The sequence below is a fragment of the Pristiophorus japonicus genome, unplaced genomic scaffold (genome assembly GCF_044704955.1).
Source record: "Pristiophorus japonicus isolate sPriJap1 unplaced genomic scaffold, sPriJap1.hap1 HAP1_SCAFFOLD_30, whole genome shotgun sequence".
NCBI lineage: Eukaryota > Metazoa > Chordata > Chondrichthyes > Pristiophoridae > Pristiophorus > Pristiophorus japonicus.
In genome coordinates this window covers 3,255,789-3,327,877 of record NW_027252779.1, presented here as the reverse complement: position 1 = coordinate 3,327,877, position 72,089 = coordinate 3,255,789, and positions in this window count along the sequence as shown.

The following is a 72,089-nucleotide window of genomic DNA, read 5'->3' as shown; positions in this document are numbered from 1 at the left end:
GATTATGCGGATTAATAGACGACATTGGATTAGATTTCAAACTTACCCCCAACTTCAGTCTGGTGTTGTGTCTTTGCTACCATTGGACAATTTACCCGATTATATTCTCCATGTATTTCTATCCATGGACCTTCGGCAAAGTAGTTTTATTTTCCAAATACAAATTCTAAAACTACACCATTCTCTGAGGTAAACAAGCAAGGTCAACTGTGGCGAATATGAGGTGAGATAAATTTCTGGACTTTGACATTCTCTTCATTTAATTAGTTGAACGATTGCATTGAAGGGATATTTCAACACATCTTGAACAGCTCACGGAACTTCGTCTGGGTCACAGAATAAATAAAAGTGTTCGTGCAGCAACTCAGAAGCTGCAGCATGAATCCCATTTATCGTACGAATTCATGTAGTCGACTAGCCTGATGCCCCAAATACCACATCCTGTTCCTAAGCGATTATATGAGAAGAACCGCCCATAAAGTTATGAAATTCCCCGATATAACAAGCAGTAAAGTTATGGATTTCCGGCGGCTATCCATCTCTGGGTCCCTGGGACTCTCCCTTCTGCTCTGACCCTGGAGTCTCCTTCGCGCTCCGCTGGCAAATAAAATGAATCTGACGGTTAAAGCATTGAGCAGCAGAATCAGGACAAATGGAACTCCCGGGGTCAGAATATAATGTAGGGTTACCCACACCTGTGAGAATCAAGAATTACTTTGTACCAAACAAAACCAAGGATAATTCCAGAGAAGATATTCACTGGTATGCAGAAAGTACCAGAAAATGTTCTTCAAGAAAAACAAAACACTCACTGTTCCAAGAATCAGAGACGCTGTTTCAAGTGGTGCAGTACTTCGTTTTCAGATTCTGGCAACAAATGGCCACAAATCGATCAAAGGTGAAAGTGTGGTGAACCAGACAGAACAGTCTGTGGCAGCATAAAGCAAGACGGCATGGATGTTAAACAGGGTGACCTTCCACAAATACATGAACTGCAGCCAATAGACAATGGGAATCTGCCTCAGTATCAGATCCAGGATAACGACCAGGAGATCCTCCGCTGCAATGACCACCAGGTAGCGAGTGACACATTTGGAGAGGCCGCACTTTCCCCGGTCCAGGATCACAATCGTCAATAAATTCGCTGTAAGGATGAGAAATCAACAGGAGCATTATACGTCACATTGGGAGCAAGAATTACAATTTGATTGCATTCAGTAGTCAGCTATGTTGATGTGAAATGCAGCCACAGTTCCTTCCCATAGATAGTGTTCAGTTATCTTTGATTAGGAAGGAGAATAGCAAGGGAGCATCTGTTAATTTCGAACATTTTCCAGTTCCGTCGAAGGGGCATCGAGCCGAATCATTAACTCTGTTTCTCTCCACAGATGCGGCCCTGACCCGTGCGATTTCCAGCAGTTTCTATCTTCATTTCAGATTCCACCTTCCGCAGTAATTGGCTTTTGGATCAATTGAGATTTGTTTTCCCTATTACTGCAATATTTCCCAGTTGTATGTAGTGAAAATAGCAATCGGGTTTAATAAGAATAAAAGAAGATCAGAAATAGGAGCAGGATTAGGCCGTGTGGCCCCTCTTTCCCGCTCCGCCATTCAATAACATCATGGCTGTTCTAATCATGGAACCAGCTCTACTTCCCTGTCCAATCCCCACAAACCTGTACTCCATTGTCGCTCAAAGTTCTCTCTATCTCCGATTTAAATATATTGAATTACATGACCTACACCACTCTCTGGGACAGAGAATTCCACAGGTATTCAACCCTATGAGAGTAGACATTTCTCCTCACTACTGTATGAAATGGGCGGACCCTTATTCCAACCCATGACGCGTGGTTTTAGTTTCTACTGGGGGTGGAAATATCCTTCCTCTGCATCCCCCTTGTCGAGTCCCCTCGTTATTTTATAAGTTTCAAATATATCATCTTTCATTCTCCTGATCTCCAATGTGTATCGGCCCAACCTACTCAATATCTTAATAATTCAACCCCCTCAGGAATCAATCGAGTGAACCTTCTCTGAATAGCGTCGAATTCAAGTCTATCCTCCCTTACATAAGATGAACAAAACTGTGAGCAGTACCCCAGGTGTGGTCTGGTCTCAAAAAACCCTGTAAAGTTGCAGCAGGTCTGCGCTGGTTTGTACTCCATTCCCCGTGCAACAAAGTATATATTGTTTCAAATATTAATTAAAAGATAATGGAAACATTTCAGAAGAGGTGTACATATTGTATGGACAGAAGTAAAGAAGTTTACCGATGATTGCACAATATTGAATTCTATGCAGAACACTTCAGAGAATGATGCATTCTGTGGCCGGGTGCAGAAAGACAAGCACAACATTTATGCTCACGCTGATCAATGAAGAGAACGATTCGTATCACACAAGTGGCAGATAATGGCTATCTCCAACAGGAGGAATTCTAAACACCTCGCCTTTATATTATATCGAAAGATCATCGTTGAAGACACTGCTTTCAACAACATGGGGATCACCAGTGACCAGATACGTCAGTAGAACAGCCACATAAATATTGTGTCAACACGAGCTTGGAAGAAGCTGGTTATTCTGCGACGAGCCTCACTTACAGACTCATCAAAGCATTTCTACCATCTACAAGGCACAGGTCAGTATCGTGATTGAAAACTCTACATTTCTCTGGATGATTGCTGCTCCAACAACATTCACGAATCTGAAAAACTTCCAGGACAAGGCAGCCCGCTTGATCGTCAGCGTTTCCCACCACTTTAACATTCACTCCCTCCAACACTGGCGCATCGTGGCTGCAGTGTGTAACCTCTACTGGAAACTCGCCATGACGTCTCCGACAACTACTCCCAAACCTCCTCCATCTATGCCCTAGAAGGCGAAGGGCAACAGGCGCATGGGATCTCCACAATCTGCACGTTCCACTCCATGTCACACCAAACTGACTTGGAAATATATCAGCGTTCTTTAATCGTCGCTGGGTCAAAATCCTGGAACTCACTCCGTTTGAAGACTGTGGGAATGCCTTCACCACACGAAATGTAGCGGTTCAATAACGCGGATTACTTCACCTTTTCCAGCGCAATTATGTGTGGGCAAAAAATGGTGGATATTTCAGCGTCGCCCCATCTTGTGAAGGAATACAATATCAATGCATGTAAAAATTGCAAAGTTTATATGCACATAAGAACATAAGATATAGGTGCAGGAGTAGGCCATTTAGCCCCGGGAGCATGCTCCGCCATTTAATCAGTTCATGACGGATCTGATCAGAGACTCAACTCCATTTCCCTGCACGCTCCCTTTACTCCCTTATTGCTCAAAAATCTGTCTATGTCCGCCTTCAATATAGTCAATAATCTGAGGTTCAAGGCTCTGTGAGCACAGAATTCCAAAGATTCACAGCCCTCTCAGAGAAGAAATTCCTCCCCATCTCAATTTTAAACGGGCGGCCATTTATTCTGAGACTTTGCCCCCGAGCTTCAGTTTCCCCTACAAGTGGAAATATCTTCTCTGCATCCAACTTTTCGAGCCCTCTCAATAACTTATAAGTTTCGTGAAAACACCCCTCATTCTTCTGAAATCTATGGAGTATAGGCCCAAATTGATGAACTTATCTTCATAAGTCAACACGCTCCACACCGGAGTCAAACTAGTGGACCTTCTCCGAACAGCTTCCAATGCAAGGATATAATTCATAGAAAAGAGACCGAAAGTGTCTTGGTATAACCTCACCAATACCATGGACAATTGTCAGAGGACATCTCTGCATTTATCCTCCATCTCCTTGAAATAAAGGCCAACACTCCACTTGACATTCTGATAATTTGCTGTACCAGCATACTCACGTTTTCTGTTTCATGCACAAGGATCCCCAGGACCCTCTCTATTGCAGGCGTATTCAATTTTTCAACATCTAAATGACAAATTTATTTCCTACTTTTTTCTGCCAAAGCTGATAGCCTGACATTTTCACACATGATACTCCATCTGCCAAATGTTTGCCCAAGCATTATCCTGTCTATATCCCTTTTCAGATGTCTTGTGTCCTCCTCACAATAGCTCTCCCACCCATCATAGTATCAACCGCAAACTTGGCTACATTACACACGGTCTCTTCCTCCAAGTCATTGATTATAGATTATAAACTGTTGACGCCACAGCACCGATCCCTGCACCCTCATAGTTTCTCTTTGCCAACCGAAAATTGACCCCCACTCTTTGTTTTCTGTTAGTTAGCCAATCCTCTATCCATGCTGAAATATTACCCACAACCCTTGAGCTTTTCACTTGTGCAGTAATCTTTTACGGAGCCACTTATCGAATGCCTTCTGGAAAACCAGATGCACCACATCCCCTGGCTCCCCCTTATCCACCCAGCTCGTCACATCCTCAAAGAACGGCAGCAAATGTGTCAAACATGATTTCCCGGTTATAAAACAATGCTGACGCTGCATGATTGAATCATGCTTTTCCAAATGTCCTGCTACTGTTGCTTTAATAAAGGACTCCACCATTTTCCCAACGACAGATGTTAGGCTAACTGGTCCACAGTTTCCTACTTTCTGTCTGGCTCATTTTTGTAAAATAGGTTTGTTAATTTTGCGGTTTTTCCAATCGGCTGAGAGATCCCCAGAATCGAGAGAATTTTGGTAGATTACAACCAATGCTTCCATTCTCTCTGCAGCCACTTCTTTTAAGACCCTCGGCTGCAAACTAGGGGACATGTTCGGCTTTAGACCCATTATATTACTTGGTACCAATTCTTTAGTGATAGCGATTGTATTAAGTTCCTCCCTCCGCATAGCCCCTTAATTATCGCCGATTGGGATGTTTTCAGTGTATTCCACCGTGAAGAGCGATACAGAACATTTGTTCAAATTCTAAGTCATTTCCCTGTTCCCATTATTAATTACTATGGAACATCCTCAAAAGGACCGACATTTACTTTAGCCAATAGTTCCTTTTCAGGTACCTGTAGAATCTTTGACAAGTTGTCTGATATTTCGTAATACTTGGCTTTCATTATCTATCTTTCGTCTCTTTATTATTTTTAGACTGTCGTTGTTGGCTTTTAAAAGTTCCACAATCCTTTGGACTCCCACCAGTCTTGGCCACATTGTAGGCTCTGTTTTCAACTTCATACAAATCCTTATTTCCTATATTGACCACAGAGGGTTATCCCTTCTCTTACATTGGAATATATTTGCTGAGAGTTTGTAATATCTCCTTAAATGTCTGCCACTGATCATCAACCGTCCCATGCTTTAATTTATTTTCCCAGTCCAATATACCTTTATCTTCTCTTTGTTCAAACTTTGGACTCTGGTTTGGGATCCAAGTTTCTCACCCTCCAACTCAATTTGAAATTTAACCATGTAATGGTCGCTCATTCATAGAGGACCCTTGACTAGGAGATTGCTTATTAGTCCTGTTTCATTACACAGTATGATTAAGTCTACATGACTTGAAATAAAATTGAAAATTAAATCAGTGATTGCAAATTTTTAATCAATTTATTTAATAAACATTTTGGACTTCAATTCAAATTACCTTTTTCATATTATGGCAAATGGCTATCACAGAGATGGACCATCATTAATTGGAATAACTTCACGCAAATATGTCTGAACAGACATGTTATTGGAACACATAATCCGATCCACAACCATTCGGGAAAAGGCGAAACTGATGTAACGTAGACTCTGCTGGAAAGAGCGAGATTCCGCTGCATTAATAATATTGTGAATTATTGCCGAAAAAAATATCTTTGCGACCAATTTAAATTTAAAACATTTGCAAAGTATTGCAGTACAGCGAGAACTAGGGGGCCCTTGTCCATGAAACCCAAAAATTAAGTATGCAGGGACAGTAAATAATCAGGTAAGGAAATGGAATGTTGGCGGTTATTGCAAAGGGGATAGAGTATAAAAGCTGAGAAGTCGTGCTGCAACTGTACAGACGACACGGGGAGTACGAATACCGTTTTGGTCTCTGTACTAAAGGACGGATAAACTTGGATTGGAGGCTGTTCAGAGAAGTTATACTACGTTGATTCCGGAGAAGAGGGTTTGAGTTATGAGGATAGGTTTTTTTAGTTTGGGCCTAAAATCATTGAATTTCAGAAGAATGAGAGGTGGCCTTATTGAAACATAAGATAATGCGTGGGCTCGACAAGCTGGATGCACAGAGGATGTTTCGACTCATCGTGGAAACAAAACTTAGGGCGCATTCTTCGATAAAGGGGCCGCCAATTTAAAACTGCAAAACCTGAGGGTTGTAAAACTATTGAAATCTCTGCCCCAGAGAGCTGTGGGGGCTGGGAGATTGAATATATTTAACGTGGAGAAAGACGGATTTTTGAGCTATAAAAGCAATAAAAGGTTTTGTGGAGCAGGCATGGAAGTGGAGCTGAGTCCATGATCAAATCAGGATGATCTTATTGAATGGCGGAGCGGCCTTGAGGAGCAAATGGCATATACCTGCTTCTAGTTCTTATAATCTCATGTTAAGGTAAAACAACTTCTGAGAGATGTTCAATCGCATTAGGTTGGGGTTTGAGACTCAAAGAGAGAGAGAGAGAGAGAGGGACAGAGAGAGAGATAATTTCCTAACAACAGCAGGCGCTGTAAACCAACCAGCATTCGATATTTTTAGAATGTAAGGTTTAAGCTTGAAATGATATCAAAAGATTTTTATTTACCAAAGTAGGGTCACGCTGTTTTGATGTGGATCTAACATTGTTGATGAATGATGAAGTGAATTTACACCTGTCCCTGGACTATGCGGTAGCCAGAGACTACCATATTATAGTATGGCAACTCCAGTTTGATAATAAAAAACTCTATGCTCTTAACGTTATTACTTTATTCAGGCCGTTCAAAAGGAATCACACCTAATTTTTTTGTTTTAGATGTTGCGACACTCCGCCTATGAATTGCTTTCTATGCAGATGTTGAAGAGTAAATTGATTGGAGCCAGAAGGCAGAACTCTTTATCAATCAAAGAAAGAAGCATAACCCAGTTGATGATAACACAAATGCTAACACGATTCAACCACATGGAGCAGCATGGCTTAGTCGAGGATCATGAATCATTGAATGGAGATCGCTGATTATGTGACGAGAGAGACAGTCACAGAGCGGAAGTGCAGGGTCGATGCAGAGACAATCTAATGAGCTAAATAATATTCATAATCGGATGTCAGGGTTCGGTTAATTAGCTTGTAACTCATGAAAAAGTTTGCTCAATTGACAGATGGTTATAAGTTTTCTATCTATATTGGAAGATGCTATGATTTTATAGAAAGACTCACCAGGAACACCGACTGCAGCGAGTATCGGGTCGTAAAACTTTTGTACGGAATAAAGCGTGCTGACTATTCCAGCTGCATTGGATTGACATCTTTCCATTACTTCGGTTTTCCTGTGAAACGGTAATACCAGTGTGTGCAGGAGTCAATGCTTCAACTGATACTGAGAGAAGACAGGGAAACACCCTCTTATGTATACCAGAGAGAGACACTCCCGTTAGAATCTCTGCGGCAGAGGAGACTGATGTCAATCAGAGTCAGTGAACAATCATGTTCAGCTGAACACTTGCAGCCCAATAATCTTCTAATATGAATCCTCGTTAACCTAAGTTTAAACAGAGGGAATGCTTAACTGCTAAAAGCAAAGAACATTGTTTGAGCAACTATCGGGAAGAACAGCAAACGTGAGACCGTCAGTCTAAAATTGCTGATGTGACATGAGAGCAACTTTATTTACAGATTGCAGATTGTATCTGTGCTGTCGACCGAAGTGGTAATTACACTCAAGTGGTATACGCTCCTGCATGCCACGAGGGTATTTATTAGCGTGCGAAGTGCAGCTAACACGAATTAAAAGTTAAACTATCAAGCCAGGTGCTTACTGATATCGGGGCTGAGTGACTGACTTGATCTAAATTTCTGTTAAAGTTTTATTTGGAAATGTGTAGTTTCTTGTTCCAAGAAGGCATTGAGATAAAGTTTCTACTTAGAATAGTTGTGAGTGGCTCCAGCTTCTGACAGCAGAAAGCCCCGTTCCGATATGAACAAATTTATCAGCACAGAGAGTTTGGTCTAAGCTGTTGTTGATGTGACTCCCTGCTTGTGAAATCTGTATTTTGCATTTCCATTAAATATGCTCATGAAATGTTGCATATATTTTTGCCTCATGGATGTTGAAAGTCATAGTTTACATATCAATCCATTGAGGGGATGCAGGAAGATGTTGGGACTGCATTTGCACTCGTAGTCTTTCAGCGGTCAAATGTCCTGAACATCAAGAAAAGTACACACCTTCCTGATGGTCACATATGTTACAGCAATAAAAGCCCACATATACCAGAAGTGCACGTGGCTTGCACGCATCCCTGGATCATGTGTAAAAGCACATCCAATCAGAAAGGGCAACTATATTATATTTACAAGTAATGTGCCAGTAAATCAAAATTGAAGTGAAGTTAGGTGTGCATTTGAATGGAAGGGGTTAACCCATTGATCTATTGTATCTCTAGAAATTGAACGGAGTGTTAATATAACTAAATCACAAGTTCCAGGCTGAGATGTCATTACCATCATAGGCGGTCTCTCGAAATCGAGGAAATCTTGCTTCCACTCCAAAAGTCAGTTCTCGGGTTACTGTACAATATGGAAATTACAATCTTTGTCATGGGTGGGGTAGACATTGGTGGAAGGAAACCGTGGCTAGAGAGTCTGATTTGCCGCACGTTCTTTCCGCTGCCTGCACTTGTTTCCTGTTTGCTCTTAGTGACGAGACTCGATGTGCTCAGCTCCCTCCCGAGGTTTTTCCACCACTTTGGGCGATTATTGACCAGCGACCCTCAGGCGTCGGCAGGGATTTTGCACTTGATTATGGAGGCTTTGAGGATGTCCTTGAAACCATTCCTCTGTTCACTCGGGGCTCGCTTGCCAAATAGGAGTTCCAAATAGACCGTTTGCTTTGGGAGTCTCATGATAGGCATGCGGACGATGTTGCCCAAAAAATGGACCTGGTCGACTGTGGAAAGTGCTTCGATGCTGACATTGTTCGCCTAATCGAGGACACTAAATTTGGTGCATCTGACCTCCCAGTGAATTTGCTGGATCTTGCGGAAACATTGTTGATGATATTTCTCCAGCGATTTGAGGTGTCTGCTGTATATGGTCCACATCTCTCAGCCATACAAGAGAGCGGGTATTACTACAGCCCCCCTGTAGACCATAAGATTAGTGCCAGAGTTGAGGGTATAATGAAGTATCTACCAAAGCTGGCTTTCAGAAAATTTACATTTTGAATCGCAAGAAGGAAAGATAGGAATCCCCTCAAACGCACAAGTACAAAAGTGTTAAATAAAAATAAGTCGTTTCATGTTCAAGATTAAATAAAATAAAATAAAATTACACATTTAAAACAAAAGATTAATTAACAAATAATGTATCCGTTTTAACTCTTCGTAAAATATAAATTATAAAGTATTTTGTTGTTTCAATAATTAAATATATGTATATATTTCGAGGTAAGTGTTCAACGGGCATTCTCTTGGACGTAGTTGGGCCTGAAGGCTTTGTGTCTTAATGCAAGGAGTATCCGCAATAAAGTGGATGAATTAACTGTGCAAATAGATGTTAACAAATATGATGTGATTGGGATTACGGAGACGTGGCTCCAGGATGATCAGGGCTGGAAACTCAACATCCAGTTGTATTCAACATTCAGGAAAGATAGAATAAAAGGAAAAGTAGGTGGGGTAGCATTGCTGGTTAAGGAGGAAATTAAGGCAATAGTTCGGAAGGACATTAGCTTGGATGATGTGGAATCTATATGGGTAGAGCTGCAGAAAACCAAAGGGCAAGAAACGTTAGTGTGAGTTGTCTATAGAACTCCAAACAGTAGTAGTGATGTTGGGGAGGGCATCAAACATGAAATTAGGGGTGCGTGCAATAAAGGTGTAGCAGTTATAATGGGTGACTTTAATATGCAGATAGATTGGGTTAACCAAACTGGAAGCAATACGGTGGTGGAGGATCTCCTGGAGTGCATAAGGGATGGTTTTTTAGACCAATATGTAGAGGAACCAACTCGGCGGGAGGCCATCTTAGACTGGGTGTTGTGTAATGAGAGAGGATTAATTAGCAATCTCGTTGTGCGAGACTCCTTGGGGAAGAGTGACCATAATATGGTGGAATTCTGCATTAGGATGGAGAAGGAAACAGTTAATTCAGAGACCATGGTCCAGAACTTAAAGAATGGTAACTTTGAAGGTATGAGGCGTGAACTGGTTAGGATAGATTGGCGAATGATACTGAAGGGGTTGACTGTGGATGGGCAATGGCAGACATTTAGAGACCGCATGGATGAACTACAACAATTGTACATTCCTGTCTGGCGTAAAAATAAAAAAGGGAAGGTGGCTCAACCGTGGCTATCAAGGGAAATCAGGGAACGTATTAAAGCCAAGGAAGTGGCATACAAATTGGCCAGAAATAGCAGCGAACCCGGGGACTGGGAGCAATTTAAAACTCAGCAGAGGAAGACAAAGGGTTTGATTAGGTCAGATAAAATGGGGAACGAGAAGAAGCTTTCAGGGAACATTAAGACGGATTGCAAAAGTTTCTACAGATATATAAAGAGAAATAGGTTAGTAAAGACAAACGTAGGTCCCTTGCAGTCAGAAGCAGGGGAAGTCACAACGGGGAACAAAGAAGTGGCGGACCAATTGAACAAGTACTTTGGTTCGGTATTCACTGAGGAGAACACAAACAACCTTCCGGATATAAAAGGGTTCGGAGGGTCTAGTAAGGAGGAGGAACTGAGGGAAATCCTTATTAGTCGGGAAATTGTGTTGGGGAAATTGATGGGATTGAAGGCCGATAAATCCCCAGGGCCTGATGGACTGCATCCCAGAGTACTTAAGGAGGTGGCCTTGGAAATAGTGGATGCATTGACAGTCATTTTGCAACATTCCATTGATTCTGGATCAGTTCCTACGGAGTGGAGTGCAGCCAATGTAACCCCACTTTTAAAAAAACGAGGGAGAGAGATAACAGGGAATTATAGACCGGTCAGCCTGACTTCGGTAGTGGGTAAAATGAAGGAATCAATTATTAAGGATGTCATAGCTGTGCATTTGGAAAGCGATGATGTGATAGGTCCAAGTGAGCATGGATTTGTGAAAGGGAAATCATGCTTGACAAATCTTCTGGAAATTTTTGAGGATGTTTCCAGCAGATTGGACAAGAGAGAACCAGTTGATGTGGTATATTTGGACTTTTAGAAGGCTTTCAAAAAGGTCCCACACAAGATATTAATGTGCAAAGTTAAAGCACATGGGATTGGGAGTATTGTGCTGACATGGATTGAGAACTGGTTGTCAGACAGGAAGCAAAGAGTAGGAGTAAATGGGGACTTTTCAGAATGGCAGGCAGTGACTAGTGGGGTACCGCAATGTTCTGTGCTGGGACCCAGCTGTTTACACTGTATATTAATGATTTAGATGAGGGGATTAAATGTAGTATCTCCAAATTTGCGGATGACACTAAGTTGGCTGGCAGGGGGAGTTGCGAGGAGGATGCTATGAGGCTGCAGAGCGACTTGGATAGGTTAGGTGAATGGGCAAATCCATGGCAGATGAAGTATAATATGGATACATATGAGGTTATCCACTTTGATGGTAAAAACAGAGAGACAGACTATTATCTGAATGGTGACAGATTAGGAAAAGGGGAGGTGCAACGAGACCTGGTTGTCATGGTACATCAGTCATTGAAGGTTGGCATGCAGGTACAGCAGGCGGTTAAGAAAGAAAATGGCATATTGGCCTTCATAGCGAGGGGATTTGAGTACAGGGGCAGGGAGGTGTTCCTACAGTTGTACAGGACCTTGGTGAGGCCACACCTGGAGTATTGTGTACAGTTTTGCTCTCCTAACCTGAGGAAGGACATTCTTGCTATTGAGGGAGTGCAGCGAAGTTTCAACAGACTGATTCACGGGATGGCGGGCCTGACCTATCAAGAAAGACTGGATCAACTGGGCTTGTAGTCACTGGAGTTCAGAAAAATGAGAGGCGACCTCATAGAAACGTTAAAATTCTGACGGGGTTAGACAGGTTAGATGCAGGAAGAATGTTCCCAATGTTGGGGAAATCCAGAACCAGGGGACACAGTCTAAGGATAAGAGGTAACCAATTTAGGACCGAGATGAGGAGGAATTTCTTCACCCAGAGAGTGGTGAAACTGTGGATTTCTCTACCACAGAAAGTTGTTGATGCCAATTCACTAAATATATTCAAAAAGGAGTTTGATGAAGTCCTTACTACTAGGGGAATCAAGGGGTATGGTGAGAAAGCAGGAATGGGGTAATGAAGTAGTATGTTCAGCCATGAACTCATTGAATGGCGGTGCAGTCTAGAAGGGCCGAATGGCCTACTCCTGCACCTATTTTCTATGTTTCTATGTTTCTATCCGCCAGCGCGTGTCAATTTCCCAGGGATGGCCTGTATCAGCGAGGATGAAAATTGACAAATCGAAAATTGCAGATTTGCTGCCCACAACATCCGTTCAATTTTTTATCGCAACTTATGGATGTGGTTCGAATACTTTGCCACAAATGTCAAGTTTATATATGATACTCCGAATAGCTTTCAAAACCCATAGCAGGTATTCAATATCTTGCTCCATTAGATGGCTGCAGGTCAAGAGAAGGGAGTGTGAATATTGGATAGGTCGACTAATCTAACTTAGTCAAAATGGGTCGAAAGACCTCTTGCGCCAGGTGAAAAGTGGTTCCTGTTTTGCACTGTGGATTCCCCTATCCTGACCCGTGGGCAGCCATTTACACTCATCCTGCACCTCAAGTAACGGTGGGGTGAACATAGCGTGGAATGTATGGTCGAGGAAGTTGTTCTCAGATTCCCGGATACACGGCAGTGGCTCGAGCCATTGATCAAGCTCAGAAACTGGGTGATCGAGCTCGAGTGAATGCTGACGAATCCTGATCTCTTGGTTATACAGTACACATAACGTTTCTCGTGTTCATGCTCAGAACAATATGCGCATGCAACATTTCCTAACTGGCCTGCCTGTTGTGTTCGTAACACAGATGAGACTGCACAAAGAGAGGTTAAAGTAACAGTGAACTCATTCTTTAATAAGACACTCCAGAGTCAGGAACAGGCCTTAGAAGCCGGCTTATACAAAGTGCTCCCAGGGGTTGCTGGAATCCGTTGTGACTTCAGGAGATGAGCTCTCAGGTGGCGGAAGATGGGAGTTTTTGCTTAACAGATACACAACATGACTCACCCTCAAAGTGAAGGTGAAAACTAATTGCAAGGTGAGGCGGTTGGGAACCTTTCTTTCCATGGAGGGCCGCTTCGGTAAGAATGTCTGTGCTGGTGTGTTGGCTGTCCCCTCGCTAGGCTGGCGTATTATTGGCTCTGCAGGGCTGTTGGGTGAGCCTAGCCTTGCTGGGCTGTTGGGCGTGATCGGTTAGACTTCCTGCTCTGGCGTGGTGTCGTTGATCCTTTGGGTGTGTGTTGTGGGCTCGAAAAAGGTGGTTTCTGAGGTGGGTTGTTCAGGGCAGTCTGTGAACTGCAACCTCGTTTGCTCCAGGTACTTTCTGCAAATATGTCCATTTTCTCGTTTGACTACAAACATCCTACTCCCTTCTTTAGCTATTGCCGTGCCCGAGATCCACTTGTCAACATATCGCTACTTCAGCACCAAACAGAATAATTCAGATCAATTTCCCGTTACACCGTGGCACGAACATTGTTTTCATTTTCTTGCTGCCTCCTGCTCTCTACCTGATCATGCAGGTTGGGGTGAACCAAGGAGAGTCTAATTTTATGTGTCTTTTTCATGAGTAGCTCAGCCGGGGGCACCCCAATGAGCGAGTGGGGTCTCGTATAATAGCTGAGCAGTACTCGGGACAGGCGGGTTTGGAGTAAGCGTTCTGTGATTCCTTCAAGGCTCTGTTTGATTGTTTGTACTGGCCCATCTGCCTGCGCATTGGAGGCAGGTTTAAACGGGGCCGAGGTGACATGTTTGATCCCATTGCGGGTCATTAATTCTTTAATTCTGCACTCGTGAAACATGGCCGGTTGTCACTCACCAGTATGTCAGGCAGGCCGTGGGTGGCAAACATAGCCCTCAGGCTTTCAATGGTGGCAGGGGCGGTGCCGCCCAACATTATTTCACATTCAATCCATTTTGAAAAAGCAGCCACCACCATCAGAAACATTGAAACGAGAAACGGGCCCGCATAGTCGATATCGATTCCCGACCATGGTCTGGAGGGCCAGGACCACAAACTTCTTGGTGCCTCACTGGGCGCTGTTAGCGCGAAAGTACCGTTCCAAGAATCACTCATCACTCAGGTCAGTCCATACATCAAAACGTTTTATTACGCCAGCGGGGAGATGAAGCAACTGGTGGGTCCAGGTACCTCTCTCCGCCGAACAAATGATTTCATGGATTGATATATGTAATACAACACTTTACTGCAATTTACTCCAGTTACATCAGCCCATTTCGGCCGGACACTATCCAATCATATTGATTATAGATTACATGTAGATTCAATTAAGCCAATAGAAGTGGTCGCTAAACATTGGGTGACTGTGGAATTGCCTCATGTGTTGCTAAGAGTTGTGTTGCTAAGAATTATTCATGTATCTTGTGACATGGTCCAGGCATCCCTCATCTTACTGTCCTTGCGTGCTGTGTTTGGGTACCCTCCGTATCTTAATCCTGTTACAGTGTCGTATTGTCCTAACATGTTGTAAATAGAACATCATGTCTGAGACCTGGCTGATTCGAGACAACTGCAAAACCTGCTTGTTGGGCCTGTGTGTGGGAAAGAACAGTTATCAGTTTCCATGAATGTAGTCTCCTTCAGCTAATAGAAAATCCCTTGAAGCTTTGCTAAATTACGGGCACCCATCTTTATACATTTTACACATACATTTAATATTACAGTTACATATTTAGTTCTAACATTATGCTACTTGTGCCGTTGCCTTAGGGGAAGATTTTTCAGCGATAACAACACCCCCTTTCGGTCAAGGGGCTCGTCCTAGCCCACTGAAACCTACACTAATTTCTCTTCTGTTATAGTTTTGTATCAACTGGTACTCCCTGCTTCAACGTGCTGGCCAGTCACGCGATTTCAGGAGTCCCAGTTGTTAAATAAAATCAATATAGTTAGAATTACCCCTTTCGCCTATTACGCGAAACACCTTGCTTATCTGAGCTTTGGTGTTAAACCTCCGTTGTTGTGCATAATGCCTGCAAGATCGGCAAGCCATGAATCCACATGCTACCGCTAGGAGTAGCTGTATTCAGACTAGTATGTGTGATATAATTTGAATCCAAGGGTGGATGTTACATTCATCCCCCAATTCCACACCCTCCGCCACCAACTCTCAACCTGCAGCTCGATGACTGTGTCTTTTTCCAGTATCACAACCTTTGTCCACAGTTGGTGTTAGAACGTAACAGACTGCACGACTCTGAGTCTTAATTCCCTTAATACCTCTGCTAAGTGGGGAATAGGGACCTGTTCTAGCTCGTCATAGACCTGCAGATGATCATGTAGTTGATCAGTGGCATTAATGATTTCGGTACCTCACCGTCTAACTTGGATAATACGGCCTTGCCCTATAGTAATGGGTCGTAGAGGTATAAAGCAGAAGTTTGGTTGCGGGAACTGGCATTGCAAGCTGTTATACTGATATGAGTGTTCCGTGGTGGAGGCATTGCATTTACCTTTCTTCCGTACCCGGCCTGAGCAAAATGTGTAGGGATTGGTACTATTTCCAAAACGCATCCATCGGTTCGATTAAAACCAAACTGATCTAAATCTCCCTATCCCACCGGGTGGGGGCACATCGTGATCTCCACCCTTTGTCTGCACCCTGTCAGGGAGACGCCGTAAAGCGTGTTATCTCTCCGTACAGTGGAGTCTGCAGTCAAGTAGTAACGGTGGGAGGCATTGTCCCATACAACCTCAATATTCTCCCATTGATAAAGGGAAAATTGACCTGAGTCTCATGTGACTATAGGGATCATCAAGACACTCCCCACTCCCGCTGTTGTGCCCATCTGGCAGTTTGGAATCGTTGGGTATACTCTGGTTAGTCCTTTCAGAGTGCAGTTATCCAGTGTCCCCTCCAGCTTGGCTAGCGAAGATAGATGTGAGCTGTTGATACCGTCCGGTAACTCCCCGCTTTGGATCTGATCGAGATTGTGTCGTATCTGTCAGACCATCCACGGACCATAAGCATGAGAGAGTGGCCCTTGTCGGAGCTATACGGCATATTTCTTTTCTCTGTTAATTTGACGATTACTTGTTTTGACCACTGAAATTCCATCGAATTGTATCTCCAGCGTCGAGGAGGTGCGTGGAGAGGCAGTCGGGACTTCGGTGAGAAGCCTATAAAAGGCACAGCAGGGAGTCCAGTGCCCAGCGTCGAGGAAATGCGTGCAGAGGCAGTCTGGACATCGGTGAGAGGCCGATAAAAGGCACAGCAGGGAGTCCGGGGCCCAGCGTCGAGGAGGTGCGTGAAGAGGCAGTTGGGACTTCGATGAGAGGCCTATAAAAGGCACAGCAGGGAGTCCGGGGCCCAGCGTTGAGGAGAGGCTTGCTTGGACAGCAAAAGGCAGAAAGCAAAAAAGAAGTAGGAACAGAAAGGTGACGTCATAGCCAAGGGGGTAAGTGATTGGCTGGTGATTGGTGAGTAGTTTTTCTTCCTTCTCGTCTTTAACAGTGAGTAAACTTTAGCATTGTTGTTGCCACTTTAAGTGTATCTAAGGGTTAATTCATGGCAGGAGAGCTCGGTCACGTGATATGCTCCTCCTGTACCATGTGGGAACTCAGGGACACGTCCGGTGTCCCTGACAACGAAGTGTGCGGGAAGTGTATCTGCCTCCAGCTCCTTACGGACCGCGTTGTGGAATTGGAGCTGAGCGTGCAATCACTCTGGAGCATCCACAATGCTGAGAATGACGTGGGTAGCACGTGTATTGAGTTGATCTTCACGAAGGTGAAGGGTCCACAGCCAGCTAGGGAATGGAAGACCAGCAGGAAGAGCAGTGCAAGGAACGTAGTGCAGGGGTCCCCTGCGGTCATCCCCCTGCAAAACAGATACACAGTTTTGAGTAATATTGATGGGAAGCAGCAGCAGCCAAGTACATGGCACCGTGGCTGGCTCTGCTGAACAGGAGTGCAGGAAAAACTGTGGGAGAGCGATAGTGATAGGGGATTCGATTGTATGGGGAATAGATCGGCGTTTCTGCGGCCGCAACCGAGACTCCAGGATGGTATGTTGCCTCCCTTGTGCCAGGGTCAAGGATATCTTTGGAGCGGCTACAGGACATTCCGAAAAGGGAGGGTGAACAACCAGTTGTCGTGGAGCACATTGCTACCAACGATATAGGTTAAAAAAAAAATGAAGTCCTACGAGACGAATTTAAGGACCTCGGAGCTAAATTTAAACTTAGGACCTCAAACGTAGTAATCTCGGGATTGCTACCAGTGCCACGTGCTAGTCAGAGTAGAAATCGCAGGAGAGCTCAGGTGAATACGTGGCTGAGCAGTGATGTAGCAGGGAGGGATTCAAATTCCAGGGGCATTGGAACCGGTTCTGGGGCAGGTGGGACCAGTACAAACCAGACGGTCTGCACCTGGGCAGGACCGGAACCAATGTCCTCAGGGGAGTGTTTGCTCGCACTGTTGGGGAGGAGTTAAACTAATATGGCAGGGGGATGGGAACTAATGCAGGGAGACAGAGGGAAACAAAAAGGAGACAAAAGCAAAAGACAGAAATGAGATGACTAAAAGTGGAGGGCAGAGAAACCCAAGGCAAAAAACAAAAAGAGCCACTGTATAGCAAAATTCTAAAGCGTCAAAGTGTAATAAAAAGGCAGGCATGAAGGCTCGGTGCCTCAATGCAAGGAGTATTCGGAACATAGGAGAGGGTTCTGAGCTAGTTAGAATGGGTGAGTGCTCAGATGAACAGGATCAAAAGAAAGGATGCAAAGGCAGGAGGCAACAGAGCAGAGTAGCACTGGGATAAGTGTAAACCACAAGGTGATCGGAAGGAATAATATGTATGAATATAAAGGGGCTGCAGGATTGGTCAGCACTAAAAATCATGGTTTAAAAACTAGTATTAAAATGCTCGACCAAAACGCACGCAACATTCGAAATAAAGTAAATGAGTTGACGGCACAAATTAGAACAAATGGTTATAATTTGGTGACCATTACTGAAACGTGGTTGCAGGGTGGCCAAGACTGGGAATTAAACATACATGGGTATCTGACAATTCGGAAAGATAGACAAGAAGGGAAAGGAGATGGGGTAGCTCTGCTCATTAAGGAAGATGTCAGGGCAGTAGTGAGAGAAGATATTGGCTCTAATGTACAACATGTTGAATTATTGTGGATGGTGATTAGCGATAGTAAGGGGAAAAAGTCACTGGTCGGCGAAGTTTATAGGCCCCCAAATAAAAACTTCATGGTGGGGCGGAAATAATCAAGGGAATAATGGAGGCATGTGAAAAAGAAACGGCAGTAATCATGGGGGATTTTAACCTACATATCGATTGGTCAAATCAAATCGCACGGCGTAGCCTTGAGGAGGAATTCATAACATGCATATGGGATGGTTTAGTACAAAAGTATGTTGCAGAAACTCCAAGGGAGCAAGCGATCTTAGATCTGTTCCTGTGTAATGAGACAGGAATAATAAACGATCTCCTTGTAAAATATCCTCTCGGAATGAGTGATCACAGTATGGTTGAATTTGGAATACAGATTGAGGGTGAGGAAGTCGTGTCTCAAACGAGCGTGCTATGCTTTAAAAAAGGGGACTACAGTGGGATGAGGGCAGAGTTGGCTGGAGTAGACTGGAAACACAAACAGAACAGTGGAACAATTGAGGAACAGTGGAGGACTTTTAAGGAGCTCTTTCATAGTGCTCAACAAACATATATTCCAGTGAAAAAGAAGGACAGTCAGAGAAGGGATAACCAGCCGTGGAGAATCAAGGAAATAAAGGAGAGTATCAAATTATAAACCAATGCGTATAAGTTTGCCAAGGTTCATGGGAAACTATAAGATTGAGAAAATTTTAAACGACAGCCAAGAATGAATAATAAAGGAATAAAGATAGGAAAGATAGATTACGAAAGTAAACTTGCGCAAAACATAAAAACAGATAGTAAAAGCTTTTACAGATATATAAAACGGAAAAGAGTGACTAAAGTAAATGTTGGTCCATGAGAAGATGAGAAGGGGGATTTAATAATGGGAAATGTGGAAATGGCTGAAAACTTAAACAATTATTTTGCTTTTGTCTTCACAGTAGAAGACACAAAATCCATGCCAAAAATTGCTGGTCACAGGAATGTGGAAAGGGAGGACCTCGAGACAATCACTATCACTAGCGGGGTAGTGCTGGACAGGCTAATGGGACTCAAGGTAGACAAGTCCCCTGTTCCTGATGAAATGCATCCCAGCGTATTAAAGGAGATGGCGGAAGTTAGAGCAGAGGCATTCGTTATAATCTACCAAAATTCTCTGGACTCTGGGGAGGTCCCAGCGGATTGGAAAGCAGCTAATGTAACGCCTCTGTTTAAAAAAAGGGGCGGACAACAGGCAGGTAACTATAGGCCAGTTAGTTTAACATCTGTAGTGGGGAAAATGCTTGAAGCTATCATTAAGGAAGAAATAGCGGGATATCTAAATTGGAATAGTGCAATCAAGCAGACGCATCATGGATTCATGAAGGGGAAATCATGTTTTACGAAATTAGTGGAATTCTTTGAGGATACAACGAGCATGGTGGATATAGGTGTACCCGTGGATGTGGTGTATTTAGATTTCCAGAAGGCATTCGAAACGGTTCCACACAAAAGGTTACTGCAGAAGATAAATGTATGCAGAGTCAGAGGAAATGTATTAGCATGGATATAGAATTGGCTGGATAAAAGAAACAAGAGAGTCGGGATAAATGGGTCCTTTCCGATTTGGAAATTGGTGGTTAGTGGTTTGCCACAGGGTTCGGTACTGGGACCACAGCTGTTTACAATATACATAGATGACCTGGTAGAGGGGTCAGAGTGTAATGTAACAAAATTTGCAGATGACATAAAGATTAGTTGGAAAGCGGGTTGTGTCGAGGACACAGAGAGGCTGCAAAGAGATTTAGATAGGTTGAGCGAATGGGGTAAGGTTTGGCAGATGGAATACAATGTCGGAATGTGTGAGGTCATCCACTCTGGAAAAAAAAACAGTGAAAGGGAATATTATTTCAATGGGGAGAGATTACAACATGCTGCGGTGCAGAGGGACCTGGGCGTCCTTGTACATTAATCCCAAAAAGTAAGTTTGCAGCTGCAGCAGGTAATCAGGAAGGCGAATGGAAAGTTGCCATTCATTGCGAGAGGGATGGAGCACAAAAGCAGGGAGGTCCTTTTGCAAATGTATACGGTATTGGTGAGGCCGCACCTAGAGTACTGTGTGCAGTTTTGGTCACCTTGCTAAAGGAACGATATAATAGCTTTGGAGGGGGTACAGAGACGATTCACTCGGCTGATTCCGGAGATGAGGGGGTTACCTTATGATGATAGATTGAGTAGACTGGGTCTTTTCTCGTTGGAGTTCAGAAGGATGAGGGGTGATCTTATGGAAACTTTTAAGATAATGAAAGGGACAGACAAGATAGAGGCAGAGAGGCTGTTTCCATTGGTCGGGGAGACTAGAACTTGCGGGCACAGCCTCAAAATACGGGGGAGCAAATTTAAAACCGAGTTGAGAGGGAATTTCTTCTCCCAGAGGGTTGTGAATCTGTGGAATTCTCTGCCCAAGGAAGCAGTTGAGACTAGCTAATTGAATATATTCAAATCACAGATCGATAGATTTTTAACCAATAAGGAAATTAAAGCTTATGGGGAGCAGGCGGGTAAGTGAAGCTGAGTCCACGGCCAGAACAGCCATGATCTTGTTGAATGGTGGAGCAGGCTCGAGGGGCTAGATGGCCTACTTCTGTTCCAAATTCTTATCTTCTTATGTTCTTATTATGTTCCCTTCCTAACTCGGCTGGGTCTTTCTGATTCTGCTCTGCCCGCTCTAACAGTTCACTCATCACCTCTTTAAATTGTTCCACGTTTTCATTCAGCCCTTCTATATCCAGTGAGTTGACTATGGATGTCCCGGTGTTAAAGCCGGTAGCTGCGTCATTAATTCTTCCCATATTATGCCTATGCACCTGCTCTTGTCCTCGGATCCTACTGGCACGCAAGGCATCGGCAGCCTGCTGCATTACAACCCTACTTAGTACACTATACATCGTCCTCCCTTGTTCTGTACAATACTCCGGCATTTCTATGATAATTTCATGCTTAACATTAACATATAATAGTTCACCTTCGTTAAGTAATGCAATTCCGTTCTGCGGTCCGGTTTCGATTAAAGGGCATGGCAAGACCCCGGGTGAAGTGAAAGACATTCTGAGGGGCGGTGTCGAGGGTGGTGAAAAACAAACGTACAGAGATCGGGCAGCTGCTCACATCTCTTCAAAATCAAACATATCTCCACCCCTTTTAGGTAAATGTCCACCAGTTGGAGTTAGCGTTTAACGGGGGCGCGCAAATTATCCCGAAAGTGCTCTCATCAGGTCCCCGGGCATCTTCCCTCCTGATGCAGGTGACCCTTGTATCCGCGGAGCAGTGTACGCATACCATATTTTTGCTCGAATATACCCTCAGCCAGGCATTAAAATAATTCCTGTCTTTGCGCCAGTCTTTGGCTGCCGGGATCCATATTCCATCAGCTAAATTAAACAAAATCCCATAGTTCGAGTAAATGTCCTGTGTTTGCTGTATATCTCGTAGTCAATCCGAGTTATCTGATGTTTGTATGAGTGCTGAGTTCCCTTGTATCATGCTGCAGAGCTGAAGTGGCCACTGCGATTCCATCTCGGTTAACGTTTTATCTGAAAACTTTGAGCAGTTTTCGTCACCAGGTGTTATGTTCTGATTTGCTCGCAGTGACGTTGTTCTGTAAGATTAGAGGTGAAAATTAGATTATCCACATTTTTATATCCGCTCCATCTCCACCTCTCCCTGTCCTGGTCTATATGTTCGATTGTTCTGTACTCGCACGGGCCGAGCTCAGGCTTGTTTGGTCGTCCATTTAAATACTATCCATACTCCGACTAATATCAGGACTACCATTGCACCTGCAAACATTCCGTCGTTGAAGATGTTTTGCCACTCCTGGTATTTTACGGTATACCAGGCGGTCTCTTTGAGAGGAACTACCTCGGGGTTCGACATAGTTTTAGTTATATCTTTTCAACTGGGACCAGCTTTTCCACTGGCCCTTCCCTTTCATGTCAATGCATGCACATGTTTCACTAGTTAAAATTATCACGGAGGATCCTATCCACCTTTGGGCGAAATCAGTGCATTCAGCGGTGACTTGAACTAAGACGTTATCCCTTACATGTGGCAGGTGAGGCTCGGTCGTGACCTGGTCTTGTCTCTCCAGGTCGCATATGGTCTGCTGGTCCCTCACTTCCTGTCGCAATTCTTTTAACTGTGGATCTAATTGTTTAACATATTGTTTAATACGATCTCGTAAGTGTCCCATATCTTCCCCTCCCACTATTACATTCTCGGGGAGTTTCATGGCTTACCGATCATTAACTCAAAAGGGGTCAGGCCCTTTGTTCGGTTCGGGGTGGTGCTGAGCCTCTTCAATATACAGGGTAAGACGTCCACCCATCCTTTTCCCGTCTCAGCTATTGCCTTTGCAATTACCGTTTTAAGGGTACGTTTCATACGTTCTACCATTCACGAACTTTGGGTGTGATAGGGAATGTGGAACAGTTCCCGGATTCCTAATAATCCGCAGGCCGCTTCATGACTTGTCCTGTGAAGTGCGTGCCTTGATCTGAATCAATCTGAAGGGATACCCCCCAACGTGGGATGATATCTAAGGCGAGGATGCGGGTCACTGTAGTGGCCCCACAGCCCCGAGTGGGGAATGTCGCCACCCATCTGGTGAACTGATCTATGATAACCAAACAAAATTTCTTCCCTCTACTGTTGGGTAATGGTCTGGTTGAAATCAATCTGTAAATTTTTCCACGGTCCTTTTGGGCGTGTTTGATGTCCCAATTTGATCCTTATAGGTTTTACGGGGTTATGTTGCGCCCATATCAGATATCACTGACAATGTTTCGCGACATCTTGTCCCATACCCTCCAACCACCTGTCCTTCCCTAGTCAGTTTAAAGTTCCATCTCTTCTGGAGTGGTCTGTTTCATGATGAAATTTCAGTTGTTCAGTTTGGGTAGATGATGGGGCCACTACCTGCCTTCCCTTTTTCCACACACTGTCTCCCCCCTTTACCGCCCCCTTTTCTTCCCACATAAACTGCTGTTCTGGCTATTTTCGTCTTGTATTTTTTGTATATTTAATTCCTCCGGCCCTATTGTGGCTACCAGGATAGCGTGGGGTTCATCCTCTTCAGCGGCGCTTCTGGCTGCATGGTCTGCTAACATGTTTCCCCGTTGTTCTTTGCTCTCAATCTTCTGGTGGGCCTTAACCTTTATTACGGCTGCTGCGAGGGGATATTTGACGACTTTTATTAATTCTCGGACTATATTCTCGTGTCTGATATGTCCCCCCCGGTATAATGTATCCCGTCTATTCCAGGCTGTCATATAGTCGTGGACCACCCCGAACGTGTATCGACTATCTGTGTAGATGTTGATACGTTTTCACTCTGCTAGCTTCAAGGCCACTGTTAGCGGCACTAGTTCGGCTACTTGAGCTGAAACCGTCCCTTCAAGCCCCCCTCGCAGGTGTGTAATCCCGTCTTGGTCTACTACAGCCCATCCAGTCCGAACCCACCCGTTGATGTGCCGATGGGATACCATGACATAAAGGGTCATGGCGGAGTGGGTTAGGGGTTCGTCGCATATTTCTCCCTCCTCTTCCTGATCGATCTCTATCTGACACTGGTGGGGTTCGCCTTCAGCCACCAATCCCTCGGCTGGGTTAAACCCGACATCTCTTAATAACTGCACTGACTGGTCTTTGGGTAATCACAATTCTTCCCACGTAGCCCATCGGGCATCTGACACTGTTTTTAGCCTTCCCGTGTTCAACAATTCCACTATCGTGTGCTTCGTGTGTATGACCAACTATCCTGACATTGTCACGGGCTCACAAACTCTCGCACCCAGGCTGCACAATCGAGGGCCGCCACACATCGATGGATCCCTTTTAATATTGGGGACTCCTGGGTGGAGTAATACGCTACAGTTCTTATTGCGACCCCGTTCTCTTCAGTCACTACTGCACTGTAAAAGCCCCCTTCCAGTTGTAATACGCGTGGAATGTTCAGACATATCTGGTAGTTTTAGGGCAGCGGCTGATTGCATCCTGGCTTTCAATCAATCGTAGGCTTTCTCTTGTTCCACTCCGCCCTTGACTAAACGCTGAATGGGCTCTGCGATCGTTGCGAACTGGGAAATGAAATTCCTACAGTAATTAAACAATCCCATTACCCGCCGTACGCCGCCCACTGTGGTGGGGTCGGGGCACGTTGGCGGTCGCTGCTTTCCGATCGGTCGGGAGTGTTTTGGTCCCCTGACTAATGTCATGCCCCAGGTTTCGTACTGTGGCCTGTCCGATTTATGCTTTTCTTGGGTTTATTTTAAACCCTGCCTTTCCTAACGATCACAAGACTACAGTGAAGATGTTGGGAATATGGTTCTGAGCAGATGCGATGTGCACCGAAACCTGGAAAGAGCGTATCGCCAAAGTGAAACAAAAACTGGAATGGTGGAAGCTGCGCACAATCTCCATTGCAGGAAATAACCTGGTCATCACGAGTGAGGTGCTCTCGGTGTTGTTGTACGTTGCGCAGGTCTGGCCCCTCTAGGGCTGTACTTGTTAATCTGCGTGTATATATAGAGCACCATGTACTAAAAAACACCTGTGTTGTGCCATGTATGATGAAAGTCTCTGCACGGTTCAGTAACTTGTAAAGAAATATAAATGTATTCTCATCCATTCCGTGTATGCGTTCATCTGCATACTGCCACTTGTTACATGATTCGTGACCGGTATTGAAATGTATCCTGGAATGTAATGTAAACCTGTTCTCATCTGCTCCATTATTTGCATTATCTCTCTTATTTGCACAGTCCTGCATGTAACGTGACTTGTGGAATGTACTAATATGTATTTTGAAATGCAATTCAAGCTAGTGCATTATATGGAACTGCTGTCAGCATCCAAACGAATTGGATGGATTTGCTGACCACAAGGTACTGAGCTATTTTCCAATGTATCGTGAAAATCTTACATGAATAAAGTATATTTTGGAAAAGAAAATGTGACCACAGGGTCGAACCAATCGCTGCAATGAATCAGGCAGCCTTTGAGAAATTCTGTGACAAACCATTCGAACGACCTAAAATGATCCCGATCCAAGTGAAGCTGCTCACCTTCACAAAGGAACCATCCCAGTCGTTGGCAGCGAGGATGTTCAGGTGTCCCATGATGGCGCGAGGCACAAGTTACCTTTGTGGGTCGTTGCTGGTGATGGTCCAACGCTGCTAGGAAGATGATGGATGAAAAAAATCCGTAGGAGCTAGGAAAGCCTATAGCCTCCGGCGATCGACTTACGACGTGGCCCCGAATTTGGATGCACCACAGCATCTGAGAAACCAGCCACTCAACTCAACTGCGTGGAGACGACACAGACCATTCAACCCAACGGCGAGATGATCCATCTCAAAGGACCCGACCTCACCTTCCATGCTCCAGTGGCAGGAAGAAAATCGGCGCAGAAACTAATTTCCTGCTTATTGGCAAATCCTGGGGAGAAAAGAATCAGCGCAGCCTACCTCGTGAAGAGAAAAAAGTTGGCGCATGCATCACGAGGTGAAGCACCTGAAGTCCAGATGGCAGTGGCCAGACAGCGAGGGGCAACGTTGAAGGAGCAACACATGATGCCGAGCAGCAATCGGATTGGAGTGAAGATTGCAACGCCTTCTTAATGGAAACCGGCAATCCATCGAAATTAAAGGGACAGTTCCACTCTTTGTACATTGATGCCAGTGATAGACATTTCAACGATTTAAATGACAAATGTCATTGAGCTGCAGTACATGGACGACGCCTGCATTTGCGCGCATTCTGAGGCTGAACTCCAAGGTATAGTCAATCTATTCACTAAGGCATATGAAAGCACAGGTCTTACGCTTAACATCAATAAGACCAAGGTCAACCACCAGCCTGTGCCCGGCACACAGCATTGCCCTCCAATCGTCAAGATTCACGGCGTATTCCTCGACAATGTGGACAATTTCCCACATCTTGGGAGCCTCTTATCAACAAAGGCAGATATTGATGCGCAGATTCAACATCGCCTCCAGTGCGCCAGTGCACCATTTGACCAGCTGAGGAAAAGAGTGTTTGAAGAACAGGCCCGCAATTCTACCACCAAGCTCAAGGTCTACAGGGCTGCAGTAATACCCGCCCTCCTGTATGGATCTGAGGCATGGACGATAGAATGAAGGCACCTCAAGTCGCTGGAGATATATGAACAACGATGTCTCCGAAAGATCCTGCAAATCCCTTGGGAGGGCAGGCGCACCAACATCAATGTCCTTGTCCAGTCTAAAATCCCCAGTATTGAAGCACTGAGCACACTCGATAAGCTTCGCTGGGCAGACCACATAGTTCGCATGCCAGATACGAGAATCCCTGAGCAATTGCTCAAATGGTAAATGAGCCAAAGTTGTGCAGCGGTAACTTTACAAGGACACCCTCATAGACTCACTGGTAAAGTGCGACATTACCACTGACATCTGGGAGACCTGGCTGAACACCGCCCGACGTGGAGAAAATGCATCAGGGAGGGTTAATCGAGTCTCAGCGCAAAGAGCACGAAGAGGTCAAGCGCAGGCAGTGGAAGGAGCACGCGGCAAACCAGCCCCACTGACTCCTTCCCTTGATGAATGTCTGTCCCACCTGTAACAGGATCTGTGACTCTCGTATTGGAATGTTCAGCCACTTTGACCAGGGTCCCACCATGGATCTTGATGTTTGGGGGGCTGTGCTGTGCGGCGAGGACCGACTGGTGGAGGACATTTGACTTATTAATGTTTAGCGTAAGGCCCATGCTTTCATACGCCTCGGTAAATACGTCGACTATGTCCAGGAGTTCAGCCACTGTGTGTGCACAGATGCTGGCGTCGTCCACGCACTGTAGCTCGACGCCAGAGGTTGGAGTGGTCTTGGACCTGGCCAAGAGTTGGTGAAGATTGAACAGCTTCCCACTGGCTTTGCAGTTTAGCTCCACTCCAACGGGGAGCTTTACATCTGTGAGGTGGAGCATGGCAGCGAGGAAGATTGAGAAAAGGCTTTTGGCGATGACGCAACACTGCTTGACTCTGGTACGGACATGAATTGGGTCCGTGATTGATCCGTTGGTCAGGACCACGGCGTGCATGTTGTCGTGGAGAAGGCGGTGTAAGGTAACGTAATTTTGGGGGCATCTAAAACGGAGGAGGATGCTCCATCGACCTTCGCGATCGAAGGCCTTTGTAAAGTCGAAGGCGGCCATGTAAAAAGGCAAGTGCTATTCCCTGCATTTTTTCTGTAGCTGTCATGCTGCAAAGATCATGTCCCTTGTGCCCAGAGGGGACGAAATCCGCACTGTCACTCCAGGAGAAGCTCCTCGGCCACAGCGAGAAGACGGTTGACGAGGACACTAGCGACGACTTTCCTAATGGTTGATAGCAGGGCGATTCCTCTCTCATTGCCGCAGTCGGACATGTCCCCTTTTTTGAAGATGTTCACGATCACTGCATCTCTATGATCTCCCGGCATGCTCTCCAGATGCGAGAGATGAGGTTGTGCATTCGCGCTAGCAGTACCTCTCTGCCATACTTCAGTTCCTCAGCAGGGATTCCATCCGCTCCCGTAGCCTTGTTGATTTTTTAGCTGTCTTATGAGCTTTCCTACCTAATGCAGTTGTGGGGCTCACTGAGTTGATGGCGGGTGGTATGCTACGGGATGGAATCGAGAACCCTCGCGTCAAAGGAAGATTCTTGGTTGAGGAGATCTTCGAAGTGTTCCTTCCAGCGGGCCCTGTCTGCCTTTGTGTCCTTGATGAGTGTTACCCTGTTTTTGGCCAGGAGAGGGGTGGGGCCTTGGGAGCTTGGTCCGTATGTGGCCTTGAATGCGGTGAAGATTCCTCGCACATCTTGGCAGTCGGCCAGATGCTGTATCTCCTGTCCTTTCTCCATCCACCACCTGTTCTTTTTTCCCGGGTGTTTTGTTGGAACTTAGCCTTTAGCTCTCTATAAAGCTACTTTGATGCTCCCGAGTTGGGGTGCTGTTTAATGCCCTGCACTTGCAGTCTATTTGTTCTTGAATTTCCTGATCATTTTCATTAAACCAGTTCTGGTGTTTCCTGGTTGAGTGAGCGAGCGTCTCCTTTCAGTCACTGGTTATGGAGGCCTGGAGGGCAGACCAAGTGCGGTGGGAATGCTCCATCTCGGGGTCATCAAGGCACGCCAGGTTAGCTGTGAGGCGCTGATTGTAAATGGCATGCTCAGCTGGAACCTTAACTGCTCCGGCTTTGTCTTTTTTGCAACATTGCTTCTGCTGCCCCCTTCGCTTTGGGTCTATGTTGATGTTAATGATGGATCGGATTGGGCGGTGGTCCGTTCAGCTGTGGACCACTTCCCCAATCTCGGAAGCCTCCTATCAAGATGAGCAGGCATTGATGATGAGATCCAACACCGCCCCCATAGAAACATAGAAAATAGTTGCAGGAGTAGGCCATTCGGCCCTTCGAGCCTGCACCACCATTCAATAAGATCATGGCTGATCATTCCCTAGTACCCCTTTCCTGCTATCCATGGTCTACAAGGCCACAGTAGTACCCGCCCTCCTGTATGGCTCAGAGACGTGGATGATGTACAGTCGACACATGAAGTCGCTGGAGAAATACCACCAGCGATGACTCCGCAAGATCCTGCAAATCCCCTGGGAGGACAGACGCACAAACATTAGCGTTCTAGTTCAGGCCAACATACCCAGCATTGAAGCACTGACCACACTTGATCAGCTCCGCTGAGCACGCTACAGAGTCCACATGCAAGAGACGAGGCTCCCAAAGCAAGCGCTCTACACGGAACTCGTCCAAGACAAACGAAACAAAGGCGGGCAGAGGAAACGTTACAAGGACGCCCTTAAGCCTCCCTGATGAAATGCGACATTCCCACTGACTCCTGAGAGTCCTTGGCCAGAGACCGCCCTCAATGGAGGAAGTGCATTCGGGCGGGCGTTAAGCACCTCGAGCATCGTCGCCGAGAGCATGCAGAAATCAAGCGCAGGCAGTGGAAGGAGCGTACGGAGAAGCAGGTTGCCTGCCGCCACTTTCCCTCAATGACTATCTGTCCGACCAGCGACAGAGACCGTGGTTCTCGTATTGCACTGTACAGCCACCTAAGATCTCATGCTAAGAGTGCAAGCAAGTCTTCCGAGATTTCGAGGGACTGCCGATGACGATGCTGAAGAAAAACTGTTCAGCCACCAAAGAACTCATCTTGGGAGTGGAAGCAAATCTTTCTCGATTCCGAGGGACTGCAAAAGATGATTATGATGATACAAATGTAACTTGGTACAGCGATGCCAATAATACACATAGAAAATATGTAATTGACAAAGGCAAGTATGTGGATTAACGAACCGTGTTGAGTCGGGCGATTGCGGTTGGAGCCAATGTATTATGACAGCAAATGAAGAAATGATGAGCGATGCTGTATTCTAAATGTTCGCGGACAAAACACGGCAACCTTCTGTCGGAAGCACCCAGGTCCAACGGGTTAACTGATCATTTAGCCTGCGCCTCCAGGACCAATGTGATGCTGCAGGGAGTGTGGCCACACACAGAGGGAGCATACCAACTGCAGGGCCAGTAATCAGCGGACGATAAAGGCACCACCACTGGTACCCTACACCAGATCGCCTCGACCTCTCTGGTCACCAGGGCCAATACCAGGAGCAATTAGCCAGCACACTCCTGCCCCCCTGACGGCAGCTGGGATGACCAAGCTCCCACTACCGCTGAAGAGCACCAAGGAGACACAGCAGCCCTCAAATGATGACAGTGACGCCGCACACTCCTGTCGCTCTACCCACCACTAGGCAATGGCAAAGGCTCAGGTAAGCTATCCGAGCCCACCCAACTGGCGGGGGTCGGGCGCAACACCGCAATCAGAAAATCTGGACACAGTCCGGTTACTCTGGAACGAGCGTCGTCACCCACTTGCACCTACATAACCCAGTGGCAAGACTTTTGATGCCACGCATGTAACATACCTGTAATATGAACTTCTTACTCTACTGCAAAACCCAAAGAGTGATGTAATTAATCATATGTTTTTTTTGTTCTTTCCTTTTGTACAAGTGTGCACATGCAGGTGTTGAGCCACACACATGGTCCATGTATGGGGAGGGAGGGAAATGGTTGTATGCAGCTATAGACACACAAGGATCACAGCCACAACCCACTCAACCACCACTGCAACCTCTAACCTTCCACTGCTGAACATTTTCCAATGTTGTGGCAATAAGGGCTTGGGGGTGTGCAGGGAGAGAGAGCCAAGTCAAAGCATAGACACAATGCAAGGTGTTTGGTCACTCAAGTCTAGGGCCAGAGCACCCAATGCCAAGGCCAGTGGCACAAGACATGGGGAGAGTGATGTTGTGTATGTATAACATAAGTATATATCCTGTACACTCAATGTACAGTTAAATAAGACTACTGGATGTATCTTCACATTGTATACCTTATGCATGTACCACCAGATGTTGCAACTGGTGGATAACTAGGGGGTCACCTGTTCACGACTGGTAACTACGAATAAAAGGGAACTCACCATGATATACCCTCACTTAGGAGCTGTAGTAAATGGACTAAGGTCACCACAGTTCAAGTACAATACCTTACCTCGTTGTGTCATTACTAGAGTGCTCACAGACACAATAGTTTCAAGGACACACTCAAAGCCAACTTGGCAAAATGCAACATCCCCCCCGGCTCCCAGGAATCCCTGGCCACAGATTGCCCTAAGTGGAGGAAGTGCATCCGGGAGGGTACTGATCACCTCGAGACTCATTGTCAAGAGCATGCAGAAATCAAGCGCAGACAGCGGAAAAAGCGTGTGGCAAATCACACTCCCCACCCATCCCTTCCCTCAACGATTATCTGTTCCACCAGTGGCAGGGACTGTGGTTCTCTAATTGGATTGTTCAGCTACCTAAGGACTTATGCCAAGAGTGGAAGCAAGTCTTCCTCGGTTCCGAGGGACTTCCTATGATGCTGAAACTCCCAGATCTGAGAATGGCTGACTGTGAACATACCTTACTTCTGCTCTCGTCTGGGGTCTCAGGTTTGCATATCGCCCCCATCTCTGGTTGCTTCATGTGTTTGAAGAGTTTGACGTTAGTCAGGCACTGTTGAAGAACTCCATTCCCTCAGACCATTGACTGTAAGCAGCTTCAGCCCTGTGCATCTGCGAGGGACATCTATGAATCCTCATACTATTCAATCCAAAAAAACCTGAAACTTCATTCAATAATCGCATTTCCTGCCACTGCGAAGATATTATACAATGCAGGAATGTCTGAACCAACCTCTGATCCCAAATCCGAGTCAATTTTAAACACTCAAATCATTCAGATCAAGAAACTAGATTTGCCCAACACATTCCGAGCACCAAATTGAATTGTTAAGATCTCATTTTAGGCGGTCCCTCGAAACGAGGATGGCATGCTTCCACCCCCCAAAAAACGATGAGTTCACAGGTATTTGGAAGGAAGAACCCGAACGTCATCCTCCATTTGGAAGATGCCTCTGCGTGGATTTTTTTTAAACGTGTGATGCCCGTTGCACACCAGAATCCACACGGTTTTGACAAAGCTAGATTTGGTCTAGTGGCAAGGGTTAAACAAGATAACGGGAAACCTGCTCTGCTGCACGGACCGAGTGCGCACAAATAGAAACATAGAAACATAGAAAATAGGTGGAGGAGTAGGCCATTCGGCCTTTCGAGCTGGAAGCACCATTCGAGAAGATCATGGCTGATCATTCCCTCAGTGCACCTTTCTGCTTTCTCTCCATACCTTTTGATCCCTTTAGCCGCAAGAGCAATATCTAACGCCCATCTTGAATATATCCAATGAGCTGGCATCACCAACTCTCTGCAGCACGGAATTCCACTGGTTAACAATGCTCTGAGTGAAGAAGCTTCTCCTCATCTCAGTCCTAGCTGGCCTATCCCTTATCCTAAGACTGTGTCTCCTGGTTCTGGATTTCCACAACTTCGGGAACAATCGACCCATATCGAACCTGTCCTGTCCCGTCAGAATCTTGTATGTTTCTGTGAGATCCCCTCTCACCCTTCTGAACTCCAATGTATAAAATCCCAGTTGATCCAGTCTCTCCTCATACGACAGTCCAGCCATCCCTGGAGTCAGTGTGGTGAACCTTCGCTGCACTCCCTCCATAGCAAGAACGTCCTTTCTCACATGAGGAGACCAAAATTGAACACAAAGTTCCAGATGATGCCTCACTAAGGCCCTGTACAACTGCAGTAAAACCTCCCAGCTACTATATTCAAATCCCATAGCGATGAAGGCCAACATTCCATTTGCCTTCTTTGCCGTCTGCAGCACCTGTATGCGAACTTTCAATGTCTGATGAAACATGACACCCTAATCTCGTTGCACCTCCCCTTTTCCAATCTGCCGCCATTCAGATAATAGTCTGTCTTCGTGTTTTTGCCACAAAGTGGATAAAATCGCATTTATCCACATTATACTGCATCTGCCATGCATTTGCCCACTCACCTAACTTGCCGAATTCACCCTGCAGCCTCTTTGCGTCCCCTTTACAGCTCACACGCCACACAGCTTCGTGTCATCTGCAAACTTGGAGATATTACACTCAATTTTTTCATCCAAATCATTGATGTATATTGGAAAAGTGTATATGGGCCCCAGCACAGAACAGTGCGGCAACCCACTAGTCACTCCCTGCCATTCTGAAAAGGATCCGTTTATCCCGATTCTCTGCTTCCTCTCTGCCAACCAGTTCTCTATCCACGTCAGTACATTACACCCAATATCATGTGCTTTGATCTTGCACACCAATCTCTTGTGCAGAACCTTGTCAAAAGCCTTTTGAAAATCCAAATACACCACATCCACTGGTTCTCCCTTGTCTACGCTAATAGTTACATCCTTAAAATGTTCCAGAAGATTTGTCAAGCATGATTTACCTTTCATAAATCCAATCTGACTTGGACCGATCCTTTCACTGCTTTCCAAATGCGCTGCTATTTCATCATAAATAATTGATTCCAACATTTTCACCACCACAGATGTCAGGTTAACTGGTCTATAATTACCAGCTTTCTCTCACCCTCCCTTTTTATATCGCAGTGTGGGCTGGCCCGTGCTGCTCCTGTGATGCTGGCCGAGAACTCTCGCTTCACCTGGGACCCGATCACGTCCCTCCACAGTCTTTCGCTGCTCCTGCTGTGTCTGCACACGTGCCCATTACCGAAATGATCGAAATTAAGTGTGCTAAAATAGCTACCTGTGAATTTGAAGAGATTTATGGGTTCCAGTTGATTTAATGCTCAAAATGGCCAACTTCTTCAAAGTAGCAGTGAAGAATGCTAAAGAATACTGAACTATGTGGGTAACCCAAGTTAACGGATGTCATGCTCAAATAGCGTCATGTTCTGCTCAGACCACACCTTCCCTACTGTCTGCAATTCTGGTCCCCGAGATGCAAGGAAGACATTTAAGCCACTGAAATGTGATTTATTGTTGTTACCTTGAACCGGCGTTCTGAAAGATTCTCCCCCCACACTCGCCGCCTCGTAGGATTGTCTCGATATCACACCACAGATATAAATCTCTTCCTCGCCCACTGTTGGATTCACTCTGTAAAACATCACAGTTGCACAACTCTCCCTCACCCCCTGTTGGATTCTCTCTGTATCACATCACACTTAGGCATCTCACCCTCGCCCCCTGTTGGTTTCCCTCTGTATCACATCAGTTACACACCTATCCCTCGCCCCCTGAAGGAATCTCTCGGCTTCATCATCACAGGCAGTCCCTCGGAATCGAGGAAGATTGCTTCCACTCCCAGAGTTCTCTGATTGATTCTTAACGTCTGAACGACCCATTTATAAAAATTCCCAATGTCCCCTTTCACAAAGGGCGGCTGCTTTGACATTTTAATAGTCTGGAGAGTTTTAAAGTTGGTGCAGTTGATGCATGAACTTGGAAGTGAAATACTTGAATGCCGGGCTGCATGGCGTCAAGCCCACAGGCTGCGTGGCCTCCCTGTCTTTCCTGTCGTCTATCTCAGAGGCCTTAGAAGACAGCGAGCGGGAGCGTCTGGTCCACCCGCTAACTCTGGACGAGATTACAAAGGCCGTCCAGTCCCTTGCAACGAGTAAAACCCCAGGAAGCGACGGATTACCGGTCGAGTTTTATTCGGCTCTGTGGGATTACAAAGGTTGGAGAACGGTAAACAGTCTCTGCGATTCCCCGATGCACTGGTGGGAAACAATCAAGATGAACAATAATAAGTTCTTCACCCTCAAAGGTGTTCAGGAGGCGAGAGGGAGAGAGAGGGAATTGTCCCAACTCCAGAAGAGTATGAAAAAGCTGCTCCTGCTGCATTCGATGACTGTCAATGTCGCAGAGGAACTCGATGAGGTGAAGGACCAGCAAGCCTCGTTCTTTGCATCAGAGGCCTCCAAAATAATCTTCCGCTCCAGAATCCGCTCCGTCGAGCAGGATGAGTCATGTAAGCATTTCTTCTTCCAAAAGGTACACAGGGGGAGCTCTGTGATCACAAGCAGAAAGGAAGAAGAAGGTTCTGTGACGTCTTCACAGCGTGACATGCTGAGGATCAGCAAATCCTTATATGCCAGGCTGTATGACATCAAGCCCATAGAACACGCGGCCTCCCAGTCTTAGACGACAGCGAGCAGGAGAGTCTGGAACACCCGCTAACTCTGGACGAGCTGACAAAGGTCGTCCCGTCCTTTGAGACGGATAAAACTCCGAGAAGCGACGGCTTACTGGTCGAGTTGTATTCGGCTCTTTAGGAACAGGATGGGTCCAGAACGGCTGTAAGTGCACGAGGATATGCTTCTGGCCGGCAGCATGTCAGAATCGATGAGGAAAGTCATCATCACCCTCATCTGCAAGCAGAAGGGGGAGTGGAGGAAATTAAACACTGGCGGTCCATTTCGCTGCTCAATGCGGACGACAAGATCCTGTCAAAGGTCATCGCCAGCAGCGTCAAGTCTGCTCTTGAGCTTTTGATTCACTTGGACCAGACCTGCGCTGTGCCCGGCAGGAACATCTCTGATAGCCTCGCACTACGCAGGGATACGATGGGCTACGTGCGGGACAGGAGGGTCGACACCTGCTTAATCAGGCTAGACCTGGAGAAGGCCTTTGACAGGATATCGCACATGTACCTGATGAACGTGCTCTCCAAAATGGGGTTTGGGGAGCGTATCCGCAATTCGATCCAACTGCTGGACACAGACATCAGTAGCGCAGTTCTTATCAACGGATGGGAAACTGAATGCTTTCCAATCAGATCTGGAGTCAGGCAAGGCTGTCCTCTTTCCTCTGTCTTGTTGGTGTGCCATGTCGAGCACTTTGCCGAGTCCATCAGGAAAGATGTCGGCATTAGAGGGGTGATGATCCCTGGCAGTGGAGGGGATCAGGTCAAGACGTCCCTGTACATGGAAGAAGTCGCCAACTTTTGCTCGGATCCGCAGTCGGTCCGCAGATTGCTCACAATCTGCGACCAGTTTGAACTGGTCTCGGGAGCGAAGGTCAAATGCAGCAAAAGCGAGGCCATGCTCTTTGGCAATTGGGCCGACCGATACTTTATTCCCTTCACCGTGAAGCCAGTTTTCCTGAAGGTGTTGGGAATATTGTTCGGAGCGGAAGGGACGTATGGCAAAAACTGGGAAGAGGGTATCGCTAAAGGGAAACAAAAACTGGGATGGTGGAAGCTGCGCTCCCGCTCCATTGCAGGAAAGAACCTGGTCAACAGGAGTGAGGTGCTCTCGGTGTTGTTGTTCTAGGCGCACGTCTGGCTCATCTCACGCTCCTGTGGTGCACTTTGGTCTTGCCAAAACCTTCTGGTCTTCTAGTGCAAGGAGATTTCCACGTCTGCGTGTGGCAGACTGATGCAATCCAAGATCCAGATACACGTGCTGAGGGACACACTAAAAAGGAGTGCAGTCGCTGCAAAAGCACGATGGTGAAGAGCCATAGTTTAAAGCCTTTCCGCCACGGTAAGCCCAGGGGCTGGAATCAATATAAAACTCCCCTCGGGCTGTACTTGTAGTAAACTTTTTGTATACATAGAGCACCATGATCTGAAAGCACCAATGTTGTGCCATGTATAATGCAAATTCTGTTATGTAATTTATGTTGCAAAGAAATGTAACGCTACCCTCTGTATCGTATACTGCCACTATCCCTTACCGTTTAATGCGATATGTAGCGTAATTTGATTAGAGTATTACATTGTATACTTGAAAATATTGAACTGTGCGTGGAAATGTAAAGCAAGCAAATGCATTGAACGGAACTGCAGTCAGCATCCAAATGTATGGTTTGGAATTGCTGTCCGCATCCAAATGTACTGAACTGCTCTCCAATGTATTGTGCAAATTTTTCTATGAATAAAGTATATTTTGAAATAAAACAAATATTGTTGACTCATGTATTTTCCGGCTGTTTAACTGCACAAGTGCGAAATTTACCCCAAGTGTTGTCTGGGTGTGTGACTTCACACGTGGGGATTTTGCACCATGCATCCCCCTCGGGTGTGTAACTGCACAAGTGGGGATTTTGCCCCTGTGTGGCATTCGGGTGTGATACTGCGCAAGTTGGGAATTTGCCCTTTACGGGACTATGCCCGATTTGTATAGTACTAAATACTGTGAATATTTCCCCCGGGACATCTATGCATTCAGATGCGCTTATTGCGATCAATTAATTTCTTCGGCTTTCGAACGTTGCCTTACCAGGTGTAATCTTTGAAAGGGAAGTGGGTAAAGAATTGAAAAGAGGAGACATATATTATGCGCGAAAATGGCAGGGAATGGATTATGCAGCGAGCTTTGTCATAGAGCCGGAACAACACAATTGGCAGACTGTGCTGTAACATTCTCATTGCGGGCTTAGTAAAGTTTTAGTTTGTCACTGCACTGGGAACGTATATTAAATCTTGGAGAAAATGCAAGAAAATGTTCAGTGATGAAACTCGCTGGAAAACAGTAACAATTCCCCACACTCTGAACTGCTTCATAATAAAGTGTTTAGTCACCGTCCTCAGACCCGCAGTCACCGTACAACGGATGCTCTGAGAACGTTCTGCCAAATTGTCAATCTTGCCTTCTCTGACTGCAGCCCAACTGATGCCGCAGGTGCAGCCCCCTGTTATTATGCTGTGGTCGATTTATGTTTATATCCGCTGAATGCAGTCGCTGCTGTTAAAACAGAGAACATGAGAACAATAGAAAATAGGAGCAGGAGTGGACCAATTCCGCCATTCAGTACGATCATGGCTGATTTGATTACGGACTCAGATCCACTACCCTGCCCGCTTCCAATTAAACATTTTTAGCCATATCGCTCCAAAATCTATCTATCTATCTCCGCCTTTCATATAATCAATGACCCAGCAACCAAAGCTCGATGGGGCAGAGAATTCCATGGAGTTACATTCCGCTGAGGGAATAAATTCCTTCCCATATCAGGTTTAAATGGGTAGCGACTTATTCTGATATTATGTCCCCTAGTTTTCGCACTCCCTATGAGTGGATATATCCACTCTGGAATCACCATGTTAACCCCCTCATTATCACATTTCGAAAAGATCACCTCTCATTATTCTGAAATGTATTGCGTATAGGCCTAACCAACTGAGCCCATCTTCATAATTCAACACCGTCATCTCCGAAGTCAACCTCGTGAAGCATCTCTGAAATGCATCCAATGCAAATAATTCCTTCCCTAAATAACGAGAACAGTCTGTACTCAGAACTCTAGATGTGTCCTCACCAATACCCTCCACAGTTGCAGCAAGACTTCTCTGCGTTTAAACACGAGCCCCCTTTCAATAATGGACAACATTCATAGAAACATATAATCATAGAAAATAGGTGCAGGGATGGGCTATTCGGCCCTTCTAGCCTGCACCGCCATTCAATTGGTTCATGGCTGAACATGCAACTTCAGTACCCCATTCCTGCTTTCTCGCCATGCCCCTTGATCCCCCTGGAATTAAGGACGTCATCTAACTCCCTTTTGAATATATTTAGTGAATTGGCCTCAAATACTTTCTGTCATGGAGAACTCCACAGGTTCACCATTCTCTGGGTAAAGACGTTTCTCCTCATCTCGTTCCTAAATGGCTTACCCCTTATCCTTAGACTGTGACCCCTGGTTCTGGACTTCCCCAATATTGGGAACAATCTTCCTGCATCCAACGTCAAATTTTAAACGTTTCGATGAGATCCCCTCTCATTCTTCTGAACTCCAGTGATTACAAGCCCAGTTGATCCAGTCTTTCCTGATAGGTCAGTCCAAACATCCCGGGAATCAGTCTGGTGAATCTTCGCTGCACTCCCTCAATAGCAAGAATGTCCTTCCACAAGTTAGGCGACCAAAACTGTACACAATACTCCAGGTGTGGCCTCACCAAGGCCCTGTACAACTGTAGGAACACCTCCCTGCCCCTGTACTCAAATCCCCTCGCTCTGAAGGCCAACATGCCATTTGCTTTCTTAACTGCCTGCTTTATCTGCATGACAACCTTCAATGACTGATGTACCATGACACACAGGTCTCGTTGCACCTCTCCTTTTCCTAAGCTGTCACCATTCAGATAATAGTCTGTCTCTCTGTTTTTACCACCAAAGTGGATAACCTCACATTTATCCACATTATACTGCATCTGCCATGCATTTGCCCACTCACCGAGCCTATCCAATCACTCTGCAGCCTCATAGCATCCTCCTCGCAGCTCACACTGCCACCCAACTTATTGTCATCCGCAAATTTGGGGATACTACATTTCATCCCCCCGTCTAAATCATTAATGTACATTGTAAACAGCTGAGGTCCCAAGACAGAACCCTGCGGTACCCCACTAGTCACTGGCTGCCATTCTGAAAAGTACCCATTCATTCCTACTCTTTGCTTCCAGTCTGACAACCACTTCTCAATCCACGTCAGCACACTACCCCCAATCCCATGTGCTTTAACTTTGCACATTAATCTCTTGTGTGGGACCTTGTCGAAAGCCTTCTGAAAGTCCAAATATACCACATCAACTGGTTCTCCCTTGTCCACTCTACTGGAAACATCCTCTAAAAATTCGAAAAATTTTGTCAAGCATGATTTCCCTTTCACAAATCCATGCTGATTTGGACCTATCATGTAGCATCTTTCCAAATGCGCTGCTATGACATCCTTAATAATTGATTCCATCATTTTACCCACTACTGAGGTCCATTTGCCTGCCTGATTACTTGCTGTACATGGATATTATTTGTTGTGATTCATGCACATGACCACCCAGTTCCTGTGCACTGCAGCACATTGTAAGTTTTCTCCATTTAGATTAAAATTTGCTTTTCCATTTTATCTGTCAAAGTTGATAACCTCACATTTTCTCACATTATACAACATTTACCAAAATGCTGCCATTTCACTAAGTTTGCCTGGACCACTTTGCAGATTGCTTGTGTTCTGATCACAATGTCCTCTCCCACCCATTTCTGTATCATCAGCAAACTTAGCTACGTTACACTCGGTCCCTTCATCCAAGTCACTAATATAGATTGTAAATATAGCACCGATCCCTGAAGCACCCCACTAGTTAACCTAAATGGTCCCATTTATCCAGACTCTCTGTTTTCTATTATTTTACAATCCTCTATCCATGTAAATATAAAATCTCAACAACCCCTTGTGACGTGAATATATCTAATGCCTTCTGGAAATCCAAATACTCTACATACACTGGTTCTCCCTTATCCACCCTGCTCGCAACATCCTCAACGTACTGCAGCAAATTTGTCATTTCCCCTTTCAAAAAACTATGTTGAATCTGTTTGTTTGAATTATGCTTTTCCAAATGTCCTGCTACTGCTTCTTCCATAATTGTCTCCAGCATTTTCCCAACGACAGATTTTAGGAAAATTGGTCTGTAGCTTCCTGCTTTCGCTCTGCCTCCTTTTCAAATAAGGGCGTTGCATTTGCGCTTTTCTAATCCACTGGGACCACCCCAGAAACCAGGTAATTTTGCTTGATTACGATGAATGCATCAAATATCGCTGCAGCCACTTGTTTTAAAATTCTAGGCTGCAAGCCAGCAGTTCAAAGGAATTTTCCGCCATTAGTCCCATTATTACATCGAGGATTACTTATTTAGAAATATAATGACTTTATTATCTTGCGTCCTCTTTTTTGCCCCTTGATTATCCTCCATTTAGATGTTTTTAGTGTCTTCTACCGTGAAGACCAAAACAAATTTTTTGTTCAATGTCTCTGTCATTTCCCTGTTCCGCTTTATTATATCCAATGAATCATCCACTAAGTGGCCAACATTGATTTTAGCCGTTTTTTCCCTTTTTATACACATGTAGAAACTCTTACTAGCTGTTGTTATTGTTAGTTTGCTATCTTAATCTATCTTCCCTCTCTTTATTATTTTGTTCTGTCTCTTAGATTGATTTTAAAATGTCCCCAATCGTATGGCCTCCCACTCTGCTTGGCCACTTTGTATGCCGTTGTTTTCAATTTGGCACCATCCCGTATTTCCTTAGTTAGCCACAGATGGTTAACGATTCCCTTACAGTCTTTCCTTCTCATTGGAATCATTATCATAGGCATTCAGTCATATAGAGGATGACTAGCTTCCACGCCAAGAAGGGATGAGTTCATCGGTATTTCAATGAATTATCAAAAATTCCAGGTGCCGACCTGCATGTTGAAGGGTGGAAGATGCTCGTGCGTGGATTTTTTATTAACGTGTGCCGGCCGTTGCCCACCAGCCACCTCACGACCATGACAGATCTAGGTCTTGGTCCAGTGGCAAGGATTAACCAAGACGACTGGAGACCAGCTCTGCTGCACGGGCCTCGTGGGAACATATATCGCAGTGTGGGCTGGCACGTGCTGACACTGGGCCCGAACTCACGTCTTTCCTGGACCCAGATCACGTCGCTCTGCAATCTTTCACCGCTCCTGCTGTACCTCCCCACGCTCCAATCACCAACCTGGGTTTGGTGACGTCCAATCCAGTCGCTCTCTTCAAAGCTGTGGCACATATAATCATAGAGCACATGAGACCATCCTTCCTGTTCAGGCTCTTTGAAAGAGCTCTCCAATTCGCCCCACTTACGTCTTCACTTTCCCCATTGCAATGCAAAGATTTCCTTTTCAAGTATATGAGCAAAATTAACATTTAAAGCAGCTTGTCGCGTCGTCTTCTTTTGTCATGGTAATAACTAAGTTGGATACAGTGCCGTGTAAATCCCTGTATACTCGGCCTTGTAAACAGTTCGAATCTGTTCCAAGTTATTTCTGGATGTGAAAATGTTGCTTCTTTTTCATTAACTTAAAGGTTCAAATGATTGGCATTTAGCCTGTGGGCTTTCATCTGATTCTTCAGTTATTTGGCTTTTCACCTCACAAAGTATTTTTATTGGACTTTGAGCTAATTATTTGCAGATCCCTGACGGTATTGTGATCTGATCAGCCGTACAGCCAGACACAGCACAAGCTACCATGTGTCCCTTTGTCTGCTGCAACAGTGGCCAGTACCGCTAGCAGTGATACAACTGCCAACCCTGTTTCAGCTTAAGGATCATGTGGTCCAGTAAATGCATAGTGCCATACAATCAGACCTAATGTTAATGTTGAGGGGAATTTGCATCCCATGGCCCTTGATTCTCTGAGCAGGGCAGGATCAGGCTTGGCTGCAATTGCTCATGTACCCTTGCTCGCTTGGGGCTCAGATGTTGCTTCCTTTCCCTAGTTGCATGGGTGAAGAGAAAATACTTCATCTTCGCTTTCAGATAACATGCTGCTTCTGTGACGAACTCCATCCAGATATCTAGAGAGAACTGAGACAATTTACCAAACAGTAAGTTTCGATGATGAGCAGCATTGACCATGTGTATGGAAGCCCCACGTTGGCTGATAATATGTTTGACATTGTATTAACTGATAAACTATTTATCCTCGCGAATTTAGCGACATTGTTGAACAAAGTAGATGTAAGTGATAATTCCGCACACTCTGTTGCACAGAGGTCAATATTCACCAGGGTGTCATTGACCAATGACGAATGTCACTCGAGATGAAGCTCCTAATCAGACTCTAGAGCACATCATTGACCACTGCCCTCTGAGGGAATTTTCAGGCAGCCTAAAAGATACCAAGCTGTTAGACCAGAATCATTCGAATATAACTGTTCAGACATACAAGTTTTGTTTACAACACTGTTAGTGTGCGATGGTAATTACTGGCTGCTGTTTGCTGAGAGAACAAGGAGGGGAATTGGGCCAATAATAATGCAAGTCTGTGGGGATGTCAGTAATGCTGATAGACACGGTTACTGTAAAAAATCATCCTAACAATCCACACCAGTGCAAGCAAGCAGTCATTCATCATCACTTACATTTTCAGCCAAACTCTCGTATCTGCAGTAAGGAAGTGGATAGAATTGGGATGGAACATCTCCAATATTCCCTCACAAAATATCCTTAAAACTGAATAGTAGCGAGTGGAAGTAACAGCGGATTTATCCACTCCGAAATGAGGGTCTCACCGATCTCGTCACTGCAGTGAGTTACGCTGAGAGTTGATGCAAATAATGAAAAGTATACCGATCGTCACCTCCTTATTAGCAAGCAGTGCCCGGTACAAATTCGTACGTGGAACATCTCCCCTCCACAGGAGTAGTAGACCACAAATTGCTGGTGAACATAACTGACCTTGGATTAGGAAGTTGCCGGACCCGAACAGTCAGTACCTGGACAGTGATTAGTGCGCTGGTAACATCAACAGTTCCCCATTCACCCTTCTCCACCCCCACTCCCCCCACTGGACAGCCCAGTCCCGGGACAGTGATTACTGGGCTGGTCATAACAACTGTCCACCTCCCCCCACATGGTCAGCCCAGTCAAGAGAGGTTGATTACGGTCCTCACCACACCAAGAGCAGGTACCGCCTCTCATCCCCTTCAAATGCACAGCCCATTCCTGGGACACTGATTAGGGCCATGCTCACTCCAAGAGCATGTTCAACCCACCCCCAGACAGCACAGTCCGAGGACAGTGATTAGGTCCCTGATCACATTTACACCTGTTCTCGTTCTCCCCCATCTGCAGGACAGCCCAGACCCCGGATCCTCATCCATCCACTAGCAATCCGTTCTCGGGTCAATGATTAGGACCCTCATTATGCCAACAGCGGATCCACCCACCCCCACGCCAAGGAAAGCACAGTCGCTTGAAAGTGAGTAGTGCCCTAATCACACCAACATAATTCCTCCCCTCTTCCCCATTCGCGGGACAGTGGTTAGGTTCCTGATCAAACCAACAGATTGTCCCCCACCCTCCTCCCCCAGAATGCACAGTGGCCGGACAAACGTTAAGACTGAGAAAAACAACCATTGCCCTCATTAGCCGATCCCCCGGTGAAGAGCTCAGAACCCCCCGCCCCACTTCCCACTCCCCCCCGACACACGGCTGATACGACAAGTGTATAAAATGCCCTCCCGCCTCCCCGTCACCTTCCTGCATGGTAGGTGGCTGATGGATTACCTTCTCCGCCAAGGCAGGAACAAAGTGGTGAGATTTGTTCCTGTGATGCATATTATGCAGATTATTAGCCATCAGTACTTCTTGTTTCTGCATAAGATTAGACAAAAATAACGTTTTATGAGGAAAATCCGACAATAGCTTAATTAAAAAAGAGGGACCCGCAATCTAATCTCGCGCTGAAAAGAGGGACTGCGGGACATTGAATGTGGGTCGGGCACATAATCTCTCTCTGGATACAGGGTCTGTGTGACATTGAATGTGGGTCTGGAATATATAATCTCCCGCTGGATACTAAGACTGCAGGTCATTGATTTTGAGACGGTATATAATTACCCGCTGGACACAGGGAGAGTGGAGCATTGAATGTGGCCCAGGATTGTAATCTTCCGATTGAAACAGCAACTGTGTGTCATTGAATGTGTCCTGGGAATGTAATGTCCCGCTGGGTACAGGAACTGTCACACATTGAATGTTGGCCCGGAATGTGATTTGCCGCTGGAGACATTGACTGTGGGACACTGAATGTGGGTCAGGAATATAATCACCCGCTGGTTTCCGGGACTGTGTGACATTGAATGTGCACCCGGAATATAATCTCCCTCTGGATATAGGGTCTGTCGGACGTTCAATGTGGTCTGGAGTATATTCTATCTCTGGATACATGAACTTTGGGACATTGAATGTGGAGCCCGGATCTGGCAATGCCTCAGCGGCCATGGTCTTTATATGGATATCTTCATAACCGCAGTAAAGTGTGTTTACAAGTAATGTTCTGATTCTGTAAATGGTTCGGCCGTTTCCAGTCCACCCACTCTCGCTCTGTTCTGTTCCATCCATTGATCGTGTCTCATCGAGTGCGAGTACACAACCTGTATTCAGGTCAGGGATAGCGATAGGATTCGGAACTGCATAGCAGCAGGTGAATGAGCGGGCAGCTTAACGGTAAGCGGAAAGTGAGAGAATGGCGAGAATGTGACCAACAGTGAGCAGATCAGATTCTGACCCCGGTACAAACCCTGAAATCACTGCTGCATTGGGCTGTGGAGCATGCTGGGATCTGCTTATTTCACGACACCAATCGATACCTAATCCATGGCCTGCTATGCATGTCAATAGGCGAGGTATAGCAGAAAATAAATTCAATTGTACATTCGCTATTCCGCTTGATAATGCGTGTCTCACCCTGGAGCAGTTGGAGCGGTAAAAGTTACCAGCAAACTTACATTCAGTGATCTAATTCAGCGCAATTTATTTCACAACAAATGAGCTTAAACCTCTCAGTACCATGTGGTGTATTTTCGTCTAACATCAGTTCACCACACACTCTCTCTCTCTATCTGTGCAGGCATTATAACTGATCTGTCCATTCTCCTCTGTGAGCAGTAGTTCTGTCGAACCTGCACATTCCCCTCTGTTTACAAGAATTCTATATGACCTGTCCAAACTCCTCTGTGTACAGTAGTACGATCTGAACTGTCCATTCCCCTCTATGTATAGCAGTTCTCTCTGAAATGTACATTCCCCTCTCTGTACACTAGTACTATCTGACATGCCCATTCCCCTCTCCTCTGTGTACAGTAGTTCTATCTGACTTGTACATTCTCCTCTATGGACATTAGTCCTCTCTGACCTGTCAATTCCCCTCTGAATGCATCGTTCTACCGGATGTTTTTAATTGTCTATTCAAAACCGACAGTTTGCCGTCCTTCCCCATCGCAAAATTCCAGAAATTATATTTATTTAGCGAAAACGTAAACGGAAATATTTTTTTATGTAAACGTAAATAATAGTTCAATTATATTATGGTATAATCCGCTGGTCTATTTCTGAATCTTTCTAACTTGAAGAACCATAGCACATCATGCGGCTTCGTGGAACATTGTTCAACGAGATTGTGGGCCATTGAAAAATGCATCTGGTGTACCGTTGCTCGGAAGTGCACGGTAAATATCCTTTGTCAAGCAGTTGTAAAGTTCGTACTCCGATCTTAATATGCAATCATTTGCTGCCTGTGATTAGTATTACAAATAAATAATGTTTTTCTGATCGAACCTGAGATGTTCGCTTTTGCAAGAGGGCGCTGTCACGGAGATTTAGAAATTAATCGCTGACCCGCCTCCAAACGTTTGTTTGAAAAAGGATAGAAAAACAGACACACACATATTCATATATACATAGAGCCTATTGCATCCTCGGGATATCCCAAATAAATTAATACGGTTTTTAAAATGTACCATTGTTGTTTCATATGTAACCATGGCAGCACAATTGTAGAGTCGAGCAAGCTCCCCACACTAGGACCCCACCACCCATCTCACAGTCTCAACCCTCCCCACACCATAACAACACCAATCTCACTATCACCCCCCTCCCCACAAAATGCTCCCCCCGAAATCTCACGGTCTCCCCCATCCCCACACCATGAACCCTCCAATCTCACAGTATTCCCCACTCCCCACACCATGACCCACAAAATCTTTGTCGCCCCCTCACCTCACTTTTTCCCTCCAATATCAAAGCCTCTCTTCTCCCACACCTTGACCCCAATCCCAATCTCACTGTCCACCCCCAGAATGTGAACCCCAATTTCATAGTCTCCCCTCTGTCCCCACACCATAGCCCCCCGATCTCACAGTCCGCCCCGACACTGTGATCCTCAATCACACACTCTCACACCCATTACCACAACTTGCCTCCCCAATTTCCCACTCTCCCACCCATCCTCGCAACATGCACCCACAATTTCACAGTTTGCCCTATCCGAACAACATTCCACCCAAATGCCACAGTCTCACCTTCACTAAACCATGACCACCCAATCCCACAGTCGCCCCTCCCCACATCATGACTCACAATACCAGTCTCCCCCTGCCCACATCATGAACCCAATCCCACAGTCACCACTCTCCACACCATGAACCCAATCCCAAAGTCTCCCCTCCCCACATCATTAATCCCCAATCCCAAAATCTTCCCCTCCTCACAACATGAAACCAATCCTACAGTACTTCCACTGCCCAAAACATGACACCCCAATCCCACAGTCACCCCTCCAAATACAATGACCCCCAATAACACAGTCTCGCCCTCCCCAGAACATGAACCTCAATCCCACAGTTTCCCCTCCCCCCACGATATTACCCCAATCTCACAGTCTTCCCCTCCACACACCATGATCACCAATCCCAAAATATCCCGTTCCCCAAATGAACCACATTCCAACAATCTTCCCCTTCCCACACCATGAACCCAATCCCAAAGATTCCCCTCCCTACACCATGTTTCCCCAATCTCCCAAACTTCCCCTCCACACAACATGACCCCCAATCCCAAAGTCTCCCCTTCCCCACATGACCACCATCATACAGTCTCCCCATCTCCCTGCACCATGACCCCCCAATCCCAAAGTTTCTCCCTCCCCACACCATGAACCCAATCCCACATTCTTCCCGCCCACACAGCATGAACCCCAATCCGAAATTATCTCCTTCCCTACATGACTCCTCAATCTCACATTCTCCCACATGCCCACACCATCTTACCCCAATCTCGCAGTCTCGCCCCTGCCCAGACCATGTTAAGCCCATCTCACAGTCTCCCTCGCTTTTCCATGTTACCCCAATCTCAAAGTCTCCCACTGCCCACAACATTTTACCCCAATCTTACTGTCTCCCCCTGTGCACAGAATGTTACCCCAATATCAGTCTCACCCACTCCCCAAAGCATGATTCCATAATCACAGTATCCCTCCTCCACAAATCTCGCCATCTCCTGCCTGCTCACCACATCATGGCCTTCCGCAATCTCACGGTAACCCATCGTGCTGCTCACACACCATCCACCCCTCCATACTCCCGCCTCCCCACACCATCGCCGCCCCCCCCCCAAACTCACAGACTACTGCCCCGGTGGCTTCCCTCCCTACATCATGAAGCGACCCCCCTCCCCAATCTCAAAATCTCCCCCACCCTCACCACATCATGGCTCTCCGCCATTCACAATATCCCACCGTGATGTCAACACGCCATTTCCCCGCCTCCATACTCAGTCTCCCGCCGCCCCACCCTCAATCTCAGTCTCCCGCTCAGCTGATTTCGATCTGTCCAATTTTATGAATTCCACTCAAAACTTACATCTGTTTTTCGGACTGTTTTGATCCACTTACATCATTGCGATTGTCGGTAATAGCTCCATTATATTGGTTATTCAGGCAGAGCAGCCACTGCACAATCACATGTACTTGTTAATCTGTCTCCTCGTGGCGGTGGTTATTTGTTTTTTCACATTCAGCGTACCAATTATAGTTGTGGACATATTGTTACATCACAGTCAGTTTGCTGAATATATTAGTGGACATAGTGTTACATCACTGTCATTGAACTGAATATATTAGTGAACGTAGTGTTCCATCACAGACAGTTTGCTAAATATATTAATGAACAGTGTTGCATCACAGTAAGTTTTCTGTATATATTAGTGAAAATAGTGTACATCACAGTCAGTTTGCTGAATATATTAGTGAACGTAGTGTTACATCACAGTCAGTTTGCCAAATATATTAATGATCATAGTGTTACATCACAGTCATTTAGCTGAATATAGGAGTGAAAATAGTGTAATATCACAGTCAGTTTGCTCAATATATTAGTGGATTTAGTGATATATCAATGTCAGTGTACGGACTATATTAGTGAAACTATTGTTGTATCACAGTCAGTGAACTGAATATATTAGTGAATATAGTGTTACATCACAGTCAGTTTACTGAATATATTAGTGAACGTAGTGTTACATCAGAGTCAGTTAGCTGAATATATTAGTTATAATAGTGTTACATCACAGTCAGTGTACTGAATATATTATTGAAAATAGTGTTACATCACAGTCAGTGTACCGAATCTATTAGTGAACATAGAATTTCTGGCTAAGACCACTTCGTTTGGAAGCTGCATGGCTCAAATGATCTGCGTGCACAGCCTTTTGAAAGGTATGTTTATAATTTTACGTATCATGGCTTATGGTCAACATGTTGGTGTTTGCCACCCAATGCGTTATTCAACCATAATCAAACCACATGTCCGTGGTCAAGTTGTCCTGCGTGCACACTGTATAGCACGTTCTGGACCTGTGTGACGGTCACTATCAATTCGGCTGTTGTCCAGAATCATAGAATCAAAGAAGTTTACACCACGGAAGGAGACCATTTCGGCATATTGTGTCCATGCCGGCTAACAAAAGGCTCAGCAGCCGAATCGAACTTTCCAGCTATAGGTGCGTAACCCAGCAGGCTGCGGCATTTCAAGTGCACATCCAAATTTTTTTTTACTGTGGTGATGATTCCTGTCTCTGCCACCCGTTCAGGCAGTGAGATACAGACGCCCACACCCCTCTGGCTGAAGAAATTTCACGTCCAATCCCCTCTAAACATTCTACCAATTACTTTCAATTTATGCCCCCTGGATATTGACCCATCTGCTCTGCGAAGAAGGCGTTTTATATCCACTAAATCTGGGCCCTCATAATTTCAAACACCTCAACGTGTCATTACCTTGATAATCATCATCATCATCACAGGCAGTTCCTCGGAATTGCAGAAGACTTGCTTCGACTCCAGAAGTGAGTTCTTTGGTGGCTGAGCAGTCCAATATGAGGGCCACAGACTCTCTCACACGTGGGACAGATATTCCTTGAGGGATGGCGTGGGTGGGACTGGTTTGCAGCTCGTTCTTTCCGCTGTCTATGCTTGATTTCTGCATGCTTACGGCGTTGAGACTCAATGTGCTCAGCGCCCTCTAGGATACACTTCCTTCACTTAGGGCGGTCTTGGGCCAGGGACTCCCAAGTGTCAATGGTGATGTTGCACTTTATCAGGGAGGCTTTGAGGTTGTCCTTGCAGCGTTTCCGCTGCCCACCTTTGGCTCGTTTGCTGTGAAGTAGCTCCGTGTAGAGCACTTGCTTTGGGAATCTCGTGTCTTGCATGTGAACTATGTGACCTGCCCAGCGGAGCTGATCTAATGTGGTCAGTGCCTCAATGCTGGGGATGTTAGCCTGAATGAGGACGCTGATGTCGGTGCGCTTATCCTACCAGGGGATTTGCAGGATCTTGCAGAGACATCGTTGGTGATATTTGTCCAGAAACTTGAGGTGTCTACTGCACATGGTCCAAGTCTCTGAGCCATACAGGAGGGGAGGGTTTATTGCAACCCTGTAGACCATGAGCGTGGTGGTAGTTGTGAGAGACTGTTCATCAAACACTCTTTTCCTCATGCGGCCGACGGCTGCACTGGCGCACTGGAGGCAGTGTTGGATCTCGTCGTCGATGCCTGCTCTTGTTGATAAGAGGCTGCCGAGATATGGGAAGGGGTACATGTTGTCCAGGTCCCCGCCGTGGATCTTGATGATTGGGGGGCAGTGCTGTGCGGTGAGGACAGGCTGCTGGAGGACCATTGTCTTACGAATATTTCGCGTAAGGCCCATGCTTTCGTACGCCTCAGTAAATACGTTTCGGATGCCCCCAAACGTCCATCACCATCCTCCACCTACTCCACGACGACATGCAGGCCATGATGCTTCTCAACCGATCCATCCCAGACCCAATCCACATCTGCACAGCGTTCACACATGGCTGCGTGATCAATGCCTTCCATTCTGAAAAGGATCCTTTAATTCCTACTCTTTTCTTCCTGTCTGCCAACCAGTTCTCTGTCCGTCAAGATATTACCCAAATACCATGTGCTTTACTTGCGCACACGAATCTCTTTTGTGGAAACTTGTCAAAAGACTTCTGAATGTCCAAATACAGCACACCCAATGGTTCTCCCTTGTCCACTCTAATAGTTACATCCTCAAATTTTTCTAGAACATTTTTCAAGCATGATTTCCCATTGATAAATCCATGCTGACTTGGACCGATACTGTCAGTGCTTTCCAAATGGACTGCTATTACATATTTAACAATTGATTCCACCATTTCCCCCACTACCGATCGCAGACTAACCGGCATATAATTCCCTTTTTTCTCTCTCCCTCCTTTTTTTAAAATGTGGGGTTATATTAGCTACCCTGCAATCCATAGGAACTGATCCAGAATCTATGGAATTTTGGAAAATGACCACCAATGCATCCACTATTTCTAGGACCACTTCCCTAATACACTGGGATAATGACTATCAGGCCCGTGGGATGTATTGGCATCCAATCCCATCAATTTCCTTAAAACAATTTCCTGCCTAGAAAGGAATTCCTTCAGTTCCTCCTTCTCGTGAGACCCTTGGTCCCCGTTATAGATACGGAGCGTGGAAAAATGAATAGTAGTCCATTCAGACAATATAGGGCAGGTAAAGGTTATCATACTCGAAAAAGATTCATAAGTACAGTACGAGGAGCAGGTTCAGCCCCAATTGTTGCACTTCGTCGAATTCTGGGCACCGCACTTTAGGAAGGAAGTGAAGGTTTTTTGGATATTAAGAATAAGGGACATCAGTTATTTTGTTACAATGGAGAAGTTGGGGTTGCTTTCCTTGGTGTAGAGAAGATGGATTGGAGACTTTATCGAGGAGTTCAATATCGTGACGGGCATGGGCAAATAGATTGAGATAGTAGTTACAGACCATTGGCAGACAGTTCGAGAACCAGAGGGCAACAATTGAAGTGGATTGGCAAAACAAACAAATGCGATTGAAGAAAATACTTTTTCAGCAGCGACTGATTATGATCTGTGAAGCATTGCCTGAAAGTATGGTGGAGGAAGATTCAATCTTCTATTTAAAAGGGGAAAAGTATCTGAAGGAAAAGAAATGCAGGGCTTCGGAGAAAGGTCGGGGGAGTATGCCCAGCTGAGTGTTGGCACAGGCTCGGCGGGCCGAATGTCACTCGTCCGTGCTCTATAGGATTATATAATAAAGTGAAAACTTTAAAACTAGATGTGAACAAACAAGCATGAAGATAACTCTCGCAGTAATCTAAAATTGGGTCTCAGCATTGATAATTCGAATCGTCTCAACTTGAAAGGGGGAAATAGTGATTTAATTGCCCTCATGCGACCGTTAATGCAGTTGATCTTACAAAGGGCGAGAATATAAAAATGGCCTTAAAATATTTAAGTGTTTCCCGCATTATTCAGGAAGATATACATTACAAACGAAAACACAGCTCCAAAAATGCATGTTTAATTGGAAAATCACGCCATTAAATTCTGAACCTATATGGCGAGAGATTCAGTTGGTATGCGTCACCCGATAACGCAGGGACGGGACGCCAAGGAGCCGCTAATATGTTTTCAACAGAGCACAGCGATTTTTGCGCCGCTTACAAACTTCAGCTGAATTTTCGCTGCGCCCTTTCACGCCAGTCAGATCAAGACATCGGGACATGTGCCATGCCATGCTCGTGCCTGGGAAAAGACCTGCATTTTTTTGCCTCATAGAAACATAGAAACATAGAAAATAGGTGCAGGAGCAGGCCATTCAGCCCTTCTAGCCTGCACCGACATTCAATGAGTTCATGGCTGAACATGAAACTTCAGTACCACCTTCCTGCTTTCTCGCCATAACCCTTGATCCCCCGAGTAGTAAGGACTTCATCTAACTCCCTTTTGAATATATTTAGTGAATTGGCCTCAACTACTTTCTGTGGGAGAGAATTCCACAGGTTCACCACTCTCTGGGTGAAGAAGTTTCTACTCATCTCGGTCCTAAATGGATTACCCCTTATCCTCAGACTGTGACCCCTGGTTCTGGACTTCCCCAACATTGGGAACATTCTTCCTGCATCTAACCTGTCTAAACCCGTCAGAATTTTAAACGTTTCTATGAGGTCCCCTCTCATTCTTCTGAACTCCAGTGAATACAAGCCCAGTTGATCCAGTCTATCTTGATAGGTCAGTGCCACCATCCCGGGAATCAGTCTGGTGAATCTTCGCTGCACTCCCTCAATAGCAAGAATGACCATCCTCAAGTTAGGAGACCAAAACTGTACACAATACTCCAGGGCCTCACCAAGGCCCTGTACAACTGTAGCAACACCTCCCTGCCCCTGTATTCAAATCCCCTCGCTATGAAGGCCAACATGCCATTTGCTTTCTTAACCGCCTGCTGTACCTGCATGCTAACCTTCAATGACTGATGTACCATGACACCCAGGTCTCGTTGCACCTTCCCTTTTCCTAATCTGTCACCATTCAGATAATAGTCTGTCTCTCTGTTTTTACCACCAAAGTGGATAACCTCACATTTATCCACATTATACTTCATCTGCCATGTATTTGCCCACTCCCCCAACCTATCCAAGTCACTCTGCAGCCTATTAGCATCCTCCTCGCAGCTCACACTGCCACCCAACTTAGTGTCATCCGCAAATTTGGAGATACTGCATTTAATCCCCTCGTCTAAATCATTAATGTACAATGTAAACAGCTGGGGCCCCAGCACAAAACCTTGCGGCACCCCACTAGTCACTGCCTGCCATTCTGAAAAGTACCCGTTTACTCCGACTCTTTGCTTCCTGTCTGACAACCAGTTCTCAATCCACGTCAGCACACCACCCCCAATCCCATGTGCTTTAACTTTGCACATTAATCTCTTGTGTGGGACCTTGTCGAAAGCCTTCTGAAAGTCCAAATATACCACATCAACTGGTTCTCCTTTGTCCACTTTACTGGAAACATCCTCAAAAAATTCCAGAAGATTTGTCAAGCATGACTTCCCTTTCACAAATCCATGCTGACTTGCACCTATCATGTCACCATTTACCAGATGCACTGCTATGACATCCTCAATAATTGATTCCATCATTTTACCCATTACTGAGATCAGGCTGACCGGTCTATATTCCCTGTTTTCTCTCTCCCTCCTTTTTTAAAAAGTGGGGTTACATTGGCTACCCTCCACTCCATAGGAACTGATCCAGAGTCAATGGAATGTTGGAAAATGACTGTCAATGCATCCGCTATTTCCAAGGCCATCTCCTTAAGTACTCTGGGATGCAGTCCATCAGGCCCTGGGGATTTATCGGCCTTCAATCCCATCAATTTCCCCAACACAATTTCCCGACTAATAAAAATTTCCCTCAATTCCCCCTCCTTACTAGACCCTCTGACCCCTTTTATATCCGGAAGGTTGTTTGTATCGTCCATAGTGAATACCGAACCAAAGTACTTGTTCAATTGGTCAGCCATTTCTTTGTTCCCCGTTATGACTTCCCCTGATTCTGACTGCAGGGGACCTACGTTTGTCTTTACTAACCTTTTTCTCTTTACATACCTATAGAAACTTTTGCAATCCACCTTAATGTTCCCTGCAAGCTTCTTCTCGTACTCCATTTTCCCTGCCCTAATCAAACCCTTTATCCTCCTCTGCTGAGTTCTAAATTTCTCCCAGTCCCCGGGTTCGCTGCTATTTCTGGCCAATTTGTATGCCACTTCCTTGGCTTTAATACTATCCCTGAGTTCCCTCGATAGCCACGGTTGAGCCACCTTCCCTTTTTTATTTTTACGCCAGACAGGAATGTACAATTGTTGTAATTCATCCATGCGGTGTCTAAATGTCTGCCATTGCCCATCCACAGTCAACGCCCTAAGTATCATTCGCCAACCTATCCTCGCCAATTCACGCCTCATACCTTCAAAGTTACCCTTCTTTAAGTTCTGGACCATGGTCTCTGAATTTACTGTTTCTTTCTCCATCCTAATGCAGAATTCCACCATATTATAGTCACTCTTCCCCAAAGGGCCTCGCACAATGAGATTGCTAATTAATCCTCTCTCATTACACAACACCCAGTCTAAGATGGCCTCCCCCCTCGTTGGTTCCTCAACATACTGGTCTAGGAAACCATCCCTTATGCACTCGAGGAAATCCTGCTCCACCGTATTGCTTCCAGTTTGGCTAGCCCAATCTATGTGCATATTAAAGTCACCCATTATAACAGCTACACCTTTATTGCATGCACCCCTAATTTCCTGTTTGATGCCCTCCCCAACATCCCTATTAGTGTTTGGAGGTCTGTACACAACTCCTACTAAAGTTTTTTGCCCTTTGGTGTTCTGCAGCTCTACCCATATAGATTCCACATCATCCATGCTAATGTCTTTCCTAACTATTGCATTAATCTCCTCCTTAACCAACAATGCTACCCCACCTCCTTTTCCCTTTACTCTATCCTTCCTGAATGTCGAATACCCCTGAATGTTGAGTTCCCAGCACTGATCATCCTCGAGCCACGTCTCCGTAATCCCAATCACATCATATTTATTAACATCTATTTGCACAGTTAATTCATCCACCTTATTGCGGATACTCCTTGCATTAAGATACAAAGCCTTCAGGCTTGTTTTTTTAACACCCTTGTCCTTTTACAATTTTGCTGAACAGTGGCCCTTTTTGTTCTTTGCCTTGGGTTTCTCCGCGACCACTTTTCCTCATCTCCTTTCTGTCTTTTGCTTTTGCCTCCTTTTTGTTTCCCTCTGTCTCCCTGCATTGATTCCCATCCCCCTGCCATATTAGATTAAATCCTCCCCAACAGCACTAGCAAACACTCCCCCTAGGACATTGGTTCCGGTCCTGCCCGGGTGCCGACCGTCCGGTTTGTACTGATCCCACCTCCCCCAGAACCGGTCCCAATGCCCGAGGAATTTGAATCACTCCCTGCTGCATCACTGCTCAAGCCACGTATTCATCTGCGCTATCCTGCGATTCCTACTCTGACTATCACGTGGCACTGGTAGCAATCCCGAGATTACTACTTTTGAGCTCCTACTTTTTAATTTAGCTCCTAGCTCCTTAAATTCGTTTCGTAGGACCTCATCCCTTTTTTTACCTATGTCGTTGGTACCAATGTGCACCACGACAACTGGCTGTTCTCCCTCCCATTTCAGAATGTCCTGCACCCGCTCCGAGACATCCTTGACACTTGCACCAGGGAGGCAACATACCATCCTGGAGTCTCGGTCGCGGCCGCAGAAACGCCTATCTATTCCCCTCACCATTGAATCCCCGATCACTATTGCTCTCCCACTCTTTTTCCTGCCCTCCTGTGCAACAGAGCCAGCCACGGTGTCATGAACTTGGCTGCTGCTGCCCTCCCCTGATGAGTCATCCACCTCAACAGTACTCAAAGCAGTGTATCTGTTTTGCAGGGGGATGACCGCAGGGGACCCCTGCACTACCTTCCTTGCACTACTCTTCCTGCTGGTCTTCCATTCCCTCGCTGGCTGTGGACCCTTTCCCTGCGGTAAGACCAACTCGCTACACGTGATACTCACGTCATTCTCAGCATCGTGGATGCTCCAGAGTGAATCCACCCTCAGCTCCAACTCCGCAACGCGGCCAGTCAGGAGCTGGAGGTGGACACACTTCCCGCACACGTCGGCGTCAGTCCCTGAGTTCCCACATGGTACAGGAGGAGCATAACACCCGAACGAGCTCTCCTGCCATGAATTAACACTTAGATACCCTTAAATTGGCAACAACAATGTTAAAAGTTACTGACTAATATAAGAAGAAAAAGAAAAACTACTCACCAATCACCAGCCAATCAGTTACCCCCTAGGCTGTGACGTCACCTTTGTTTCTTTCTGTGCCTTCTCCCTGTAGCTGCACCGGCACGCCTCTCGCCGACCTCGGACTCGCGCGGCTCCGAGCTCCCGCCTCCTAGACTGACTGCTCGAACTGCTCGACTCCCGCTGGCCTTTATAGGCCTCTCGCCGACCCCGGACTCGCGCTGCTCCATGCTCCCGCCTCCTCGACTGACTGCTCGAACTGCTCGACTCCCGCTGGCCTTAAAAGGCCTCTCGCCGACCCGGATTCGTGCTGCTCCAAGTTCCCGCCTCCTCGACTGACTGCCTTGCGCAAATGTCGCCAGAGAAAGCACGCGCTCCATCCTCTGGTTGGTGCTATTTAAAGGGAAAAAGAGCCGGGACAGTGAGAGGTCAGAGTTAGTGCAATGTATTAAGGTAGCACAATTTGTAGCTCTTGCCTAATTGTTGCTCGTTAGTTCTTTTGCTTACAAATTGCCTACCCATTTTCATCGCATCCTTTGGTCGGTGATGGGGAGATGCTGATTCCCGGGATGGCGGGACTGACCTATCAAGAAAGACTGGATCAACTGGGCTTGTATTCGCTGGAGTTCAGAAGAATGAGAGGGGACCTCATAGAAACGTTTAAAAATCTGACGGGGCCAGACAGCTTAGATGCAGGAAGAATGTTCCCAATGTTGGGGAAGTCCAGAACCAGAGGTCACAGTCTCAGGATAAGGGGTAAGCCATTTAGGACCGAGATGCGGAGGAACTTCTTCACCCAGAGAGTGGTGAACCTGTGGAATTCTCTACCACAGAAGTTGTTGAGGCCAATTCACTAAATATAGTCAAAAAGGAGTTAGATGAGGTCCTTACTACTAGGGGGATCAAGGGGTATGGCGAGAAAGCAGGAATGGGGTACTGAAGTTGAATGTTCAGCCATGAACTCATTGAATTGCGGTGCAGGCTAGAAGTGCCGAATGGCCTACTCCTGCACCTATTTTCTATGTTTCTATGCTGGCAGTTCACTTTTAACTGCTGAAACGATTCCGTAGGTTCCGCCGCCTTCTGCAATTTGAGAATATGGCCAATGTGGAGCGAGGCATGAGGAGCAAGTGTAGAGGTCTTAACAGATGACTTACACCATGCCTACATCCTGGATCAGCGGGAAAAATTCTCCTCCATTAATATGTCCGTGAATCAGTCTATAAGAAGTCTTAGGTTCAGCAAGGGTTAGTGCCACCTCCTGTAGGCCGACCTCCCGCCTCACATCAGGGCCAGGAATCTGTTATCCATGGCAATAAAAGTGACAGTAGCGCTAAGCTTCGATGATAACAATTCCTTCCAGGCTGCAGCAGAGGATATCGTATCAGTCTCCCAATTTGTTGTTCACTGCTGCATCGGGAAGTTAATACTAGGGGGATCAAGGGTTATGGCGAGAAAGCAGGAATGGGCTACTGAAGTTGAATGTTCAGCCATGAACTCATTGAATTGCGGTGCAGGCTAGAAGGGCCGAATGCCCTACTCCTCCACCTATTTTCTATGTTTCTATGTTTCTATGTTTCATCTGCTCTTTACCGCAGGAGATTGCAGTACATCAACAGTGACACAGAGAATTCAGATGTCCGAGAATGCTGCTTTCGAGCAGCTATGGGCCTGCACCACTGCAGAATGGTCGGCCCGGCTGCGGACTGCACCACCGCCCCTTGGTCGGCACCCGTCGCGCATAGTTAGGGTTCAGATAGCAGCAGCAGTATTAGCGAAGCGGCAGTTGTGGGAACCCGAGTGCGGTCTCCATCAAAGTCGACAGCCCCTTCCATTTCCACCAACAAACCGCGACTCTCCATGGGTTGAAGCTCAGCATCCAGAGTAAAGTGCTCGAGTACAAATTGCTTCAGCCACATGAGATCTGCGTTGGATTGCTGGGGAACCAGAGGCGATGGCAGCAGTCACTGCTTGCGTGGTATCAATCTGAGTCTACATGAGAGCAGACTGAGTATTGGTGACACCAAGTGCTGACGCCATGACAGCTCGAAAGGCTTGTGTTGCTTCGGCCTGTGCTTCATTATCTGCTGCAGCAGCCATGGCACGCGCCATGAGGTCGGGAAACCCACGATCGCTCATCGAATTCAACATTCGTTGGCAAGTGCTAAGTTTTGGGTTGATATCTGTGAGAGGCACGCCAATGCTTCTGGTGGACTCCTCCAAACTCAGAGCAAGTGCTTCCAAGCTCTCGAGCACCAATGCGCTCACACGCTCGATGTGTCTCCGCAATGTTTGTCTGGCCACAGCCCACACGTCGGGGTTCTCATCTGTGTCCTGTTGAGCAGCAGTGAGGCGCGCATTCAAAATTGGAGCTTCCCTTCGCCTGTCGCGATTCTGCATTGCGATGGGCCCCGGAGCTTCGCGCAAATAAGACCCTTCAAATATGGCCTCCTCCACCCACGTGCGGTCCCCACTGCCAGAGGCCGCTAGCTCCTCTGTGACTGGCTCAGAAGTATCATTCCCCTCGCACGCCTCAGCCGAACTAGAGAGCTCACGGACAGGCTCCGCGATTCCAGGCTCATCAACTGAAAGCACAAAGCCAGAAAAGTGTAGTATTGCGCAGGGGAGGGGGCAGGACGGCAGCCAAGCTTTGATAGACGAAAGTTACTTGGAAAGTGGGAACGGATTGTGCTGCCAGGGGTAAGTGAGGTGATGAACGATGAAACGGAAATTAGCATACTTTCACTTTCTCCAAGGCACTTGGTTCTCCCATGTCAACCACTCCCACTTGAGTGCAGATGAAGGATTTTGTGCCAGCACATCCAGCCCACATCTGTTTCTGGCAATTACGCGCCAGCTTCGCTTTGCAAAAAGAATCAGAAAGGTTGAGTGAGTGTTGAGCTATCTGTTTTGGAGATGGGCGTCGCTTCGTTGAATATATGTTTCGCTATGGAAGGATGGTAGATATGCATAAGGCTGTCAATTACTGCGCACAGTTGCTTTGTTAGTGCTGGGATTTGGCGGCAAAGAGCGAAAAGTACATATACTGCAAACGCCGTGTTTGCATATAAACTTTAAAATCCTACTAAGAGGGGGCGGTGAGGCTGATTTGAAAGCAGGCAGAAGGTATGGCTGTGGTAATAAATGATTCCTTTGCATCTGCTTTCACCAAGGAAGAAAGATGCTCTCATACACATATTGAAAGGGCAGGTAGTGCAGATATTAAACTGTGTGAGACAGTGAGGTACAAATGGTGCCATGGTATGTCTGATGAAAAAGGTGCTAATTCTCATTACCCGAGTGAGGTTTTGAATTTCGTTCGTCAATGTTTCGCAGTTCGAGGCATCGTGCTCCTTACTGATGCTGGATGCCACTTCCCATCACATTCGCCTGAAATGATTGGGTGCTAGCCTCATACCAGTGTTGGAGTGGATGATGTCCCTCACCTCTCCACCGCCTCCTGGGTGGCCAGGGAAAAACGATGGATACGCGGTCTTGCTTTTGCAGCTGCCACGTTGGCCTGTGTCTCACTCCACAATCTGCAATCATGGAAATGGGACAGTGCATTATCATTTAACATGGCCATTAAGAAGCGGTTGTCGCCAGTATGTCTGATGAGGTTCTCCTCATCCCCATTAGCTCTGTGAAGTTGGCACCATGCTTTTCGTCTTTAGCGCCCAAAGAGAAGTGTGCACTGCTTCATTAAGCACTCCTTTTGCCTATTGGCGTGCTGATAGTGATACTGTTTTCGCCGGCACGAATTAACACCAGACAATAAATTTAAAGACCAGGCGCTGTTACTGCATCAAAATGGGCGATAACGATTTTTTGTCAATTGTATTGAAATTCCTGTCAGGCGTCTATTGCCCCTGCATGCTGGTCCCCTCTCAATCAGTCGGGGCCTTTCCTCTATGGCACGGCTTCCGGGAGTTTCAACGGCCATGGACGGTCTCAATCTGCCTTCTGACAAGACAGCGATTAGAATAAGGTAATAAGCGTTTGGAGAAAGGATTAAAGATATCCAGCAAACCGCAGCGCTTGGTGTCATTACAAAACTTCGCTCACCATCAGCCCTTGAATAATTAACTTACCGGTAATGTTCACATTGTTGAATTCATCAAGTACTGGACCAGTTCGATCGATGTTTGGACGCGAGGTGAATCATGTGATTGTCTGATCGCATGGGAAATTGGAGTTATGGTTGAAGATCAGCCATGATATTATTGAATGGAGGGGTAGTCTCCTGGGGCCGTGTGGTCTACTTCTACTCCTAATTCCAATATCTTAGTAGGTTACTACACAAGGTTAAGACTCATGGAATTGGATGTAATGTAATATTATAGATTGAGGATTGGTTCAGTGATTGACACCACAGAGAAACAATAAACGGGTCATTTTCGAGATTGTTGCGTGCTACTGTTGGAGTGCCTTTAAGAACAGCGCATTGGCCTCAGCAATTTATAATCTATGTCAATTACGTTAATGAGGGTATGGAGTGTAATATATCCAAGTTTACTGATGATACAAAGCAATGCCGGTAAATAAGCTGTGAGAACGATGCAAAGGGGAAGCAGATTGATATACACAGGTTAACTGTAAGGGCGAGAAGCTGACTGATGAAGGATAGTCAATACATAGAGACACATTTATAAGAAGAAATAGAAAAATCGAATATTTTTCAAATGGTGAGAGACTAGTACATGATATTATTCAGCTGGATTTAGCTGTCCTTTTACACGCATCACAGAAATGTAACATGCAGGTACAGCAAGCAATTAGCAAGGCAAATGCCATTTTAGCTTTGATTGAAAGCGGGTTGAGGAAGGAGGAGTTATTGCAATTATATAATGCTTTTGTGAGACCACACCTGGTACACTGGTACAATTTTGTTCTCCTTTTCTTAGGAAGAATATACTTGCTTTAACGCAGTTTCAAAGTAAGTTGAAAACATTGATTCCTGGCGTGAAAGAATGTCCTATGAAGAGAGATTGCGCACAATGGGCCAAAATTATCGGAGTTTAGAAGAGTAAGACGTGAGTTCATTGAACCACATAACATTCTTATAGGACAGACCAGGCTAGATGTTAAGAGGTTGTTGCCCTTAGCTCGACACTCCAGAACTAAAGATCACAATCACAGGTAAAGGGGTGGCCATTTAAGACTGATATAAGGAGTCACTCAGAAGATTGTGAAAGTGTGCAATTCTGTAAACTGGAGGATGTGGATGGTCAGTCGATTAGTAATTTAAAACAGAGTACGATAGTATTTTGAGAATAAAGGGAATTAAACGATATGGGGATAGATCAAGAAACTAGAGCAGGATCGAGGGGCCGAATGGTCAATAACAACCATGATTTTATTGAATGGTGGAGCTGGCTCGAGGGGTCGAATGGACAAGATCAGCCATGAACTTATTGAATGGCTTAGCAGGCTCGAGGTTCCGAGCTGCAAAGATCAGCCATGAGCTTATTGAACAGAACAGCAGGCTAGAAGGCCCGCATGGCCACTGCTACTCCTTTTCTTATGTTCTTATTCGAGGAAAATATTTATCTCTATATTCCTTTTGACATTTTAAGCACATCGTTCAAATCACCCCTAAAACTCCCATAGTCATTGAAAAAGAACATTTTTTTAGGGATATGCTATGTAAAGTGCCCGCGCAATATAACCCACGAAGGCCCGGTAACATTCTGGTGAATCATTGGTACAGCTGCCCTGATGGCGGTGTGCAAATCTGAACTAGTTCTCCATTCGGCAAAGGCCAACATTGAGACAAGAGCCGTGGAGTGGAATGGAGATGGTGGCAATGATTCAAAGGTTATGTCGTGGAATGAGGACGATAGTTCAATGCTTCCCAAAGTATAACTGGATTAAATTGCGGCTCATCGAAGGCAGAGTTTCGGAAAAAAGAGACTGATCACACAGGCAGTGCAGCTGGGGATAAATCAGAAGGGTTCAGGCTGAAATAGGCAAATTCCAAAGTGACTCTAATAATGCTGGATGTCTGTAACTGCGTTGAACTGGACGTCTCCTCATGGAAAGTGACCATGTTCAAACGGACCTCCCGGCGATATATATAGCCATGCTCAACTGGACCTCTCCAGACTGCTGTAACCGAAGAACGAATCCTGACCACGCTGAAGGCAACCATGCTGAAATGGACCTATGCACACTGAGTATAACCGTGCTGAACGAGACCTGACCCACCGAATGCAACCATACTGAACAGGACGTGTGCACACTGATTGTCACCGTGCTTAACGGACCTACACATGGTGTGTGTTACCGGCTGAACTTGACCTGACCAAACTGAACCCAACCGTGCTGATCTGGACCTGTCCACACTGAGTGTAATAGTGCAGTCCACACTGAATACTCAGACTCCTGGGTGAATGTGGGAGTATAAACCAGGTGGTATCTGGAGCAAGCTCCTTTGACAAATGCTTACCCGGACACACGCTGGATAATGACAGGAACGGGAACCTAGTTGCTTTTTTCGTCTGCAAGCCCAGAGTTTCTCTGGTCAGTTAGACGTTCTGTTGAAACCTATTAACTCAGCATAATGGATTTAAACCCACGAATTACTCTTGTATAGGTTTCAATCTCACGATGGCAACCGCGTATTTAGATCTTTATTATATTTTTGAAGAACTGTCATGCTGTAATCTGTGCGTATTTCACTTTATTCATGTATCAGAGCTGTTTGAAGACATTCATTCCATCAAAACATAAAGACGATCCTGGCAGCAGCTGCACTAATCTGTTTGTTTCAATTAGTGCAATTAATATAAAGTTCAGGCCATGTGATGATGTACCTGGAGCCTATAATCAGGTATAAATGAGACAATCTGTGAATGTGGTGCAGAGCGCGCTCAGAGTTTCTGATAGAAATGCACGGGTCACCAAATGTCTGGCGTTTGCCGTTTACTGTTCCGTCATTGCAGCTATCGGTGACCCAGTAAAGTGTTTCAGTTATTTATTAGTTCTATGTATCACTGCTCCTATTATCCGGCAATGCTTCTCCCCTTTCATTGTTCATTTCTGACGTTGTCAAGTCTATTTTAACCACTTAACAGAATCATTTGTTCCCTAACGGAATCACTACGTAATTTGAGTGTCTGATTCTTCACTATTTTTCGTTTTAATGTGTTTTCCAGAAAGCCGCTTCTTCAGCGGTATCACTTATTTAGCTCAGAGTGAGGTTTTATTGAAATTGAACAGTATATATCATTTCACTCTAACTGGTAACATAATCTTATAATTGTGTACATATATTTCCTATTGTGTGATTGGTATTTCACTGTGAATTGTATAATCGCACCAGTATGACTGAGTTCTTTTATTTACTATTGCGTTATTGTTATTGCTCTGAGTGGTATCACACCATTATAATCGTGTGCATATATTTCCACTTGTGTTATTGGTAATTCTTCTTTTTCTTAGGCAATCCGTCAGAGTCAAGGATGCTTTAATATGTATTCCATTATGAGTGCTTTTATCACACTCGTCCAACTGTACATATATTTCTAATGGTGTTATTAGTATTTCACTGTACGTGGAATTATCACACTATTATAACAGTGACCATATATTTCCTATTGTGTTGTTGGTATTTCACTGTGAGTGTTATTATCACGCATTTATATCCGTGCCCATATTTTTGCTGGTATTTCTTGCAATTAACTATATTGTATTCGATGGTCATTTTGCGGTCTTCCTTACAATTAGGGAGATCAAACACCTTCGTTCACTCGCAAGCTTGATCCTGAGCTTCTGCTCATCTGTCAATTTGATTCCCCAACCCACTCCCACCGTGAACTCTGTGTCCTCGGCCGCGTGATCTCTCTATCCTCAGCCTCGTGCCCTGTTCTAACGAAGCTCAAAGGAAACTCGAGGAACAGCACATCGTCTTTTAATTAGGAAATTTATAACCTTCCGGACTCAACATTGAGTTCAACAATTTTAGAATATAACCACCATTTTTTCGGACACAGGTAATAATTCTACTGTGGCCATCTACACCTCCGTTAGACCCATCTTTTGTTTTTTTTTCTTGTCGCATTAGCACCTCTTTTTTCTTGCACCATCATCCTTTTTTCATTTAACCACTTCTGCCATCTACCCATTCATTGACCATCCCATTTTTTTCTCCTCCTCTCGGCGCAATTCCCTGTTTCTGCAATTGCATATCTGTCGTTATCCAATTCCCAGAGGCGCCATCGACCTAAAATGTTAATTGTTTCTCTTTCCACAGATGCTGCCTGACCTGCAGATTTTTCCAGCATTTGCTCTTTTTATTTCAGATTTCCAGCATCGGAAGTATTTTGCTTTTGTACATATATTTCCTACTATGTTATTGTTGCTGTACTGAGAGTCATATAATGAACAGGAACAACCTACTCCTTTAAAGGGGTAAAATCCTGCAGAGGAGCGTTATGCAACACATTTTTACAACTAGCCACATGGAGAGATATCAAGTCACCAGTAGATTGGGAAATATATAATTATTGAGGAGATTCTTAAAGGAGCAGGTGGATGCCAAGATCTTGGAGCGATGCAGTGCTGAAGGAAGTTCCTGAGATTGGAAGGATTGAAGCTGTGGAGAGATTTGTAAACATCTATTAAAATTTTTAAATTGAGGCGTTGCTGGACCAGGACCTAATGTAGGTCAGCGAGAACAGGCGTGATGGTTGAAAGGAACTTAGTGTGAGTTAGGATATGGGCGGCAGAGATTTGAATGAGCTGAAGTTCATGGAGTGTGGAAAGTGGGAAACCGGCCAAGCGAGTGTTGGAATAGTCAGGTCTCTAGATAATAAACGCATGAATGAGGGTTTCAACAGCTGTATACCCGAGACAGGACGGAGGTGGGCGATGGTACCGAGGTAGAAATAGAGAGTCTTGGTGATGGAGCGGACATATGATTGGAAAATCAAAGCAGGTTCAGATAGGACACCAGGTTTGCGAACAGTCTGGTCGGCCTCAGATAGTTGCCAGGCAGAGGGAAGGGCGTTTTCGGTCACCCGCAGCACATAATCCGTTTTAAATGTATTTTGCCTATGTTTTTATTGCATCTTCTTGATATCCGGTCAAATATCTTCTGTAATGCGTTACTGAGATAATATTTGTCTTTTCTATTTTCTCCGATTTTATTTTCTCCAATATGATTCGTTCTATTATTATACATTCCAATATAATTGGCTGCTCTCATTTTTAATCTGGATGACTATTAAATCAGGATCACGTGTCAAAGTTGTAAATTTCACATATAACCCTGTCAAACGGATGAATTTGCTCGTAGTCGGACCAGTAAATGTCCTGTATCATTCTCTCACATACATTCACTCTCTCTCCCCCTCCCGCTCCCTTACAGCTAACTTAGCAGTGATTGTATTCCTGTCCCGAGGAAGGTGCGGTCTCTCCAGATGTATCACTCGGTAGCTGATATCTATGGCGATGGCGGATCTCCTGGTCATTATCACTGTTGTGATATTAAACCTGATGGCTGGTTTTTATTTCTTGTACAGTTGCATATCCATCACTTCAGTCGTCATGTCCGTTCTGCGCAACTTTATGCAGCCATAGACAGTTCTGTCTCGCTAACGATCTATTTTACCTTTGATTGATTATGTGGCCATTTCTTGCCAGAAGCTGAAAACAAAATATTGCACTGAACAAACAGCGGCAGTGGTTATAGGAACTATCAGTACCCTGAGCACCTTACAAAATACCGTAGTGTATTTAATATACGAACATTTGCACATAAGTAACAACATACCCTGGTTCTGCAGCGTTACATTGATATTTTATAGCTCACCTGCGTGGGCTGCATATGACTGGATTCACCGCATTTTAACTCCATGGCTCCCGTTCATTCTGATTTTGCTGCTCAATGCTCTGACTATCAGACGCATTCTAGTGGTCATTAGGATTCGCAGGACACTCCGGGCCCACAGCATTGAAGAGAACCAGAGACACCCAGAGATGGAAAACTGGAGAAAGTCCATCGTCTTACTCTTCTGTATGTCGGGCAGTTTCATCCTGTTATATTTATTGTTTCTGATAACTTTCCTTTATGTTCGGAATGCGAAAGTTAGTTATTACTCAGGTTCCAATTTCAAGGAATCAAATTTTATTCTGGAGGAAAGCGGTGTTATGCTTCAGTTTTTCAGTTCCTTTATCAACCCATTTATTTATGTCGGGACCCGGAGTAAATTCAGGGTGGAGTTAATGAATGAGGTAAAATACCCGCTGAGTCTGGGTGTTAAATTATTTCAATGCTGAAAATAGTAAAAGCCAGCATTAATTTTACTTTATATTCCGTCATGTGCTCTTCTTGCCCGTGCCAGACACGGTCACCCCTCCCAGATACATATCACGCACTCTAATATCGTACTCAATGTAAATTTAATAGTGTATCAGTGAAACTGCATCAGCACACAATTCAATGTTGTAACCTGTTCTCATTTAGTTTCAATTTCTCATGCTGCTGCAGAATGTGGCCTGTGAAATTACCACCAGCCCCAGGGACATAGGATATCTTTACACTCATGTGGGAGACTGAGAGTCCAACCTCTAACTTGTGATTGGAAATCAAGTTTAACTGTTTAATGAAGGAGCCCAATATCTACCTGGAAATGGTTTAGATACTGCGTGCCCATATTCTGTAATGGGAGCCCGCACTTTCCACACAGAGTGTTCACACTTACTGGGCAATGGGAGACAGCACTGTCCCCACATATTCTTTTCACTCACTGGGCAATGGGAGACAGTACTCTCCCCACACATTGTTGTCAGTCACTGGGCAATGACTGCACTTTCCCCACACATTGTTCCCCGATCACTGGGTGATGGGAGCACGCACCGTGCCCACACTTTGTTCCCACTCACTGGGTGATGGGAGCCCGTACTATCCCCACACATTGTTCCCCATTCACTGGGCAATGGGAGCCCGCACTGTCCCCGCATATTGGTCCCAATCACTGTGCAATGACCGCACTGTGCCCACACATTGGTCACACTCACTGGGCAATGACAGCGCTTTCCATACACATTGTTCCCACTCACTGGGCAATGGATGATCACACTGTCCCCACACATTGCTCCCAGTCACTGGGCAAAAACCGCACTGTCCGCACACATTGTTCACACTCACTGTACAATGACCGCACTGACCCCACATTGATACCACTCACTGGGTAAAGGGTGCCCCGATTATCTCCACACATTGTTCTCCACTCACTGGGCAATGACCGCACTGCCCCCACACATTGTTCCCACTCACTGGGCAATGGGAGCCCGCACTGTCCACGCACATTGTTCTCCACTCACTGGGCAATGGGAGCCCGCACTGTCTCCACACATATTGTTCCCACTCACTGGGCAATGGGAGCCCGCACTCTCCCCACACATTGTTCCCACTCACTAGGCACCGCGACCTCACACTCTCCTCACACATTGTTCCCAATCACTGGGCAATGGGAGCCCGCACTGTCCCCAAACATTGTTCCCACTCACAGGGCAACGGGAGTCCGCACTGGCCCCACACATTGTTCCCACTCACTGGGCAATGGGGTCCAGCACTGTTCACACACATTGTTCACACTGACTGGGCAATGGGAGCCCGCACTATTCCCAAACATTGTTCACACTCACTGGGCAATGGGATCCCGCACTGTCCCCACACATTGTTCACACTCACTGGGCAATGACCGCACTGTCCCTACACATTGTTCCCACTCACTGGGCAATGGGAGCCCGCACTGTCCCCACACATTGTTCACACTCACTGGGCAATGGGAGCCCGCCCTGTCCCCACACATTGTTCACACTCACTGGGCAATGGGAGCCCGCACTGTTCCCACACATTGTTCACACTCACTGGGCAATGGGAGCCCGCACTGTTTCCAAATATATTGTTCCCACTCACTGGGAAATGGGAGCCCGCACTGTCCACACATATTGTTCACCCTCACTGCGCAATGACCGCACTGTCCACACACATTGTTCATACTCACTGGGCAATGGGCGCACTGTCCCCTCACATTGTTCACACTCTCTGGGCAATGAGTGCACTGTCCCCACACATTGTTCACACTCACTGGGCAATTACAGCACTGTCCCCACTCATTGTTCACACTCACTGGGCAATGACCGCACTGTCCCCTCACATTGTCCACACTCACTGGTCAATTACATCGCTGTCCACACACATTGTTCACACTCCCTGGGTAATGACCGCACTGTCCCCAAATATTGTTCTCACTCACTGGGCAATGCCGCACTCTCCCCATACATTTGTTCCAGTCACTAGGCAATGGGAGCCCGCACTGTCCCCACACATTCTTCACACTCACTGGGCAATGAGAGGCCGCTATGTCCCCACACATGGTTCACACTCACTGGGCAATGGGAGCCCGCACTGTTTCCAAACATATTGTTCACACTCACTGGGCAATGCGAGCCTGCACTGCCCACACATATTGTTCACTCTCACTGGGCAATGGGAGCCCGATCTATCGCCACACATTGTTCCCCACTCCATGGGCAATGACCGCACTGTCCCCACACATTGTGCACAATCACTAGGCAATAACCGCACTGTCCACACACATTGTTCACACTCACTGGACAATGACCGCACTGTCCGCACATATTGTTACGCACTCACTGGGCAATGGGAGCCCACACTGTCCTAAAACATTGTTCACCCTATCACTGGACAATTATTGCACTGTCCCCACACATTGTTTCCCACTCACTGTTAATGACCGCACTGTCCCCAAACATTGTTCTCACTCACTGGGCATTGATCGCACTGTCCCAACACATTGTTCCCGCATACTGGAAAGTGGGAGCCCGCACTGTCCCCACACATTGTTCACACTCACTGGGCAATGGGAGCCTGCACTGTCCACAAACATTATTCCCCATTCACTGGGCAATGACCGCACTGTCCTCACACATTGTTTACACAAACTGGGCAACGGGAGCCAGCACTGTCCCCACACATTGTTCACACTCACTGGGCAATGACCGCATTGTCCTCACACATTGTTCACACTCACTGGGAAATGGGAGCTCTTACTCTCCCTATATATTCTTCACATTCACTGGGCAATGGGAGACAGCACTGTCCCCACATATTCCTTTCACTCACTGGGCAATGGGAGACAGTACTCTCCCCACACATGGTTGTCAGTCACTGGGCAATGACTGCACTTTCCCCACACATTGTTCCCCGATCACTGGGTGATGGGAGCACGCACCGTGCCCACACTTTGTTCCCACTCACTGGGTGATGGGAGCCCGTACTATCCCCACACATTGTTCCCCATTCACTGGGCAATGGGAGCCCGCCCTGTCCCCACACGTTGTTCCGCACTCACTGGCAATGGGAGCTCGCACTGTCCCCGCATATTGGTCCCAATCACTGTGAAATGACCGCACTGTGCCCACACATTGGTCACACTCACTGGGCAATGACAGCGCTTTCCCCACACATTGTTCCCACTCACTGGGCAATGGATGCTCACACTGTCCCCACACATTGCTCCCAGTCACTGGGCAAAAACCGCACTGTCCACACACATTGTGCACACACACTGTACAATGACCGTACTGACCCCACATTGATACCACTCACTGGGTAATGGGTGCCCCGATTATCTCCACACATTATTCTCCACTCACTGGGCAATGACCGCACTGCCCCCACACATTGTTCCCACTCACTGGGCAATGGGAGCCCGCACTGTCCACGCAAATTGTTCTCCACTCACTGGGCAATGGGAGCCCGCACTGTCTCCACACATATTGTTCCCACTCACTGGGCAATGGGAGCCCGCACTCTCCCCACACATTGTTCCCACTCACTAGGCACCGCGAGCCCACACTCTCCCCACACATTGTTCCCAATCACTGGGCAATGGGAGCCCGCACTGTCCCCACACATTGTTCCCACTCACAGGGCAACGGGAGTCCGCACTGGCCCCACACATTGTTCCCACTCACTGGGCAATGGGGTCCAGCACTGTTCAGACACATTGTTCACACTGACTGGGCAATGGGAGCCCGCACTGTTCCCAAACATTGTTCACACTGACTGGGCAATGGGATCCCGCACTGTCCCCACACATTGTTCACACTCACTGGGCAATGGGAGCCCGCACTGTCCCCACACATTGTTCCCACTCACTGGTCAATGGGAGCCCGCACTGTCCCCACACATTGTTGACACTCACTGGGCAATGGCAGCCCGCACTGTTTCCAAATATATTGTTCCCACTCACTGGGCAATGGGAGCCCGCACTGTCCACACATATTGTTCACCCTCACTGGGCAATGACCGCACTGTCCACACACATTGTTCATACTCACTGGGCAATGGGCGCACTGTCCCCTCACATTGTTCACACTCTCTGGGCAATGAGTGCACTGTCCCCACACATTGTTCACACTCACTGAGCAATTACCGCACTGTCCCCACTCATTGTTCACACTCACTGGGCAATGACCGCACTGTCCACTCACATTGTCCACACTCACTGGTGAATTACATCGCTGTCCACACACATTGTTCACACTCCCTGGGTAATGACCGCACTGTCCCCAAATATTGTTCTCACTCACTGGGCAATGCCGCACTCTCCCCATACATTTGTTCCAGTCACTAGGCAATGGGAGCCCGCACTGTCCCCACATATTCTTCACACTCACTGGGCAATGAGAGGCCGCTATGTCCCCACACATTGTTCACACTCACTGGGCAATGGGAGCCGCACTGTTTCCAAAAATATTGTTCACACTCACTGGGCAATGCGAGCCTGCACTGCCCACACATATTGTTCACTCTCAATGGGCAATGGGAGCCCGATCTATCGCCACACATTGTTCCCCACTCCATGGGCAATGACCGCACTGTCCCCACACATTGTTCACACTCGCTGGGCAATGGGAGCCCGCACTGTTTCCAAATATATTGTTCCCACTCACTAGGCAATGGGAGCCCGCACTGTCCACACATATTGTTCACACTCACTGGGCAATGACCGCACTGTCCACACACTTTGTTCATACTCACTGGGCAATGGGCGCACTGTCCCCTCACATTGTTCACACTCTCTGGGCAATGAGTGCACTGTCCCCGCACGTTGTTCACACTCACTGGGCAATTACCGCACTGTCCCCACTCATTGTTCACATTCACTGAGCAATTACCGCACTGTCCCCACTCATTGTTCACACTCACTGGGCAATGACCGCACTGTCCACTCACATTGTCCACACTCACTGGTGAATTACATCGCTGTCCACACACATTGTTCACACTCCCTGGGTAATGACCGCACTGTCCCCAAATATTGTTCTCACTCACTGGGCAATGCCGCACTCTCCCCATACATTTGTTCCAGTCACTAGGCAATGGGAGCCCGCACTGTCCCCACATATTCTTCACACTCACTGGGCAATGAGAGGCCGCTATGTCCCCACACAATGTTCACACTCACTGGGCAATGGGAGCCCGCACTGTTTCCAAAAATATTGTTCACACTCACTGG